Source organism: Ixodes scapularis, unplaced genomic scaffold, assembly GCF_016920785.2.
Source record: "Ixodes scapularis isolate PalLabHiFi unplaced genomic scaffold, ASM1692078v2 PGA_scaffold2__306_contigs__length_199485367, whole genome shotgun sequence".
In the NCBI taxonomy this organism is placed as follows: Eukaryota; Metazoa; Arthropoda; class Arachnida; order Ixodida; family Ixodidae; genus Ixodes; species Ixodes scapularis.
The window spans coordinates 45,125,157-45,196,968 of NW_024609857.1; the positions used below are offsets into that span (position 1 = coordinate 45,125,157).

General features: G+C 45.3%; 2 protein-coding genes and 3 long non-coding RNA genes across 5 annotated transcripts; 4 read left to right on the forward strand and 1 right to left on the reverse strand.

Moving 5' to 3' along the window:
• Positions 1–8,001: 8,001 nt before the first annotated feature.
• LOC115332859 (MFS-type transporter SLC18B1-like) lies at positions 8,002–46,555 on the reverse strand. The gene is made up of 13 exons (XM_042291362.1): positions 46,529–46,555; positions 46,094–46,189; positions 45,671–45,744; positions 43,681–43,828; positions 34,214–34,282; positions 34,039–34,138; positions 28,570–28,724; positions 27,595–27,687; positions 25,635–25,729; positions 25,458–25,553; positions 25,235–25,309; positions 14,301–14,394; positions 8,002–8,109 (listed from the first exon to the last, which is right to left on the reverse strand). Exons 1-13 carry the CDS (start codon positions 46,553–46,555, stop codon positions 8,002–8,004), a joined length of 1,230 nt encoding a protein of 409 aa, XP_042147296.1.
• A 6,590-nt stretch (positions 46,556–53,145) lies between these two features.
• On the forward strand, positions 53,146–53,915 carry LOC120844686. The gene is made up of 3 exons (XR_005716468.2): positions 53,146–53,204; positions 53,618–53,671; positions 53,838–53,915. It is a non-coding gene; the product is annotated as an uncharacterized LOC120844686 (long non-coding RNA).
• A 268-nt stretch (positions 53,916–54,183) lies between these two features.
• Positions 54,184–54,886, forward strand: LOC121836729. Its single transcript, XR_006077961.1, has 5 exons — positions 54,184–54,252; positions 54,331–54,414; positions 54,496–54,573; positions 54,656–54,742; positions 54,827–54,886. It is a non-coding gene; the product is annotated as an uncharacterized LOC121836729 (long non-coding RNA).
• Positions 54,887–54,981: 95 nt separating this feature from the next.
• LOC121836730 lies at positions 54,982–55,389 on the forward strand. The gene is made up of 3 exons (XR_006077962.1): positions 54,982–55,064; positions 55,146–55,223; positions 55,306–55,389. It is a non-coding gene; the product is annotated as an uncharacterized LOC121836730 (long non-coding RNA).
• A 5,034-nt stretch (positions 55,390–60,423) lies between these two features.
• On the forward strand, positions 60,424–63,239 carry LOC121836731. Its single transcript, XM_042291840.1, has 3 exons — positions 60,424–61,097; positions 62,111–62,204; positions 62,673–63,239. Exons 1-3 carry the CDS (start codon positions 60,458–60,460, stop codon positions 62,797–62,799), a joined length of 861 nt encoding a protein of 286 aa, XP_042147774.1. The 5' UTR covers positions 60,424–60,457; the 3' UTR covers positions 62,800–63,239.
• Positions 63,240–71,812: the final 8,573 nt, after the last annotated feature.

A 71,812-nucleotide genomic window follows, 5' to 3' on the forward strand; every position in this document is an offset into this window, starting at 1 on the left:
CAGAAACAAGAGCCAGCGCATCTCTTTCGAGGTGAGCATAATTCCGCTCGGCTACGGATAAGGTACGTGAACGAAACCCGTTTGGTTTCGTTCACGTACTTTGACGTCGTTATCAAGATAGACAAAGAGTCACACAGTGGATGTAATATAAAGTCCTATGCGTCACGCGTTTCTATAAAACGCACACACACACACACACTTTAGCTGTCTGACTCCGATTCCGTCTTCGGGTTGTAACAACCCAAAGACGGAATCCGAGTGAGAACAGCATCTATTATTTATACACTCTAAAACCGGTCTCTCATAAGAAACGCTGTCCCTCTGATTTTATTGGGGACAACAATGCTTTCAGGGGGACAGCTCTTTTTAAGAGGGAAATTGAAAAATAAGATAGCAACATCTTGAGGGACACCAACATATTAAGTCGGACCAAGGAAACCGTTTCGTTAGTCCCTCTGAACAGGAAAGACCGACAGAAAGATTCACGCGTCTCCCCTCATATTAAGAGGGGACTGGTCCCTCTTACTGGAACAATGTAGTTCGGTCAGGAGGAGAGGGGCAGGCGCACTAATCCACGGCAAAGAGTTAGGACGGTGCTGAGGCTTCGCGCCAATTCACGGAGAGCTGGAAACGGTCGTTGCCGGAGGGTCGCAAGCGTCATGCTGCTCGTTTGACTTCCTTCGGGTGAGTAATCCTGTCATATTGACGCTTTTGTTTTGGGTGCATTGCGGGTGGGAATAACGAGCCATCAATATTTTCACGCTGGCTGTGAGATGTACGAGCTCTGCATGTAGATTAAGAGTGTTCAGCTGTAGTCCGCGGACGCGGTCGCTTCCTGGATCTGCTCGTTCAGCTACGACAAAGCGTCGATAATCGTCTGCCCTGCCGTGAGCCGCAGGGCTGTCTTTCGCACAAAACACTTTTAGCGGGTTAGGGTGTCCCAATGTGTACGCGTCTGTCTTAGGCTGGTGATATCAGACCATTTTCTGCCCGACGCTTTTGTCTACTCTTTAAATTCGGACGCGCGTTCGTTCTTCTCCCAGCTCGAGCTGCTAGCTTTGGCACTGCTACGCCGGCATTTCATTACCGGCAATTTCCTTGTATTTTATCTGTGAGCGTACACTGTCGGCATCGAGTACTACAAAGAATGGCATCACCCTCCCTAAGGCAAAGCCAGCATAAAGGCACCCTAGCTGGGGCAGTCAGTGTTTGTAAGCTTGGTTCGCCGATTTGTTTCTCGGTGTGCACTCTAAATGCTTGAGGTTGACCGCCCGAGAGCGTTGGTTGACGGAAACAATGTTTTCGATTTTGCGTTTGTTTGCCTTCAGAGTTCATTACAGCAATTTACACTGCAACGTTATGTTGTAGACATTGTTAGCGTTACAGTGATTATGAACTTCTTTCTCAAGTGGGAGGCGAGCAAAAACCCATGATGTGTGTGTATGTATGTGAAAAGGGGGGGGGGTGGACAAGCTTCTAATTCAAAACCCACAAAAAAAAAAAAAAAGAAGAAAAAAGTTTTTTTTTTTTCTTTTGCGCGTTGCGTCGGCGTCTGCGGAAAGAGGGGAAGAGTGCCGCGATGGCCCTGGAGTACATTTGTTTTTTTTTTAATATTTCCTTTCCGTACTTTTTTGTTTGTTTTATTTTGACGGTCGCGCCAGCAAAGCAACCGGCTTTTTTTCTCTTTTTTTTCGGCGTCGATCATGTTTTTGTTTATGGAGATTTTATTTATGATGTTTATTATGCTCCTTGTTTTCTGTAGCTGATTGAATATCTTTTTTTTCTGTGTGGTACATCTGCGAAAAATATATAAACAGAAGTTTGCTTTTTCTTTTTTAGGCGCTTTAGCGCTAGGTTGAGTATGGGCGTTGAATGACTGACCGTTAAAAATATTGTTTTCAGGGTGAGGCAATGGCAACAAACGTCGACGTGAAGGGAATCAGACGGGGGTTCTGCTCGGATTTCTCGTGTACAGAGCTCTACCGGGACCCTCTGCACGGTGGAACGCACCACCCTGAGTGATAAGTCTACTGCGGCCACTCGCACACGGCCCACAATGAACTCGGTAATTATGAACTTTTTGTATCCTGGTATGTAGGTAGGCTCTATTTACGTTCTGTTGGCATATGCGTTGCTTCTGAAAAAAAGAATAAATGAATGACTTGCGTCGAAATGTCTACAGAAATATATATATATTTTTTTAATTTGATTATGTTGCTTTTTAAAACATGCATTAGATCTCTTCTGCAGCTTCGAGCCGCAAATGCAATCCCTGCTTTCCAAAGCACGTGGTACTTCTAATGTTCATCTACTTCTAAATGCGTTTTCGTTTTGTCTTGGTAATACAAAAACGATTCGCGTAAATTACTTAAAACAGCAGTCTATTCTCGTACCAAATATTAATAGTAGCAGAAGTTACGTCATAAGCTAATGTCACTTGCTATTTCATCGTATACAGATTGGGCTCCGAATCTTTGAACTGTTTGTACTTTAATTTCGCATTTGTTTCTTACCGCCTGCTTGAAAACAGGTGAAAGCGCTTCATTACCTTCATTCTAATTCCAACTCTCTGTATATAAAGGAAAACAATATGGTCTTTCATTCAACTAAAGGTGGATGCACAGCTTCGGTTCCATAACACGATCGTCACCATGCTGAAGAAACTGGAGGAGGTAAAATGGGCCTTCTGCGGAGACAACCCAACAACATTCTTGAACATGAAGACCATTCTCCGGTCTCGATTGGCCAGAAGTCCTCTCATCGCCTATGGTGTGTGAAAAAGCGAATGCAAAAATAGAAATGTAAGTTTGACGCTGACGCTTTTTTTTTTCACAATTGCTGCTTGCAGGACGATTTTATACATGACGAAAAAGTTCCAGGACCGAAGACTTTCTTCGCTTCGGAGAAACGGATCGTTTCTGGGAACTGGAGAGTGAAACTCTCCGTTAGCACGACTATGGAGGGGGCACCAGTCATGTGCTTGTGTGTGTATTACATAGCGGGACTCTCCTACCCTGTGGCATGTGGACAAACCCTTGGACTCCTCTAAATTCTGCTCGTTGAAAATAAAATCTTTCGATTCACTTTATGTCGGAGAAGCTCAGAAAATTGCTTATGGCCGTTCGAAAACAACAGGAATTCCGAGCTTCTGCTGATGACAAGAGACGCCGAATAATTCGTTTTTAATGCTATGAAGTAGGTAACTACGCTCCAAAAAAAAGCACAGGAATCTACTTTTGCGAACAGCACTTGGAAAGTCAATCACCGTAACTCTAAGTCAATCACCGTAACTCACGGAAGCAGCTCATCGAATCACGATGCCCAGACATAAGATTAGACAAAAAAACCCAGTCTGAGTTGTGACATTAAGCAATGCAAAACGTCACACTAGTTGTGGTTAGTGTCGCAACACATTGTTTTGGTATAATCATATGTTTCGGCATCTGCATTCGCTGAGCTGCCTCCGAGAGTTATGGTGATTGTCTTTTCAAGTGTTGTGCGGCAAAGTAGACGCATGGGCTTTTTTTAGAATGTACTTCCTTTTTGTGTTATCCGCTAAAAAAAAAAAGTTTTTTTTTTCAGCACGATTGTATTGTTACTGTTTATGATAGGCAAAAAGAGTCACTTTGCAGCACGAAATATTTTGTGTGATTGTTTCCAAGAAACGCCAATTTCTGCCGTCGTTCTAACGTCTTTTTTATCCGTGAAACCTACCAGAACATCGTTATAAAATTACTATTTTGATAAAGACATTTCAAAATATTTTCTTGTGTCATGGCAAATAAAACACGTGTTTACTCTTAAAGATTGTTACTGTTTTATTTAACACATATACAGATCAAATTTCAATTCTGTTATGCAGCACAGAATAACTTTGGTTAAACAATATCAGCGAAAGTGCGAGAACTGCATCACTGCAGTGCAGCATGTCAGCTGACAGTCCAAACATGAAGGAGCAGAAATTCTACGATACAATAAAAGAGATAACCTAAAGTCGGGGTCACGCTGCTTATACATCATACAAAATACATTCTGCAGACATGTTCCCGAACGAGTCACCGCGAAATCGTGCTTTGTATGCCACGTGACAAAGCAACCTCTTGATTTGGTTGCTCGTGGCGTACGAAGCTCGCATGTCGCGGCGACTCGTTCCGGAACATGTCTGCAGAATGTTTTTTGTATGATGTATAAGCAGCGTGACCCCGACTTAAGGGGGACTATACCCCTGCATTTTAAGCGGGCCACCGTCCCTCCAAATTTAAGGGGGAAAATATCTAAAAAATGTCCCTCTTACTAAGAGACTCTGACCTCAAATTTAAGGGAGACGCCGTATCGCCTACTTTAAAAGGGCTGGTGTCTCACTTAATTAAGAGGGAGAATCTCCATGTAATATTAAGAGGTCTGTCGCCCCCCTTAAAGTTAAGTGGGAAAAAATCGAAGAAATGTCCCTCTTACTAAGTGGGACAGGGCTTAGAGTGTACGTTTCGTGGACATATTGTAAAAATTGGAATTATTCTCTTATGCGTGTGCTGGGAATAATGTTAAACCAAATATTCATCTAAATACACAAAAAAAAACATTAAAGGCTCGCAGTTCATCATTTCCCATGACAATTATCTGAGCGAGAAAAGGCAGCGAGAACGCACAAATATCAGCCTGGATCGAACATGTATGTTACAAAATAAAGTTTCCGAGAGCAACTTCTTAAACAAACTAATTACGATGGGAGACACATCTTGAGTTATGAAAGAATCCGAAATTAAGACCTATATCGAGAAATTAAATCTAAAATAGAGGTCAGTTTCGGTTTCGCTCCAGAATTAAAACACCCGTCCCTGCGTAAATATTACGCAAAACACCGTTCTTGTTTTTAGCATAAAGTGGTGAACTGCGCTCATAACACCCTAGCTTCCTCGTATTACCCGAAATAATTTGTGTCGCACAGTGAAGCCAACACACTAGGCAGGCTCAACAGCCGGCACGCATCTCCGACCCTCACTATAACCGCCATTTTGGAAAATAAGTGGCGCCACCTATAGTTAGTTGGAGTCGCGAATATCCTCTCTAAAACGAAAAGAACCACCAAAAAATAAAGACAGCTTCCAATCATATTGAGCAACGTCCTCCCCTCCCCCCTCTTCCTTTTCCCCCCGAAAAAAACAAAGAAAAATTCCAACGTAGGTAGGCAGGTAGGAACGTTTATTTCCCTTTTTTTTTTTGCATTAGGAAATGCTGCGGTGAAAGGGTTTAACGCACAGGACCGGGGGACAGGGGGCCTCAATTTTTATTTGTTGGCCCGGTTGGTGCGACGGCGTCAGAGGATAGATGTGCGGTAGGTTTAGGCTTGGTCTTTTGTCTGGGCTCAGTGGTGGAGAGCTGAGTGCCTTGAAGCCGCGTGCCGATAGAAGGAGCCGGAGGGTCCTGGATGTAGGCGAGCAGCGACCGACAGAGCTCGATAGCGGTCACTTTGAAGAAGGAGGGGTCCGGGCAGGCCCAGGCATGCAGCGAGGCTCAAAGGGGGACATATAAAGAAATACCAGTGCAGGGCGCGCTGACTAAAAACCTGCACTGACACCACCGGCATTGTAACTAACGGACTCAAGGCCGCTTGTCAATCATGTTGGGGTTTCATTTTATATCGTGATCTTCTTTTTTTTTTTTTCCAGGCTAGAGGTGATGGTCTAGCCGCTTTGGGCTTAGCGGAGCAGGAGTAGGGGACGAGGGGCAAGGGAAAGGACGAAACAGGCAACTGTGGGAATGGAAGAATTATGGAGAGGAGGAAGCGATGGAAAAGTGGAAAGCGTGAAATGGTCGTCGGCCTTTGAAGGACACGATGATGTGCCTCCATATTTTACAATTGTAGGTTTTCAGTAGTTGCTGATACCACCTGCGAAGTAGCAGCGGTATTTACGGTACTTCAACTAAATTTCCGAAAACCTCTACATTTGCTTTTGTATGTTGACATGAAACTACAGGAACAGGATTTCTCAGTCTACGAGAGGCTTTTCCATTGTTCAATGAAAAATGAAGAACATTTGCCCATATAATCCCTCTTACAGGCAAGTAAAATACCCAGGTTTGTTTAATTGGTTTACATTAGTTGCCGGTATCGCATCAGGATTTTTTTTTATTCCAGTTGTCATTTTACTTGCTTTGCGCGAGGATACTCAAGGCAGTGCGAATGAGTGGAGGAGCGGGGCCGGAAGAGTTCCAGGTTCAAGCATGAGGAGAAAGAAGTTTTACCACATTAGCTGTTTTCCTGTCGTTTCACTGGAGACGTCCTCGTTTTATGGGTGGCTGGACTTGTAGCGGTTGTGAGGTTCTGTTAGCCTAATTTCTGGCTGGTGAAAATGTTTTAAATATTTTCAAGTATTAAATATAAATAGCCTAAGTCTTGCGTTAAGCATTCGGAAGGAGAAGTGATGCCAATGTAGCGGTAGTAGTGTAGTCTTGCAGGGGGCGAGATTTCTATCGATTTCTCGACTGCTGCACCTGTGGTTTTGTCACGCCGTTAAAATAAAGGCAGTGGCGTCACTAGGAAAGCGTGGGGTGACCGCCTCGGGCGCAGCGTTCAAGGGGTGAAATTGGCCAGTCAAAAGAGGGAGGGGATGGCTGACGCGGTTGGCCACCGCCCGTCCGGGTGCCGCTGACACCTGCGACGTCACTCAATAAAGGTACGAGAGCTCGCAATCACTCGTCAATTAGGCGCAGTGCTGTGTTGCGCACAGTCCAAGCTAACTGCGTGCAGTTACGTCCAGGTATTCGCGAGACATTTAGCGTGTTGTCGATGTCGCGTCTAGCTCTATTGTACAGTCGGTCTTTGTTCCAAACATTCTATACTTCACGACTTGTTGGACAATACGCTACTTTAGAAGGTAAGTAGTTTCATTCACGCTGCTCGCGCCGTGCAAACGAAGTGTTTTGTCTAACATTACTGTCTACCGTGCATACCGGGAAGCATTTTTGCTAAGTTAATATATGATAATCTAGGAAAAACGTCGCACCTCTGTGAAATAATTCATTTGAAAGGTTTCAAAGCGCAGCTCTTAGGCGCCCGTTTCGGCTTAATCGGCTCCGTCCGCGTCGTCGTCGACGTCGGCGTAACCGGGTGTTGCACTATGGGACGTTTCCCATAATGACGTCACACGTGACGTCACGTGTGACGTTACAGGCGTTACCCTCACGAGATTTACGAGGGTTACCCCCCCGAGGGTAACGTCACAAAGTTACCTTCGTGACGTCATTATAAAAGATACGTGATGTATGACATCACGTCTGATGTCACGTGACGTCACACGCATCTAACATTGCCGATAATTCCGTTACTCTTTCCGGGGAAATTTTTCCGCCAATTTTAGGTGGAAAAATATTCCCGGTATATTTACCCTAGTTACGTCACGTAATTCAAGGTGCAGGACCATCTACAAGGGGCCGTTAAGCTGTGCATTCCCCCATTCCGCATCGCTGGAGAAAAGCAGGTGAGTCGCAGCGAAGTTGCATGTAAAGTGGCACGGAAAAACGGTACATGTGGAAAGGGAAATACGGCTCATAAAAGAGTTCCGTTATCAAATTTTACAGCTCCCCTCATCCTAGAGAGGTAGTGCAATAACCTCGTAACATCAGCTAAAGTAGTGGGTGTGAGATGTGTGTTTTTTGTATAGAATAGGATAATAAACAAATCGATTGCAGTTTCCTTGTTCGCAATCATGTGTTTGAGAAACTTTCAGGGATAGAACAGAGCGCTAGAAATGTAGTCTTTCCTGTCCTCACTTCCGTTTTCTGATGCACAGTTTTAGGGTATCCGGATCACTGCCACACAAGGCACAAAGACTCTAAGCACTCTATATTAGTACAATTTTAAAATGGAAGAAAAGAAGAGTGCTCGATGAAACTATCAGGGCAGACGATTTTATTCGGCTTAAAGGTAAACGTAAATTGCCGACAAAACCGGAACAAGGCAAATATCTATTTTAACGTGATAGTAATTTGAAGGGATGTTATTTAGGCATCGGCTTCGGCAGGAACTCTGGAATGCGAGTTGATAGAGGACGCTTTATGCTTGCCTGGCCAATACAAAGAATGCACCCACAGTGCAAAGGTCACAGGTATCTGGAAGACGACAAAAATATCTGTATTAAACCCTTTTGTTTTAAAGTAAGCGAATTTAATTTGGCAATATCTCGAAATCTGTGTTAAAAGTTGTAACTCTTCTGAAAAAAAATATGTATCTACTATAATATTAGCTTAATTAGTTCCCTGGTGTATTAATAGAGAAACAATAGTGAGGATGAGAAATGCAGGGAGATAACTAAACAATACGAGAAATGCAACCAAAGTAGCGGCTCCAAACACTATATTTAAGAAGTGCAGTATTCACAATAGTAAACACTGGACATCACGTACTCATTCAAAATAGATGACCTCATCCTTATTAATCCATGGTGTGAAAAATGACAGATGTCGCTCAACTCTCAAAATTGCAGGCTCGTTTCCTTTACTTGTCGCTCTAAACGTTATATTTCTTCGTACTCATTTTAATGCAGGCTTAACTGGTTCTTTAAAAAATGACTTAGAGGTAAATTTCACCGTATTTTTTTGTCATCTGAATACGAATATCACAAGCATTTGCCCCAAATGCATCAATCGACGCGAGAAAAAAAAAAAAAAAAAACGCTGTGTGCGACGTTATGCCTAGAGGTTTCAGCTGCCCATGCGCGTGCAGCTTTTTTGACTGCTAGGGTAAGGCTAGCGGAATGCGCGGGAATGTTGAGATCTCTGTATAATACGTCATGATTCTCTCCTTGCGCCGAACTCGAAGGGAGGGAGGGGCTTCAGCCCTATTTTCAACGTGCCATTGTGGCTACTTGGCGCATAAATCTTAAATATAATTTTATATCTGTAATTTTGGAGGCCGAATAAAAACCCTTCCACCCCATTGACTCCTTTCCATCCCATACACTCAATAGTGAGTTTTTGTATATCGTTTCCGCTCTCCCGCAACGTTCACCCCAACCCGCTACTGAACCGCGACTCCGCAGACAAGGCTAGCGCCGCGCAGGCGCAGTAGTGCCGTCTTCGTCCGGACACCGTAGCGGAGGTAGAAAAACGGCCCTCGAAAACTCCCTAATGACCCACTGACTTTCCCCACAGAATGACGAAGTGACGGGTAGTCCGTAAGCTGAATTTAAGTTTAGGTTACGTGGCGTCAATTTTATCGTTGAGTCTAGCAGGGAATCTGAATTTACACATAGGCCACGTGACGTCATGACACCTGACGTCAATTTGTTCACTAAATTTAGCGGAGGAACTAAATTTGTGTGTAGGTGACGTGGCATGAAGTCACGTGACATCATTATTGCCGCTAAATTTCGCGGCAAAAAACTGTTTGTTTTGAGGTCACGTGACGTGCTTTTGCCGTTAAATCTGTCTGGGAAAATGAATTTGTGTATAGCTCACGTGGCACGAGGTCATGTGACGTCATATTCAATGAAGATAGTCCATATTCACCATATTCAATGAAGAATGTGGTGTCCTGGGTGCACACGATGGAGACCTGAAAAAGTAGCCTGTAAACGTTTTACGTTAAAATTTCTGTAAGTATCGCAGAGTCCACCCCTCATCTGGTCTTTCCTGGGTCCTTCATATCAGCCATATCATCTCTTCTGCTATCGTTGTTTAGGGCTTTTATAGCGCAACTTGAAACTCACCCCACCATACCTAAAACTGCTTGCTTGATATTTTCTTGACACTTAGAAACTGGAATACGCATTTGCCTTTTGGGAACCAGATGGAGCCTGCCCTATCAACAATACTGAATCACTTCGAAATGTCTGGCATAACGGTTTTGTTTTTGTTTTTGTTTTTTTGCGAGTAGTTTTATTTTTTCACCAGCGTCACCTGTTTTCGAATCCGTGCCAATGCCTTCCCCTCCCCTCTCCTCCGGCTCTGAGCGTCACAATCTTTGTAAACCCCCTCAGTTTCACATTGTTTTCTACAGAACATGCTTATCGCCATGATATATCGCCTCTTCAGAACGCCGCCATGATCGTACGCGCTATAACCTCGATGTGAGACGCCCGAAGGCAAGAACCGTCACGTTGCGGAGCTTCTATTGTCACTTACTGTCATTGATTAAAACCCACAACAGAACTGTCGTCCCCAGAACTGAATTCAAGAAACTATTTTGTAATATCGCATAATGTAGTAATTTTTTTTTTTTACAATTACCATTTTGGTGTTTTTTTTTTATTTCTGAAAGCGTACTTACTTTTGTGGCATTTTTCTTTTTGTTTCTTTGCTACCCACCTTTTATGTATACACCCAAGGGGGTTCTTAATCTATAAATATAAATACACAAGTAATACATAGATGTATTATTAATGCTATTTTTTTATTATTCCAAAATGGTGCAAGCCCTACATAGCCCAGACTAAAAGCAGCGGGCGATATTTTTTTAAAATTTTTTATATAAAGAATATTGTGGATCACGCCTGTGAGCAAAGGCAGGGGTGGTTACAAAGAACAGTGACATATTTCGCTCAAGAACACTAACTCGTGGCAGAAGTATTTGCATTACCAAACACGCCCAATGACGGAAGGGTTGCAATTCTTCGTTGGGTAAAGAGTTCCATCGTTGATTGCCCGAAAAATAGAGGATACATATCGTCCCTAAAATTATATTTTTTAATAGCCCTTGTATGATTTATTCTAGACGATGTTGTATTTGAAAATTTTATATATGTCGCACTATTAACATTAAATAACACATTTATCAAAGAGTTTTAAGTTGGGTAATTCTACGTAATCTGTATATTCTCGCTTTAGTCTTCAGTGAGTGGATGACAGCTTGCTCCAGTAAACCTGACGTCGAAACACTATACCTATATTATTGAATAGGAATCTCCCACCCAGTTTTTGCCCTCGTTCAATGTTGTTAATTTCACTCGCAGTGTAAGGATATCCAACTGTGTTAGCATATTGCAGAATAAGTCGAAACAGAGTTTGGTATGCAGTTTTTCTTTGTTTCCCAATCAGCAAATTTGAAGGTGCATCGAAGTGTAAAACGTTTTACTCTTGCTTTTTAAGAACGTCATCTACGTACTGGTTCCCCTAGCAGCACACTTCCCCGGCTCATACTTGGGCCAGTCTGGCGTAAGCTTGTGCCAGGCTTGTGCCAAGTTGGCTTTTGCTCGCGCCAGTCTGGCCCAAGCCTGTGCCAAAGATGTTTGCTACTTATGGTTACTCCAAGGTATTTAGAGTGGCCAACAAATTTAATGCGGTTCGCATTTATTGAATAACCATACTTTAAAGGATTTCTTTTCGTGTTATTATCATTGCTACCGTTTTATCCCACTATATTTCCAAATGACAAATATTTGTTCCTTCTTCAATCCGTATTAAAGCATTGTTAAGAGTGACCTGATCCTATGCCGATTTTGCTACATAATAAATAACGCAATCTGCAAATAACCTAACGGGTTTCTGAATCTTTTTACTAATGTCATTGATAAAAACCAAGAACTAAAGAGGCCCGCGGACTGAGCCCTGCCGTACACTTGACGTTACTGGAAGGGGACTGGAAGGGGAGTAGAAATGTGACCTTTAAAATATACACACTGCATTTTAATTAAATAGGTAGAACGATATCCAGTTAATTAAGTGATTTTTTTTAAAAAATAGTGGAACGTTTTAAGAAAAGCTTATGGTGCGATACTCGGTCGAACGCTTTCGAAAAGTCAAGAAACATTAAGTCTGTTTGGCCCCTGTCATTGATTATATCCGAAAGTTCATGAACTAGCTGAATTAACTGAGTACTCCGCGATAACTATCTACCGAAACCGTGCTGATGGGGGGAAAATAATACTATGCATGGTCACCAATATATTTCTTCATATGGAAAAGCATTATCTTTTCCAGAAGCTTACACACGTACTAGTTAGACAAGTTTACAGCTAGATGGTTTGTTTCCGTCCCCTGACTTATAAATCGGAAGTATCTTTCCTACTTTCTACCAAGTAGGTACAACCAATTTGTCATTTTCAGTAAGGCCCCTTTTATTATGTGTACATATTTTGCACCACTGAGTAAAACGCGTAATTCTAGTCTACAAAAAGATTTTCATTCGACTCAGCAAACAACTAGGTACACTTCCAACCTGTTGTCGCCCAAACAATAGCGGTGGCTATGGACATCAGACTAGTCGCCCTTACAATTTTTCAAGTTTTTTCACATCTATGTTTTATCCGCTATAATAAAGACTCACCAGGAATGATATTTTAGGGTACTTTAAAGATTTGGGGAGTTTGCACGTCGCTTTACAACCCAGGGACTATCTTTCAGATTTAGCTTACTTAAATGGCTGAACAAACTTAGGACTGAGGAATATTATATAGATAAGGATAAAGGTGCTCACATAGTAGACTTCTGGGAAGGGTCAACGATCTTGTAAAAATGAGCCGCATTGAACTACGCACGCTTGTTTTGCTGGTGGCAAGAAAAATAATCTGCAGCGAGCACTCGTTTGTCGTGGGACTGGCGGCTGGCAAAGTCCAGCTAATCTAGCTTTCCAATGTTGAGATCTTTATGACGGCGTTTGTCCTTTAGCACCATAGTGGAGCCGTGTGCTCAGCTGGCTGAATATTAATAATGACCGAAGCACACGTTTGTGTCCGCCATCTATTGTTTTGAATGGCAAAATATACCATCTCGTTCTAGTTACTTTGCGTACCTCAAGATTTGGTACTGGGGATAATATTGGTTTTAGTGTTTATCAACAATAATTATGTCACCGTACTGAGTGCTTGCAGATGCTTGTTAGGTCTACGAATATATTTAAAAAAAGAGGTTTAGGCTGCTGCGTGCTAACCCAAATGAATTAAAAAAGTGGTTCATTGAGTGGGAGATGCCCTCAACTTTAAATATTATTGTTAGCGTGAACTTCAGATTTAATAATATGTCATACTAAGTGTTATTTGCAAAATAAGTAGTAGCGAGTTAAGCCAAATTAAGATAAATTGGTATTACATTTTTGTTTGTTTTAGCATTGGGTTCTCAAGTTAACAATGCCGTGATGAGGGCGAGGTCCGCACGCTACCAAGCAAATGCAAAGACTCGAGTACCACGACTGCGTAAGGCATATCCCAGATCATGATTGTATTGCATATGACGTTTAAAAAAATTTTATTGACAGCATTAGTTTTTTTATAAATATTGTGAGTTTTTTCAAAACGTATCATACACGCGTCGAGGAATTTTCATGAATAAAAAATAGAGATCGTTTAACAACAGGTACCAGCCATCCTGTTACAATTGGGTCAGCCTGCGACGAGGTAAACAAATTCGATGTGTGTGCATGCGTATGTGCGTATGTCTGTGTGTTTATGTGCGTACGCGCGTGTGGATGTGTGTGTTTTGTGGGTGTGCGTGTATGTGTATCTGTGTATGCGTTTGTGTGTATGTGATGTTTGTGCGTTTTGCTTTGATATTTTGGGTTGATAGTAATTTTATCATTCAGAAGGGAATGTGACTTCATCTAGCCCATTTAGCTTCATTTGTGAGAAGCTGACCAGCTTATAGAATAGCTGATCCGGCGGTATTTGTAGCGAGTGATAGTGGCTCTGGCTTTGACTATGTGACTACTGATTGGATCGCAATGAACATTTAGGTAACAAGTTGGACGCTTTCAATAAAGATTCTCATCGGCGTTGGTTTTCGCAAACAAAATTATTGTCAATCTGTTTTTCTAGTAGTGCGATTAGGAATGAAAAGGTACTTCTAATTCTATTTGGCTGGGCGCGACAATTTTGTTTAGTTGTGATGGCTGCTACAGTCCTGAATGTCATCTTAGAATTGAAATCCGAGGGGACCCTTCTGTCATTTTTGATCCGTTTCGTTTTTTGAAACGTTAAACGAAGTAAATGACAAGATACACACTTTGACGACTCTTCGTTAAATATCAGACGGCGGCATATCGAGAGAAGGAGTGTTTATTCCTTATAGTAATTGTAAGTCAGCGAAATCAGAAATATTGTAATGGAGTTTGGCGGATTCATGATGGCTGCGATAGCTACAATGGTCACCGACCATTCGCAGTTACCTTCAAGATTACGTAAACTTTATAAAAAAACAACTATATATTAGTGCAGAATTGTACATTGCATGAGACTGGTAACAATGCATTAGAATCACTTTATGAAGAAAGAAGAGGTATGCAGAGGCGCTACTTTCCTACCTCCCGTCGTACACCGAGAAACCCTGACTTCCCTGAGAGTCTGCGTTTTGACAGAACAACAGCGTCTTACCCAGCCGGCAAAAAGACCGAAAAGGGCCATTGTTCCGGTTCTGTACCCCACTTGCTCGACGATGTAACCGGCGAGAGGTGGCGAAACCAAGCCGCTGTTTACAGAGAAAAAAAATAATAATAAAACATAAATCTCTCTTGGAAGCTAGACTACTTCACGGGACAAACGTTAAAGGGTCATTGATGAGCTCGACTTACCGAGATTTGTTCAAATCAGAATTTTACTCCGGAATTAGTAACGGGTGCTAGACATGTCTGACGTTTAAAAAACCGCAGATAGCACTTTGAGCAATGTGGCGAATTTTTAGCTTCTCTCAGGGGGCGGGAACCCTCACTGGAATTCTAACAAGCATCGCAGATTATATATACAAACTTTACAATATCTAGTTATGCGTGTAACATTCTGACAGAGGTATGAGCAGTAAGGCAGCATATTTGTCACACTAACGTACCTATATAAACGATTGCACGGCACAGCAAATGATCACAACTAGCCGGTGTTTTAGCGGCAATTAGACGATGCTACTACCCCAAAAAGTCGCCTCCTACGTTTGCTCGTGTACAAAGGAAATATGATTATCTCCTTCTATTGATTCGAAACGCCACCGTCTGCGGTATTGAAAAAACGTCCTCGGGAACAGCTAGGTTTGTATTCCAACATTGATCGAGTCGAGCTTCCCTTAACGAACACACGGTAAGCGATAGCCATGAAAGCAGGCTGCCAAACTGCAGGCAGTCGTGGATAGACGGAAGGTATGTATACACTGAACAAAAAGGTGACCGTGTGCCAACTGTACCTCTCAACACTTTCAAATGGTATCCTTAGGATGTACGCAAATAAACGAAGGAAATAGTTCAAGGCCGAATTGACTTTAATTCTGACCTAAATAGATTGCATGGGAGTTTTAACACTAAGAATTACCCAAGCAGCACCAGAAAGTGAATTTCGATCGGCCGACGGTTGGCCAGTGTCTGGACAGCTTGGCCACTTTAAGTGCTTGGTCACCGGAGACATAAACAAGGCCGGCAAGGGTCCGGCCATAAACTGGCTGTTTTTAGCTTGGCCGCCGGAGACATAAACACGGCCGGCAAGTGTGTGGCCAGGAGTGGTGATTTTCAGCTTTGCCGCCGGGGACATAAACACGGCCGGGAAGTGTTTGGCCACAAGTGCTAATTTTCAGCATGGCCGCCGGATATATAAACACGGCCGGCGAGTGTTTGGCCAGCAGTGCTGATTTTCAGCTTGGCCGCCGGAGACATAAACACGGCCGGCAAGTGTTTGAGCAGCAGTGCTGATTTTCAGCTTGGCCGCCGGAAACATAAACACGGCCGGCGAGTGTTTGGTCAGAAGAGCTGATTCTCAGCTTGGCCGCCGTGGACATAAACATGGTCGACAAGTGTTCGGCAAAAAGTGCTGATTTTCAGTTTCGCCTCATAATCTAAACTTTCATCGCGTTGTCGAAACTTTGGCATAACGACGGGCAGCGAGAGAAGCATCATGAGCGAGTGGTTGGCAGGATATTAGTGCGTGCATCGCGCGAACACTGTTAGCACAAGCAAACGATCACCGTTTTATTCAGTTTTTTTTTTATTAGACTTGAAAGGCTATTGTCTTAACTAGCACTGTCGTGCGATATGTTCATTTGGAACATTACTAGAAGTGGGAAAATATTGTGCCCGTCGTTGTTCTATGAAAATAAAATACGAAAGCAGCACCAACGTCATCTTCGCGCTAACAATACCGCTCTGTCGCTGCGCGGCCCTCTTAGCGCGAATACCACATCCGCGATTTTTCGGTTAGTGCTCGACATATTTACTTCCCAACTGCACTCGAAGAAAAAAAAGTTGTAGTCAGGTGCATCGGGCGCACATCCTCCCCTTTCCTGGAAGACGCACCCTCCGTTACCCAGCCAGTGTACCTGTATACCGACCATAAGCCCCCTTCTTTATCTTAAAAGCCTATAGGTGTATCAATGCACTCAGCTTAGTAAACCGCCACGCTAGCCACGCACCCCGATCAGCTTGTGCTTGAATCGGATAAGATTGGATATGTCAGGCTTTCTGTTTTGGAAGAGCCTAAACAAGACGTCTCTCATATATTGATTAAACTTAAGCTAGTCTCAGTAATGTTTCATATAGGTGCTAGGATACTGATTTCCTGAGTCAAAGAAAGCTACCAGCTTCGGTTAAAACCAGAACGAAAAGGTTCAAAATCGAACCACGCGTAAAAGAAAAAGAAAATGAACATCTCGACCTAGATGTGCAGAACACTGGTTTTGTTGTTAACAACGTGGTTGTTGGAGGGTGGTGGGCAACGCCGTGACGCTATTGACGCTATCGTGGTGATTGACGCCAGTGATGCTCGGCCATACTACACAGTAAAAGTTTTTACACCTTTAAGGGTGTAAAATGGGTGTTGTAGCAACTTACACCCTCGGCTACACCCTTTTAACACACTAAAAACTAGGAATACAACCTCATAATTTTACCGAAAAAGGTGCTGTTTCGTGTTACACCCTACATTTAGTGAAGAATGTCAGAAGGGTGTAGAAGAGGGTGCTGAATAAATAATGTGAATGGTTTTGGAAAGCTTATATATGGCTCTGTACATAATGTACAGGTAAGATTTCTGCTTGAAAAGCAACAGTTGTTAGCAGTCTAGTTTCTTATAATGTCAGTTGTAATTCATGCAAATAGCTAATAATAAAGTGCCTCTTTTGCATACAATTTTTATGTTTGAAACAACATTTTATATATGATTTCATATTTAATTTTCTTACCAATCACTCCATGCTCAGAAATCGGAAAGTAGGGTGAAATGCTCTATGCTAGCATTTTTTACAAATATTTATTGATGGAAGTGTACAGTAATAAAATCAGTTAGTCTCGAGTTTATATCTGGCAACATGAAATTAAAATATTGTGAAAGTGTTTGACAAATATTCATGACATGCTGCTCGAAGCTGTCCCATGACCATGTCAACCCGAGTAAAATAGTCATTTGAGAATATGGTGACATGCACAAAAACTCACACACATAAAGAGGCAAATCCCATAATAAACCAGTCCGAGACATCCCATAAAAAATGGCCAATGGTCGTCTATGGGAAATTCAATGGGGGCTATCATCCCCTGTAGCTTTGCATTGTTGGCCTCAAAAATTTATAGATACAGCTACAGCCAGCTATAGAAAAGTTTAGGGCCCTGTGTCTGAAGTCTCAGGGCTATGTTTCAATAACAACAACAACAACAATAATAATAATAATAATAATAATAATAATAATAATAATAATAATCAATATGTTAGTGTTTTAACAGTGTCCCTGGACATCTAATTGTTCTTCTTCCGGGCGCAGTGCAATAGAACGCACAAACAGACGCTTGCGCGCTCGCAGTCGCACACATAGACGCGCGCGCGCACGTACACACGCATGCACACGCGCAAACCCACGCCCGCGCGCACACGCACACGGATGCAAAACCAGAAACGCACACGCGCATGCACGCGGACGCATCCACACGCGCGCGCACAAACACACGCACGCGCATGCACACACACACACACACACACACACACACACAAAGAATTATGACGAAAGAAACGTTGCTTAAGTTAGTTTCGGTTTCGGTTTTCACAAGAAAGAAACAACCTAAAGTTTAAATAAAACCTAAGATTTACTCACGTTTTGTAATGTTTTACATTATTATTTTAGTGAAATTCTTATTGTTACTAATATAATAATATTTTGCTTAGTATTGTTCTAAAAAAATAACAATAATTAAAAAGGAAAAGAGACTCTTGAAGACTGCGCAAGACCATCGCTATCGCAATCAGGTTCCGTTGGGCTCGGTTGAAAGCAGGGGGGGAAAGGTGGGTGAGGAGGAGTGGCAAATCCCGTGCGCCGACATCCTGGGTCCCGAGTGAACGATCGCGAAAGAGAGCAACAGAACACGAGAGAAAGAAAGCAACGTTGCCAGCTGAAGGACGACAGTCGCAATGGTAAACGCGAAGACTGAAAACTCTCAGCAATATAAACAGTGATAATTTAACGTTGTAAACTAAATTCTGAGCTATTTTAACGCTTATAAAAAGCAATATAGTCATTACGCTGCATTAACTTCCCTTCTATCGAAATCTCCGAAATCTGGTGGTTGCGCGGTTTCGTATTCCTCAACCGCGCCCCCCCGCGCCCCACTGGCGAAGCCGGGTATCTGGTTTAGTTTAGCGTTGACTCGAGGCCGTAGATGTGCGCGCTATTCAAAAGAAAGCTTCGAAAGGAACGCGAATATCTTTCCACCGGTAAGTTCGTGGATTGTTGAAGTTCATGACACTGCTCTGATGATATATTTGTGAACTCGAAGGCAGTTGGTAACCATGTGGGACCCAGAGGGTCTGCCTGCTTACTCCGCCGCTTGCGGCAGCCAGAATGCATGGGAAAATGGCGGACCTTTTCCTCTAGAGTTAGTGTATGATCTCTATGGTTGAATGGTTGCTGAAGTACCAGAGGCTTCGGAAATCTCCTTTTTTCACGTTTTAGCCGTTTTAGGGGATATTTTAAATATCTTCCTTAGGAATACCGTGTTCAAGGATAACAATCGATGACTGAGAGCTGGAAGACGCTGCGTCTTGCCAACGCCCGTAAGTTCAGAACCGCCCATGCACGACTCGTGCAAACGCTGGTTAGCAACTTTCTTTTGTTTCTGCGAAGTCGGCTGCTGTTTCAAACATTGTCGTGCACCGTGCGCTTGCTAAGCTATGCTTGATTCTAACTATGCTTCTACCCTGTGTTATTTCGTTATTTGAAAAGAGCGTATCTTCTTCAAAACCTGTGGCTCGCTCCGCAGTGTGAGAAAGATTCCCGCGCGGCGGAACCGTGGGCATGTTCTTTGCGCCGTCGTGCGGCGCTCGTCTGACGACGCTTGTGCGGAGCGTTCAAGTGCCGTCCGACGGCAGTTCAAGGATTCAGTCGCCGTCCCAAAGTGTTAATCACAGGTCATGCTAGTTGCGACGTCTTGTCCTAACAGCCGCTCGCCACCGATTTGTTTCATAAAGCGGGAGCGAGAAAAACGTTAGAAGAGCGAGCATGCAGCATGATTTTTTGCATAAGCTAATGCCTGTGCGTAGAGACGCGCGGTCTCTTCGTGATATTTCCGAGGGTAAAAGCGGTAAAAACAACGGAGAAAGAACACCCTGCGTTTCTTTTACTTGTCCATTGTTTTTAGAGGTTTCACCCTCGGAAATTAGGCCTCTTCGCGTTTACCGAACCGGCTCACTTTTTAAGTTTACGATTGTGTGACGCAAAAAATAAAAGGAGTTTAGATGTCACGTTTTTTAGTAGTGACGAAAGCCCTTACAAAAAGCAGAGCAGCTAGAAAAGGCAAAAACATGAAAAAAGGCGGAAAAAATTAACTAATGTCAAACCTGAATATTTGATGGAGTTCAAAGACTACCACCGTGCCAACACGCCCGGTTATTCTTTCTGTCAAAGAATAATAGCCAATAGTAATAAACAAATAAATTCCAACTATTAATTGGTTACAAAGCCGTAATTGGTGCATTGCAGCCCTACGCTACTCTACTCTATTGGCGATATCAGGTAATGTGAAAATGTATAGGGCTGTTCATAGCAACCATTTATGCCCCACCCATTATATTGCGTTTTTTCTTTATATAAAAGTTATATATAAAAAAGTGCTCTTCCTAAATTAAGCCGCACCACTGAATGTACAATAGCGTGTAACGTTTATGTATGTTCTCAGCAAAAAAAAAGATGCATTAAAAAAAGGCCAATCATTTTGTTTCCTCTCTGTTGGAGCTTCTTTCACGTACACGCATAATGTGGGTGTCTACGTCTAAAAGAGTGGAATTGACATTTCCTGCAGGGCTGGAAGGCCTGACTCAGTTTGGCTAGCAGCTTGAAACCTATGGGAACCTGGGGAACTGAACCACAAGAGTGAGAGTGACACCCGCCTTGCACTTCCTGAACGATGGCACCATGAGGAAGGGGGAGCCGCCCTAAAGTGAATGCAATAGCAGATGGGTCGTTCCAGTGAACCCCTATACAGATGATACCAAGCAGAAAATTATTAATAAATGTGTTATTAAAAACATGGAATATGAATGGCACGGACAAGAAGGAGGAGATCAACACAGCGCTGTGTTGTGTTCATATCCTCTGTTCCCATATTCTTCATGCTTTCTTTTCAATAATTGGCTACTAACTAGTCCAATCATCAGCATTAGTCAATAAAAGTATGCTGCTATTTATTAGTATGCATGAACACCGTGCTTGAAGTTGAATCCTACAGTCATTTATTATTGGATAAAAACAAAAAGGAGGGTGCAAGCTAGCTAAACAGGCTAAACACATAATTTATTAAAGACGGGTTCTCTGAAGGATGACACAAACGCAGAGAAGTATCAAACACAGCTGAGTATTAATGGGCAAAAATGAATAGGCGACCCAAAAATGAAAACGCAGGAGAAGACATGAAGTCAGTCTTTACAATTTCTCTTCTGCTTGCCACCACTTTACAAAGGGAATTCCTTCTTTGGCCTTACAGCGTTTTACTGTTCACAACCCCTGACATACCCAAGGACAGTAAACATAAAAAAGCAACCTACTAACATTGGGGTAAATGTGATTGAACAAACAACAGGGAATGCCTTGAGCTTTCAACCTAGGAAATAAAAAATATGCCGAACATCAAGATTAAAAAAAAAAAAAAAACAGACGGACGGATCACACCTGTTTCTAACAAAAATATAGGCCAAGAAACGTCTTCCGCTCAATGGCAAAACACAGGGAAGGCACTAATAGATTTCTAGGTTTCATCATTGTTAGTGATTCCTTCAGTATACCCTTGTGGTCACTCTGTTTAGTCAAAATTATTTCATCATCATCATTCATTAAATCATCACAGTTGTGTTCTTTAAAGAGTACGGAAACAAAAATTGAAATATTCAAATTTCGTTCGGAAGTGAATGAAGTATGAGGGATAATAACCGTAAATGATAATCGCACGTTTGTATTTTGAACGACTGGCTATATTTTGCGTTCCAAACGGTGCACTCGACAGCAAGCGCTCGAAGAGAAGCGAACGGAGAGCGCGATGCGTCATGGGATATCCGGCGAAAACAAAAGCAGAAAAGATTCCCCGCGTTCGTGGAGTGGCAAGGCAGGCGTGGTTATCAGCTTTGCCCTTGGTGGCGCTGGCAGGGTTGTGGTGGTGTCAATAGCGTCAGCGCGTTACAACCGAGCCGTTCGAAGTACCCGTGGCGTGACGAGCGTGTGGTTGGCCCACGTGGGCTGGCCCAAGGAGCACGTAGCTTCCACAACACTGTCAGCTTAGGGCTGAACGGGGTGGGGAAAGCAACTTTTGTTCGAGTTTTGAGCAACGGGCTAATCTTCTAGGGGTAGAATCGCTGTTTCCGGTTGCACGAACGAGGGTCCGAGAATGAGGGGAGTCCTTCCTTTCCGTCTTCTTGGACCGTTTGGTACAATGCGCGATTTGTGAATTGAGCCAGATGAGCGTAGGAGACAAGTGATAAGCGGAGCGTGGGTTGCCTGCAATCCTCTGAGACAAACAAATCATGTCACTTGATCTCCAAACAGGAAAGCTTTACATGCTTCGTTTGTGGCAGACCATGATGTTCACAATGGTTCAGCTGTGCAGTGCGATGCTTGGGGCCACTGCTTGCTCACTTAAGGCCTGTTCACATATGTAGCGGAGCGCTACAAGCGTAGCGCTGACCTCGTGCTAAGCGCGTGCTGACGGGAGCGTTCACCAGCTTTGTGTCGCACCGTCAATACTGTTGTTCATGGCAGACAATAAGTAGCAGACGACACGTGAGAAGCGCTACATTAGCGCTTCGCTGCATGTGTGAACCGGCCTTTAGAGTTCGAGAAAGGGAGGCGCCGTAGCACTTCCCAATTGCCCACGGGGTTATGATGTGGCTTGCAAGGAACACTTTTGTATTACTTCATGAAGTGAGTTGTGTTTAGTGTGACTCATTATTTCTTTATCACATGCCTCGTATGTGGTGATGTGGCAATCCCTCTAAGTGAAAAAGTGTAAATGTGTTCAGTAAACATGATAAGCTGTAAATCATATAATAATAATATAAGAATATGCAATAGCATATATGATTTTCGTACAATTTACAAGTTCTGATATGTGTATTGGCCACATTCCAATGAAATGTATACTGGGGTCTATACTTCATTTCACTCTTCGTCCGAGCGCGGCGGACGCTACCAGCCAATCCAGCGTCGCGAGAGCGTCATGTGACCTTGTACCCCACATAACCAAAACGTCGCATGATACCCTCCCGGCGCCAGATTGGCTGGGGTGGCCCAGCATCCACTGGGGCACCCCAGCAGGAACCCAGTTCATGCCAAGCACCCTTCACCAAGGGTGTTAGCATGCACCCTTTGTGAAGGGTGCGTGCCTAAACGCCATAAGGGTGTTAGCCTAGGGACAAACTGATTTACACCCTTAAGTGTGTAAAAATACTGTGTACTCAAGGCTTCTTTTTCCCATTAGTGCCAGTAAGCTTGTGAAGTGAAAAATATTGTAACTGAACAGTAGAGAGTTTTAGTAGATCGCTCCCATGACTCCGATAACGATACCCGATACTCCGCCACCGCCTCTCTGCGCATGCATGGTATCGTTATCGGGACTATCGGAGGTATCGGAACGATCTACTAAAACTCTCTACTGTTGCACTGTCCCTTCACCTAAAGTTATTTCCTTTTATTTTTTTTTACTGCTGCACTACCGGGGGATCTTAATGGTTGGACAACATACCATCCCTGAACCTACGACGACTCGAATGGTGATCGCAACCAGCGTCGTAAGACTTAGTACTGAAAAAAAATCAAAGCCGCTTACAACTCCCTGTAACGCCGAATTAGAGCGCAGCTCTTGAGGAGGAGGAGGCAAGGGCACTGGGGGGGGGGGGCTTAAACTAACCAGGGGGGGTCACGTGACCTTGGGGGTCACGTGACCCCCAATGCCGATGTCATCACTGACGTCACTGATGACGTCATCAGTGACGATGACAATGCGGGTACCGATGACGTCATTAGTGACGTCACTGATGACTTCACCAGTGATGATGACGATGACGATGCGAATGTCGGTGACGTCATCAGTGACGTCGCTGATGACGTCATCAGTGATGATGACGATGACGATGCGGATGCCGGTGACGACATCAGTGATGTCACTGATGACGTCCTCAGTGATGATGACGATGACAATGCGGATGTCGGTAACGTCATCAGTGATGATGACGATGACGATGCGGATGCCGGTGACGTCATCAGTGATGATGACGATGATGATGTGGATGCCGGTGACGTCATCAGTGATGATGACGATGACGATGTGGATGCCGGTGACGTCATCAGTGATGATGACGATGACGATGTGGATGCCGGTGACGTCATCAGTGATGATGACGATGACGATGCGGATGCCGGTGACGTCATCAGTGATGATGACGATGACGATGCGGATGCCGGTGACGTCATCAGTGATGATGACGATGACGATGTGGATGCCGGTGACGTCATCAGTGATGATGACGATGACGATGTGGATGCCGGTGACGTCATCAGTGATGATGACGATGACGATGCGGATGCCGGTGACGTCATCAATGATGATGATGATGACGATGTGGATGCCGGTGACGTCATCAGTGATGATGACGATGACGATGTGGATGCCGGTGACGTCATCAGTGACGATGACGTCATCGGGGGGTCACTCGACATCGGCGGGGGTCACGTGACCTCGAGGAGGGGCTCACGTGACCTCAGGGGAATCACGTGACCGGGGGGTCACGTGACCTCGGGGGGTCACGTGACCCCCATGAGGTCACGTGACCCCGGTGGGGGGCTCGCGCGGTGCATTATGGGACATTTCCCATGATGCACCGCGCGGTTACGCCGACGGCGACGGCGACGGCGACGGCGACGCCGCTCATGCCGGAAACGGGCCCCTAAGAGCTGCGCTCTAAAAGTCCAATACATATTGAGCAGCCTTGCAGCAGCTTCGCGTGTCATTACTATGTAAGAGTTTTTGGGGTTGAGTTATAAAACATGACCTCCCGAAACTCTTGACAGTCTTCTGAGGAACACTGAGGCAGTCTGTGATAAATTATGTATTAAGTGTAAAACTACAGCCACTTTCGGTCAGTGACTGGCCGGAAGTCACTGGCCAGTGGCTGGCCGAAAGTGACTGGTCAAAGGTTAATGGCAAATCACTGGCCTAAAGTGAATGGCTAGTCACTGGCCAAATGTAAATGGCCAGTCACTGGCCAAAGGTGAATGGCCAGTCTCTGACCTAAAGTGAATGGCCAGCCACTGGACGAAGGTGAATGGCCAGTCACTGGCCTAAAGTGAATGGCCAGTCACTGGCCTAAAGTGAATGGCCAGCGACTGGCAAAAAGTGAATGGCAAGTCAACAGACGAGGACGAAAACACTTCTATTGCCGAGCACTTTGGCCAAGATTGGGCCATCGAAAATCTGGTTGGCCATAGTACACTTGCCAGCGATGGCCCATTCACAACGTGTTGCTTGGGTATCTACCAAAAAACTCAGTATATATTTTCACTATCTGAATTATGGAACTAAAAACCTAACTGGAATTGTCTCTGGAAAAATGAAGTTCAGACTGCAGTCAGAGAAATCATTCCTGGAAACTTGAAATCCGGATATATTCCAGAAAGTTTTCCAGTTCCATAATCCAGATAGCGAAAAGTTGTACTCTGTTTTTGGGTAGCGGGATGTCTGATAGAGGTTATGAAATGGTTAGTGTCATGGAAAAGACTGTTTCGTGTTAAGAGTATCTCTGGCCTGCAATATGTAAGCAAAAAACTTCTTTGCGAAACGCTGAAAGCAATGAAACATACGGCACCATACCCTATCATCATGGCTACCATGAGGCTGCTGCTCACAAATCCCTTGGTTTGAATGGTATCCGGGCAGCCTCGCAACCTAAAGACGAAGTGGGTGTTCAACACTCCGCTTATACCTGCACTGTACATAGAACATATTCGTAGTAATATACATGTGGCGTTTGCGTGTGCATATCCATGCAGCATATACCTTAAAGTTTTTGTTGTTTAATTTTCACAGTACTCACGTGACTACTTTCAGTGCGTGGCAATACGCGCAAGTCATTATCAGTGACATCGCCAGTCCAATGAAGGCTTGTGCCAGGTAGATCATCCAAAGTGCCCTTTGACAGAAAACAATCCTTACCGGGGTTTAAAAACCAACTCGCGTTATGATTTATACAAGAAAATAAAATAGTGGTTACCGTTCATAGGGGATGAATGGCGCAGGCCCCACCAAAAGGTACGCAAGCGCTGCAAAAATTTGTCCGACGAAACAAAAAAATGTCTCCACCTGAAATTCATAAATTCAAAATAATTGCTTCTTTTACAGCTGCAAAGCACCACCACGATTTTTGATACTCTATGTTTTCGTGCGCAGTCTCAGAAGTCCTTCTGTGTGTGCATTGAGTACTGAAAATGAGTATTGACCGTCCATGTGGTCACTAGACTATTAAATTTCTGGAAAGTTTACCATCCTTATTTCTTGACTAAAACGAAGGCGTAAAATAATGTCACGAGGAAAGGAACTGCACACTGTCTTTAGGTTACCCAGTAAGTGATCCAACTTACTTTTTACAATATCAGGTCAGTTCGTTACGGGTTGTTTGAAAACAATCCCGAACTAGTATATTTAAAATCTAGCACGTATCATCATTGTAAAATTATCGACCAATAATATATCCACCTATTAAAAGCGTTTGAGGCTACCGTAACAATATATACTGGCACAGGCACAAACAAAAACGTGCTATGTTCGCATTTTCCCGCCTTCTCCTATAGACCGACACGCGGAGCGGCTCTGTTTACCAACACGGCTGGAAGGCCGCGCATGCGCGGTAGCTGTGTGGGCAAAAGCGGCCCGGCTCTCCATGTTTTCGCCATTGCGTACAAGGCATGACAAGCCGTAACGCTTTGCCCGTTCTGCAGTCTTGGCGGTACCACCTTTCAAGTAACGGCGCTACCGGGAACGCGTTAGTCTTTTCATGAACCTAGTAACCTACTTGTTACTTTTCGAAACAGTAACGGATAACGTAATTACGTTACTTGTTACTACTTCCCAAGTCTTAAAGAAATTACGCTTCGATTTTTTCTGTGTTCTAAGCCGTCAAGTCATGTTTTCCTTTTTTCGTTTTTCTCGTGAGTATTTAGGTGAAACCGCAAAAAAAATATAAAGTAATTATGTTCAGTTTCTGGATGAACATATTGTTTCTTGACATATGAGTTTATGCATACCTGTATCGTCGAAACCGTAAAACGTATTAAACCGTAATTTAAAAAATAACGCAGAAGTAACGTGTGTTACTTTTTATCGGTAGCGGTAACGCGTTTCTTTTATTTTCAGGCAACTTAGCTCGGTAACGCGTACCTTTTATTTGCAAGTAACGAGAAACTTATTTCGTTACTTTTTTTCGATAACGCCTACAACACAGCCCTTCTGTCGCCGATCCCCTTCTGCTGGGTAGCACGGGTGTAGCGAGCCTCCGACGAGTGCTTGGCCGGTGCTTTGTGCACGAACACCGTGGGAACAAAATCTGTGTGGTTTCGATCAGACGACGGTTTCCCTGCACATAAGCAAGCCTCGGGGCGGAGATTGAAATGGAAGCCGCACTTGCCTTCAAGAAAGTGCTTGCTGCACGAATGGTCGTTCGCGCGAGGCGACCATACTTTTCGATCCACGGATATTATCGACCTTCTATATATGCCTTTCAGAGTCTGCCGGGAACTTGTGGAAACTCTCTCCGCTACTTTTCTTGTACATTTCGGTGCAATTAACGGCAAAACAGATTCGCGCCATTCTGAAAAGCTGTGAAGCCCATGCGAAACGTGCGCCCTTTTGCCCACACCAGCCGGCTCCGGCGCGATCGCAGCGCCGCCGCAGCTCCGTGACATCAAGCCCGCGTGTCGGTCTATATACCCGCTGGTAAAGAAACATTTGTTTTCTTTGCTTTTTGTTCCTTTTAATCCCAGTTCGGTTTTCCCTTTTTTGTTATTGATACAATTGTTGACGGCATGAATACCACTTAGATCAATTTCGACTCGGTTGCGCACTTAAACATCCCTCGAGGAAGTAAATATAGCACCATACTTTTATTTATGACGGACCCGGAGCGAGGAAGAAACAAACCTACCTGCAGTCCTACACCGAAAAAAGAGTAGCTTAAAATAGCAAGAGATTCCAGCCACGACGCTTCCAATCATGGAAGACGCATATTGCACCGCGTACAGCTTTCCAATTTCAGTACGGCTCAACCCAAACTGAAACAATGCATTAAAAAGAATGTATTATCCACACATTTATTATGGATAAAAATATCGTGTTATTCGGATTGTGAACTTAAGGGGATAATTTTATCAAACAGTGGTCACGTGGAACGATTCCCTTGGTTATGTCACGGCATCTCACTTACCTTGTGGTGTCACGTGACACACAGTAGTTGCGATTCATATTTAATACTGTGACGTCAGTTTACGCGGTTTCATTACACTCTGATGCCGGATACGTGATAACGTTTCGTCAAATTACGTAGTCAGTGAAACTTTAACATCAAGTTACGGAGTCAAGTTGCACCGTGACGTCAGGTAATGTGCTCACGTTCTACTCCGTAGCTAACTTACGTCGTCACGTGAATCGTGACGTCACATCACGAGACACCGTAGTCCATAGTGGCCACAACTCCGTCACTGTCGTAAGCCCATGTTACCATGTTTGTGTTAGAACTCTTCGTTATGCTCTCGATCAGTGGTTCTCCAATGGGGTCCGCGGACTCTTTGTGGTCCGCGAAGGCATCCTAGGGGCCCCCGAAGCCCTACAGTTAAAGTTGCCTTTTTTCAGAGTGAGAGGAAACATTTCAATTATTGGGTGAGTTTTCTCGTGTGTAAGTCGATGAGCGAAGTCTGCTTCACACTAGCCCTTATAGTTATATCTGTTTATTAAATCGTTATCATAATGAACCCATACCTTTCCCTTCCCCTCAGCATGAACGGGGTCCTTCATAATCTCCGCCGATCCGCAAGGGGCCCGCGAAACAATAATGGTTGAGAACCACTGCTCTAGATCTAGAAATCAACCAGTAAAAGCACTCGTCCTTAAAATAATAACATTAATAAAATTTCGCATGCAACATCAGGTGCTCAAACCGTTCGAAGACTGGGCTCCAAGGTTGTTTCGTTGAAACCCGTGATAGCCCAACACATCATAATCGTCACCAGATCGGGTAGGAAAAGGCGGTCAAGGAGAAGTTTCCAGCAACTAGTAAACGGACTTTCCTCTGTGTTGGTTACGTTGGAGGTTTCTGCAACAATTGAGACAAAAACAAAAAGTGCGTTATACGAGTTTGGTTTTATATCGAAATATTTATTGCGCTTATTTCGGACACTTTAGACTACTTAATATTGCGTGCTTTTATTCGGTCCTAGAATCTATCTATTTCCGGCTAAACAAATGAACAATCAATTTTGTTGAAGTAACTTGAGATGGAGCCTCCTTAACAGCAAGGTGTAAGCCGACATTTTTCTAAAGTATTTATGGAATTAAACGAGGCTCTTAGTAAAATATTGATCGCCGCTCCGTGGCCTCAAGAAGGTTTGTTTACAGCTTACGATTCTTGGTCTCATTCGGGTAGAATGAGGAACCATATGTTGAACTCACCGCAGGATTTCGACGGTGTTATGGCAAACTCCCCTGACTTGTATATGTATTCACGTGCATGCGCTTGCAACCGCTTAGGACGACAGAACGCACTGGCACACTGGCGCTCTCCAGAAGTTAGTCCCAGAAGCCTCCCGATACGCGTATGACTTGACTGAAAGTTCCAAACTATTTGCGAGATCAAATCTGTGCACGATCTATGAGGAATGGTACCATTTAGTATTGTCATAGTTAGTTATAAGCACGCGGTAAAATAATTATGCGCACATCATACGCATATTTGAAGCCTTCAACGGCTGCCCGGAATGCAGTCGATAACATTCCAACCGCATTTCTGTGAACCAGACCTGCAATTTATTTATTTATTTATTTATTTATTTACAGAGTACCTACATCGCCTCGAGGGCATTATTGTAGGAGGGGCAGGAAATAACACACATACATAAAAACACAGTGATCACTTGTCCACACAGATTAGATATACAGCCGAGAAAAAAATACACTGTTGTCCAAGGTGCTCACCACATCATCAGGCAGCAAGTTCCACTCTTTAATAGTCTTTACAAAAAAAGAATTACAGAAGCTGTTTGTTTTATAGGAATATTCAAAAACTTTTCTAGAGTTATCACACCTAGCTTAAACATACGTTGGCCCCAAAAGATACTCATTCTTATTAATACCAGTATTATTATAATAAATGCGATGGAAAAACTTCAATCTTAATTTTTGCCTTCGAATGCTCAAGGGCTCCCATCCTAGCATGGTTTTAACATCTGTCATACTAGCGTATGGATCGTAGTTGTTACTAACAAATCGCGCTGCTTGATTTTGAAGTTTCACTAATCTATCGATCAGATACTGCTGGTAGGGGTCCCATATAACGCACGCATAATCATGCATTGCCCTTACGTGCAAGAAGTAAAGAGTTTCTTTTACGTCTCGGGACGCGTGTTTGAAATTTCTACGGATAAAAAACAACATTTTACTGGCCTTATTAATTGTGTAGTCAATATGTTTATTCCATTTAAGTGATTGGTGAAAATAAACGCCAAGATATTTACATTCAGAGACATTACCAATTGTCAGGTTTTTGATAGTATAATTTGTAAGAAATTTAGAGACGTTTCTAGCAAAATTAACGAGGTTTCATTTTCCAATATTTAGGCTCATGTTCCATTGGATACACCCGAGCGCAGGCTACACCACAACGTACTCGCGACAGTGCAGTCACTCTGGGGATTTGGCACTGATGAAAAGAGGAGGAGAAAGAGGGGGGAAAAGTGGGCGAGAGCGAGCGTTCAGAAAGAGGTGTCAGAACGGAAGAGCCAGGGGCCTGCTGCCAGGACTGGACGCTCAAGTCAAGCGCTCCGATCCAAGAATGGGCTGCCAGGGTGTAAGCAACAAATAATACCGGCTCGTCTATACACTCGGGCAAAACTTATTCTCTGGAGAGAAGCGACCGGCATGCAACAACCTTCAACCGGTTGAAGGCGGATGGGCAAGCCAGAACGCCCGCACCGTGACGCTCCACCACAATCCAGCATGAATCCAGCTTCCGTCATCACTTTGTCCGGAAGGCAACAAAAGGACAAAGACCCCCCCCCCCCCCCCCCCCCCCCCCCCGATGGCCTCGAATCTTTGAATTAAACTAACCCGTACTGAACGATAACCAACTGCTCTCTGAAAATATTCTGTTTTTTTGTTGGCTCGCCCCCCCCCCCCCCCCCCCCCCCTGCTCCTTAATTAGTATATTTCTTAAATACAAACAACCGAAGTTCTATGCCCAGTCTGAATTTTCTGAACCTCATTTTTCATTAAATATAACCATTTCATTTTCGTCACTTAAGAAATGCCGGTTGTGGCTTTTGTGTTCACGGTTTTAGCTTCGTGATACGTCTTTCGGCATTGTCAATGGCTAATACTGGAACCTCACTGGTAACGGAGCACTAACATGAAGCTGGCGACTCGCCGGCCCCTACGGTACTTAAGCTACCAGCGAATATACTAGGTGTCTCTGATTTTGATCAGTGTGACAAAAGATAGAGGCAATCGCCATAACGCACTATTGGCTTTGGTTTGCAGTATCGTAGGTCAAAAGTCGTCAACTCCTTTTTTACTGAGACCACAGGAGTACAATACCGACTGCACTTCTTAATCGTCAACCCGTAAAAAAAAACAACCCAGGAGTGCTATTATGAAGGCGTCAATGTGCACTATACTCTCACACATTTTTATCAATTCTGCTATCACTCTAACAAAAATAGGCAAAAAAAAAAAACTCCAATGAATTAAGGTTTGAACACGCTTTGAAGTTACCGAACGAACATTGTGGGAAATCGGGAACATCCGCCACTGTTCCGCAGTATTTTTTAGAAAAAAAAATTATTTACTGCAATATATCTGGTAATGCTTTGTCTGTATTCTAACCTATTATCTATTTTTGAGCAATTCGTACTCACGCGTGGTTAGATATTAAATCATGAAAATTATGCCGAACAATTTTCTCGTGTTTGAAAATTTCGAGCGATTATCGGTTGATAGCGTATATATATTCGAGCATTCGATCCAAACCTTTCTGTGGATTTTGCCATTAGTTTTAACAAATAACTCCTAAAATACAATGCTGTAATTTGCCGGTTCTACTTCGTTTTATTCGATCTACTTTAAGCACTTACAAAGACAACACTGTCTATTCTAGATTCGTGATACTAATTCGCCGGTTTCATCCGACATTATTGGATTCGTTTGGAAAATGAATGACAAACTGGTTATGTGCGAAGTCAAAAATAATTTGTTTCTGTTTTACGTGGAACCATTATTTCACTTAAGAAATATAAGCATAAAAAGTTTGCTGAACTGAAGGTTATTACCTATCCCCATGCGGTGCATGCAAGGCGCACGGCGTGGAGCTCACAAAATACCGTGGTGCTTGTTTTCTCACATTTTGCCGTGTATTATACGCTACAGGTTTTAGATTCATTATTTTTAGTATTCCGATTCTGTACGTGCGCATAAGTATGTATGCATGTTATCTACATATATTTGTGCGAATAAGCGCGTGTATTGTTTTTGAATTAATGAGTGCGATTCTTCGCCAATGATAACAACTAACCAACAAAGTTACATTTTGACAAGCGGAGTATTTTAAGATATGTTTTTTTTCCCCTTTGAGCGTTACTTTTTGTGAATTCAGTTCACCTAATTATCGACTCTCGGAGTCTCTTAAATTTAGAGAGCACCGTGATGCACCTGAAGCACCAGCCTTCTTTCCATTTGTTTAAACATTGAGATCAGCAGTCAGCACCATGCCCGATTAGTCCTATAACTTCGGTGGCAAAACCGTCCACCTCTTTTGACGCTGACACCCCAAAGTCATTACAATAAACAGTAGTTCACATTAATGTAACTTTTTTAAAGGGCGATCAATTATTCGTACCTTGAACGCAATGAGGCGCTGTATGCGCGCGGAAACCCGAAAGAAACCAGAATATATTTTTATTTTACCATATCGTGTAATTATGCTTAGACATTCAAACTTCAATTACCTTCAAAGTACTCTCCGCCTGATGCAACGCAGTTCTCGAAACGAGTCTTACAGGGTTCAAACCACTCTTTATGCTCGTTGATGTTGTTGCCTTTCGGAGCTTTTGTCGCCTTTTGTTTAACTTCTTCAATCAGCAATCAGTTTTCGTTTAACAATATTTTCATCACAGGGGAAAAAAATTAAATCACATGGTGCGGGCTATAAATAGGGAGTGTGGGGTACGGGGTCATGCCGGTCCTGATAAAAAAAAAACTGCTAACACTTCACACGGTGTGGGCAGAATGCAACCAATTGTGCCAGACTAAAGACTCGTTATTCGACCACGACAACGCGCCTGCCCACACCGTGCTGTGCTTTTAGCCGTTTTTGATAAAAAAAATTGGCCTGACCCTATGCTCAATTCTCCCTATGCACCCGACCTCGTCCCAGATGCCTATTCTTTTAGTTTCCCCGCATTAAAATATTTTCAAAGGGGGAAAAAAAAGTTTGATCATGTTGCAGATGTCAAACAAAAAAATGAAAGACGTTTACAAATCCCTGTAACGCCGAATTGGAGCGCAGCTCTTGAAGAGGAGTAGGGAAGGGTACAGAGGGGGGTCATGTCACCTGCGGGTAGTCACGTGACCCCGGGGGATCACGTGATCTCGGGGGAGGGGGGTCACATGACCTCGGGGGAGGGGGGGTCACGTGACCTCGGGGGATGGTCACGTGATTTCGGGGGGGGGAGGGTGTCACGTGACCTCGGGGGGGGGGGGGTCACGCGACCTCGGGGGTCACGTGACCTCGGGGGGTCACGTGACCTCGGGGGGGGGGGGGGGGGGTAACAACTAACCAACCAACATCTGCATCGTCATCAGTGATGATGACGATGCGGATGGCGATGACGTCTTCAGTGACGATGACGTCATCGGAGAGGTCACGTGACCTCGGGGGGGGTTGTCACGTGACTTTGGGGGGGGTCACGTGACTTTGGGTGTCACGTGATCTTGGGGGTCACGTGACCCTGGGGAGGGGTCCCGTGACCTTGGGATGGCCTTGGGGGTCGTGTGACCTTGGGGCGACCTTGGTTACGCCGACGCCGACGGCGACGCCGACGCCGACGCCGACGGCGACGCCGACGCCGACGCCGGTCAAGCCGGGAACGGGCCCTTAAGAGCTGCGCTCTAAAAACGGCAGAAGCACTGGAAGGTATGAGAAGCAATGAGGTGAAAGGGTGTTTTTTGTGAAATGAAAGAAACCTTTCGACAAGTGTATTGCATCAAGCGCAGGTACTTTCAAGGTGACTGGAATTTGAGCGTGTAAAAATAAATTCCGCTTTTTTTTTGTGTCTCCTTTTATGTACTTAAGGATCTGTGAAAGTGTTGTGTGGGGTCATTACTAAGTTGAAGCAACATATTTAATCTGTGAAAGTTACCGTTTGGCAGGTCCTCTTGAAAACGAAACTTGACAAGAAAAAGGAAAGCAAGCACAAGAGTTGCGCTGAACACGGAGAATGGCAGCGGATATGCCCACCACTGCAACGAGAGAAGCGCACACTATGAAGTGAATATTGTAAGAAAACTTTCCGCAATAAAATATGATTTTCTTACGTCAATTAGTATTCCACCGAGGCTTGACCCGATCAAATTTGCAGCTACCCAGATTAAATCTATAAACGACTGGAATGGAAGAATTATTTTTTAGTAGGACTAATACGGGCAAGAAAACAACCCTAACTATATAATATTGAGTTGAAATATAAGCTTAGTTGTATGTTTTCTCTTATACCTTGATGTTGCAGCGGTGGCTCACGTTGCAGAACCAAGTAACCCAGAACTCAAATCCCACCCCTGCGCGGTTTTGATCTGAGCTCGGTGGCTCAGGTCATCGTACCGGTGTGCGGTATTGTACCATTATTGCGCTTGATGACAGTTAGATACCACAAGCTAGCAATGGTATTGCATTGGCTAAAGCTATCATCTACAGCGAAGCTATTCGACGCCCGTTGGTAAAAAATAACTTTCAACCGCCTAAAAATACGCACAACACACAAAATATTTTCCCCTTAAATGCCACCTCAAGAATTAAAAAAAAACTAACACGTCGAACGTCATCACCCATCTGTCCTAATGAGCGACGAAGTTAATTGCTGACGAAGTTAAAGGTAAAAAAGGTGGCATGTTGAAGGTACTAAAGAATATTCCCCATACTCTGATATATGTTATCATACATTTTTGTTGAACACCTTTTTTTTCTACAGAAAATTGACCCTCCTGCAGAAGGTATAGAGGCAGGCTTTACTAGCATAAAAATTTAATGTTATTAAAAAAAACGTTCAATTGTTCTCATTTGTGTTTCTAGTTTTAGAGCGCAGCTCTTAGGCGCCCGTATCCGGCTTGAGCTGCGTCGCAGTCGCCGTCGGCTTAACCGTAAGGTCACGTGACCCCCAGGTTACGTGACCACCCCCAGGTCACGTGAACCCCCAGGTCTCGTGACCCCCATCACGTGACCCCTCCCAGGTCACGTGACCTCCCAGGACGCGCGACCAGTCCAGGTCACGTGACCCCCCAGGTCACGCGACACCCCCAGGTCACGTGAACCCCCTCCCCAGGTCCGGGAGTCACGTGACCCCCGTGAGGGGAGGAGGAGAAAGTAGGGGAGCAGGGAGAATGAGCAGGGGGGACGAATGGCGAATTTTCATTGCTCCGAAAAATGATTTTAAAAGACTTTTATCTCTTGTCCCTCGGCCGGCTTTGAACCGGAGCCCTTTCGTTCAGGAGTAGCAGGCAGGATCACGAGGGAGGAGGAGGGAGGACAAATATACCCTCCCCTCAGTGCCATTCCCTCCTCCTCCTCAAGAGCTGCGCTCCAATTCGGCGTTACAAGATTCTACAGAAAAATGACCCTCCTGCAGAAGGTATACCAGGCAGACTTTACTAACATAAAAATTTAATGTTATTAAAAAAAGTTAAATTGTTCTCATTTATGTGTTTAGTTTTTTCCTCACGTATTATCACCTTTCTTTTCCTTCCTTTCTATCTCTCTCAAACACACCCTCTCTTGCAATGAACTGCCTCGAGACAAACTACGACAGAATAAAACATATGCACTGTTAAGATGGAACATTTACCATCAGTTTTCAATCCAAGAACCTAACTGCACGTTCCCCCGGTCCGTCGTCGTCGTCTTTCCCATCCCGTCTCTGTTCCCTCGCAGCCATCTTGGGCTCTACGGGGCACGTGTGCCTGGCATAGTTCTTCGCTAGACACTTTTCACAGCACTTAAAAATGTATTTCATCAAGAAATTAAAGACTTCCCGAGAACGTTGTGTGGGTATTAAAAATGTTTCAACTTCAGATAAACGAGTAGATATTCGAAGTAAATATTTTATTATTGAGACATGGTGACTGAAACGCGCCTTCTAGAGGTGTGTCTTTAAGAAGACTTTATTTTCTGGTACCTTGATTTGCTTTCGCGTGTTTTCAGAGCTGCCGCAGATTTAGTCGCTAGCCGCAACCTGTGCTGTGTCACAGCAGCAAAGTTGGTTACTGTACATGTGTGTTTTGCTGTAGGTCGTTCTATAGCCGGTCAGTCGACGGAATGTACACCCACCACCGATAGGGACGTAGTGTGCATAGATTTTAGAGTGCTTTCAACTGCTCAATCTAGAACACCTGCGTTATGGGCCGCGTTTGCAATACGAGCTCCGAGGAGGTGACAAAAGAGTTTATCGTATGCCTACGTCTCTGTCTATCTGTCTGCTTTCCTTCTTGACACTGAACAGCACAATGAGTGTGCACTTGAAACCAATCTGCAGAGAAGGCGTCCGCTATTAAATTGGAAAGGATCTCTGCGGTTTAATTTTTCCCCATCTCTTAAATCTATTGGTCCTTTATCGAAACGCTGCGACAACAGCGACCCTAGAGAGCGTTCGACTTTTATTGCAAAAGCATTAACTCTCCCATGGAGCGAACCGACGTTATCTGGCTTTGAAGCCGCGCTAAACGGCACCTAAATGCCCGTGTCCCATAAAGAGAAGCCTGTAGCCTGTAGCAGCGAATTGATGGATAAATTCCCATTGACTGGCGCGCGTCCTAGTTTCAAGGAACGCCACCCCACAGAGAAGCCCTCTCTGTGTTTTTGCCAGTATTTCTATGAGCAAACCGCCAGGATCGCGACACAGTCACTAAACGTGCCGCTGATTCCTGTGACGTAATTCCTAACCCACATTTTGAGCACTTTTTTATGCTTGAACGTCTCAACATGTCAGGCTAAGACTCGTCACCCCAGTAGATGTGCATATATATATATATATATATATATATATATATATAAATAGATAGATATATATGTATGTATGTATATATGTGTGTGTGTAACGTTATGGCCAAGAAGCTATATCATTCGATCTTAGGCTACCCATTCTTCTATGTCCGCATTCCCTGGCACGCGCTCCCAGAGCGTGCTTCTTCGCTGTGGCGATACCAGCGACCATCACAATATCCCTCTTCATGAGGAAGGTGCCGTCCCGGCACTAGGCTTCTCACACTAGGGGCACTCAATCGCGATACCGCGAGGGTCGACTTAATGTTTCTCGTGGCCGAAGGACGTATCGCTCTTCTGGCTCTGCCTGCTGTGGGACGTCTACAGGCAAGTCCGTTCGAGTGACGTCATCAAGGGGCAAAAGAACGACTGGAAGTTGATCGTCGGCCAGGAGTTTGGCACCGTTCGCTGGTGGCGTGTTGTGCTGGCCTCCGTCAGTGCCCTGGTCACCGTTGTCTTCTACTTGGTCGTCAACGTGTAGCTCGTTGTCGAGGGTGTCCAACAGCGGTGGGTTCTCAAGAGCGTCCGCCAAATTAGGATCCTCAGCTGCTTGTACCGGTGGTAGACTTTCGACCCCATCGACGTACAGATCATCACCTTCAATGTCTATTACGTCTGGGTAGTCTGGGACTGCTGTGCGAGAAGTAGTCGGGTCATTATCTTTGTTTTCTGTGATGATTATATCAAAGAAGTCTTTGAGTGCTGGTGCAGGGAAAGGCACGTCGTTATTCGTGACGTGTGATAACGTCCTGGCAGGCAACAAGACTGGCTCCTTCCCAGCGGCTACCCGCTTCAAACGGTTGTTGTGTAAAACCTGCCGCTTCCTTTTTCCTGTTTTTCCTGGGTTCTGTACACGTTGTTAGGAAGCTTCTCGAGGACTACATAAGGACCCAACCATGGCAAATATAACTTCCAGGACTGTCCTCGCGGCACCGCGGGGGAATGTAGAAGAACTCTGTCGCCAGGTTCGTAGTCTTCGTCACTGGTCGTGCGGTCGTAGTGGCGCTTCTGTGCATCCTTTGCTTTCATGTCGTTTACAATTGCGTGGTGGCGAGCCCTTTGTAATGTTGTCAGTAGGCGCGATGCGTGTTTTTTATAACTGGACGTCGACGCCATGTTAGCATGGACGTGCACGTCGAGCAGCATGTCAGTTGGTATATTCAAGTGTCTACCGAAAAGCAGATAATGAGCACTGTAACCAGTGGATTCATGCACGCTCGAGCGATAGGACATCATGACGGGAGGGAGCTTGTTGTCCCAGTCAGTCTGTTTGTTATCTACGTATGCACTCAAGCTGTTCATCAGCGTGCGATTGAATCGCTCAACCAATCCGTCCGACTGGGGGTAGTAAGGGGAGGTCCTTGTCTTTCGGATGCCCAAAATTGAGCACATTTCTTGAAAGACGTTGCTCTCGAAAGTTCTGCCTTGGTCAGAGTGTGGTGTTGACGGTATCCCGTAGCGACTGAGGAAGTTGTGGACGAGGCTATAGGCGACTTCCTTGCTTTCTTGAGTCTTCAGAGGGAACGCTTCAACCCATCGAGTAAAATAGTCACTCACCACGAAGATGTACTTTTGTCCTTTTTCCGTCGTTGGAAACGGACCAGTGATGTCAATAGCCACTCGCTCAAAAGGGAAGGTGGCCGCTTGTTGAATCAGTGGTGCTCGTGGTCTGGGGTTTGGAGCCTTACGAGCGGAGCACTTAACATATCTCGAGCATGAGTTGGCTACACTGGGTGTAGCCATCTCAGACCAACCAAATCCAGAGAAACCTTTCTGCGGTCTTCTTTAGTGTCTTGGCGCACCCGAGATGTCCGCCCCCCGGTGCATCATGAACGGAGTCTAGGGCCAGCGGTATCCAAGTCTCGGGGATCACGGGAACGGGGGTTGACTCTGTTGTTTTTGCCCACATAAGGCAGCCGTCGACGAGCCTTAGAGTCTGCCGGTTGAGGAAGAGCACTCCCGCGCTGCATCGACGAATCTCTCCTGCCAGCGTGCCTGCAAGCAGGGCTTCGATGACGGGCGAAAGCTGCGGGTCACGTCGTTGTCCTTCTGGAAGGTCTGTCATGGTAAATGAAGACTGTGCAACTGTCATGAGCGCCACATGTTGGCCTTCATAAGCCGGGGAAGGCCGTCGGGACAGCGAATCTGTATTTCCATGTTGTTTTCCCAGCCGATGCGAAACGATAAAGTCATACTCGCTGAGTTGGTCAATCCAGCGGGCGACTTGGCCCTCCGGTTCTTTGAAGCTGCGTAGCCATTGAAGCGCGCTGTGATCCGTCCTGCATGTGAATCGCCGTCCAAGCAGGTAGTGCCTAAAGTAACGGACGAAATAAACCAGGGCCAGAATTTCTTTCCTGGTCACACTGTAGCGGCGTTCAGGCTTCGTGAGGATACGACTGCCGTAGGCGATTACCTTCTCCATTTCATCCTGTACTTGGGATAGTACCGCGCCGATAACGTTTTCACTTGCGTCCGTGTTGAGGATAAAGCGTAGGTCGAAATTTGGAAACGCCAGAACTGGAGAGTTCATGAGGCGCTGTTTGAGCTCTTCGAAGGAGTCTTGGCACTGTTGTGTCCAGACGAATTGAACTTGCTTCTCCAACAATTTGTGAAGCGAGGCCGCGATGTTGGCAAAGTTTGCAAAAAATTTCCGGTGGTACGAGGCAAGTCATAAGAACGAGCGAAGAGCCTCGACACTTAAAGGCTGTGGCCACTTCGAGACCTTTTCTGTTTTTGTCTCGTCGGTTCTGATTGCTGTAGCCGAAATTTTGTGGCCCAAGTACAAAACGCTGTTGCTGAAGAAGCAGCACGTTGAAAGTTTCAACTTGAGACCTGTATCTCTCAACGCCTTCAGAACTTGTCGAAGATGCATAACATGTTTGACTTTCGTTTTGCTGAATATGAGAAGATCGTTGAGATAGCAAAGACAGAAGTAAAATTTTCCCACGATTATTTGCATCAACCGTTGAAACGTTGGAAGAGCGTTGCACAGCCCAAATGGAAGGACATTAAATTTGAAACGTCCTTGATGTGTGGCAAACGCTGTTTTCTCTCGAGACCCCGTCGACATCTCCACCTGCCAATATCCTGACGGCAGATCGATGGTGCTGAAATATTTAGCACCGTTCAGGGCTTCGACTGTGTCGTCGATCCTAGGCAGTGTATATGCGTCCTTGCGTGTGACCTCGCTCAGCCGACGGTAATCTACGCAGAAGCACAAGTTTCCGCCCTTCTTTTTCACCAGAACGACGGGCGCAGCCCATGGGCTGTTAGAAGGACGAATTACTCCCGCGTCCAGCATTTCATGCGTTTTCGTGGTCACAACTTCGCGGCGGTTTGGAGGTAAGTGGCGCGGGGATTCTTTGATTAGACCGGCCGCACCAGTGTCGATTGGATGCGTCAGAACTGACGTTCTCCCAAGTCCTAATTACCTTGAGAAATTATATCCTCGAAGTCAAGAGCGTACCTTCGATCAGTTTTTGTTGATTACCCTGGATGTGTTGTGATGCGGTAAGCTCATCTTGCAGCGAGCTGACTGTCCATTTCTCTCTTTTCGTCGCAGAGCAGACGCTGTCTCGTGCAGCCTGCGCGTGCCTCTTGTCAAGTGGAGCAGTGGAGTACTCGCCTTCAGGGTAGTCAAAAGCGTGCAAGGTTCCGAGACTTGTACCCTTGAATAAGGTGACCGGCTCTTCGGAATGGTTGATGACACATACTGGCAGCTTATCGGACACTGTCAACACGCTCCAGGTGACTTCACTATTCCTTTTCACGAGGAGATCCGGGCGAAGTTTGAGAAGCCCGGTACCGAACTCTGCCGTATTCGGTGTAATGGTCCCGAGAACAATGATTACGGTCGTCGGTGGCAGGACCGACGTGACTGAAAGATGAAATCTTTGGATCTAAGCGCACGGGCTCTCTACTTGTCGTTCAAGTTTTCACTCGCTGAAGTCAACCCGAAATCGGTGTTTTATTAAGAAGTCCAGTCCCAGGACGAACTCATGTAGGATGCCGGGAATAACAATCACAGGATGGCTCACCGAGAGATCTCCAACCTCAATGTTTGAGCTGCATGTTTCCCATACTTCGAAGGCGGCGCCGTTAAGGCCAATGACTCCCTCTCGGTGAGTGAACTCAAGGTCAGGGTTGTCGCGCGAGAGCTCAAGCCACTTGTCGCCTCGTAAAATGGTCGCTGACAACCCGGAGTCGATAAGCATGTTCATGAAAATTCCGCCCACTTTCCCCTCACTGTTATTTTGGGGTGCGGAAGAATTCCCTGATTTCCATGTTCTACAAATGTAGGGCTGTCACTTCGCAGTGGCTGACTCTGGTCAGAGTTTGCACACGATGTTGCAAGGTGGCCAATACCGCCACACTGAAAACATCGTGGTCGCCTTCTAGGAGTGTTTCCGCGCGGGAAAGCTTTGGCTGTGCTCCTGGAAGTGACTCTGCGACTCAAAGCAACTGTTCACTGTGGCGCGAAGGTGGGCCACGCTGCTGGTCAACGCCGCAATGGCATAGCCTCTGGGTCGCGTAGTGGCTTCTGAAGTGTTACCCACGGCGGCGCACAGTATTGGTGTCCCCGTAGTCGCAGACAGATGCCCAATGGATGTTAGTCTTGAGGCTATCTCAAGAGCTTCCTCAAATGTTGCAGGGTCAGCGGCGAGTACTTTGTCACGCAGCTTGGATTGGAGACCCACAATGAACTGGTCCCGTACCATCGGGTCGCCCACGTGTAGTGACACCTCCGGATAAGCCTGTCCAAAGAGGTCCACGAGGTATAGGCATAGACGTCAAGGGCTTCCGTGGGTTGATGGCCGCGGGACTGAAACTGTGCCGCAGATACAGCACGCTGGCCCGCCGACGCCAAACGAAGTGTCAACGCCTTCACTAGGGCGGGAGAAGTCGCCTTGTTTTGGTGGGGATGATGCTGGAAGACGCGGAAGGCCCATCCTCAGAGGCGTGTCGGCAGGTACACCAACTTTTTGGCGTCGTCCCAACCGCTGGCTGCCGCGCAAGTGGAGAAGAGCTTTGCCCATTACTAAAAGCTTCCCTCACCGGTGAAGACGTGCGCGAGAACGGGGTGTACAGGTTTGGTGGCCATCCCACCGCTGCCACCAATTGTAACGTGATGGCCAAGAAGCGGAACAGCGTTCGGTTTGGGCTACCATTTTTTCTATGCCCGCGTTCCCCTGGCACGCGCTCCCACTGCGCGCTTCTTCTTCGCTGTGGCGATACCAGCGATCAACACACACACACACACACACACACACACACACACACACACACACACACACACGCACACACACACACACACTCACACACACGCACACATATATATATATATATATATGTGTGTACTATGGGAGCCTAAGAAAAACGTCGAACGTCGCGGTTGTCTTTCTGAGTGTCATCTCTCGTTCCCCAATTCTCACGTGTACAGGCAGTATTTATGGCGGACTGTTTATGGCTGGGGAGGTTTTAAGTGCTCCTTCTTTTCATCCTGAAACATAATAGTGAAATTCCTTCTCGTCTATCTCTTTCTGTGTGCAAAAAATAAACCAATAAAATAACTTAATGAATGGACAGGGGATATTTAAATATGATGTTATTTGCATTCCTTCTTTATGTAGCAAAATGTGCGTGAGCACCGCGTGAGAAAGTGTTTTTTGTCGTAAATCAGGTAGCATAATAACGTAGATACGACAAAACGTTTATTCCTATGACTAATTGTCTCTTCGTTTTAGAGCGCAGCTCTTAGGGGCCCGTTCCCGGCTTGAGCGGCGTCGGCGTCGCCGTCGGCGTCGCCGTTGGCGTCGGCGTAACCAAGGTCATCCCAAGGTCACGTGGCCCCCAAGGTCATCCCAAGGTCACGTGATCCTCAAGGTCATCCCAAGGTCACGTGACCCCCAGAGGTCACGTGACCCCTTCCCCAGGGTCACGTGACACCCAAAGTCACGTGACCCCCCTGAAGTCACGTGACCCCCCGAGGTCACGTGACCACCCCCAGGGTCACGTGACCCCCGCCGAAGTCACGTGACCTCCCCGATGACGTCATCGTCACTGATGCCGGTGAGGTCATCAGTGACGTCACTGATGACGTCATCAGTGATGACGATGACGATGCGGATGCCGGTGACGTCATCAGTGACGTCACTGATGACGTCATCAGTGATGATGACGATGACGATGCGGATGCCGGTGAGGTCATCAGTGACGTCACTGATGACGTCATCAGTGATGATGACGATGACGATGCGGATGCCGGTGACGCCATCTGTGACGATGACGTCATCGGGGAGGTCACGTGACCTCGGCGGGGTCACGTGACCCTGGGGGTGGTCACGTGACCTGGGGGTGTCACGTGACTTGGGGGCATCCGCATCGTCATCGTCATCATCACAAATGACGTCATCAGTGACGTCACTGATGACGTCACCGACATCCGCATCGTCATCGTCATAATCGCTGATGACGTCATCGCAGTCCGCATCGTCATCGTCACTGATGACATCATCGGCATCGTCACGTGACCCCCCAAGGTCACGTGACCCCCCCAGGTCACTTCACCCCCCCAGTACCCTTCCCTCCTCCTCCTCAAGAGCTGCGCTCTAATTCGGTGTTACAGGGAGTTGTAAACGGCTTTCACTTTTTTTAATTGTTGTTTATTAGGACATATAATTAACAACAACACCGAAGACGCCTCAATCAACATTGCAAAAGAAGGGCCCAGATATTCCAGTAAGCGAACACTCACGATCATTACACCACTCTTTTCCTTGAAATGATTAGTGATGTCAGCAAACAACACAACTGTCAAGACAATTTCCGTGAAGCCACCGATAGCGAAAAGAAAAATACATATCCCAAGCAGTGCCGTCCCGTCAGCAATCCAGTACACGCTTCTAGAAACACAAAGATGGAAAGATGACAAACAAAAAAATATCAGTACGTTTTAAGAGAGCATCTATTTGCTATGTTTTATTTTATTTTTCAAGTACGAGGAATGTAGCACTGGATATAGCAGTACATGATTAGTTGGTTTAAAGTGAATAACCCCTGGGTCAGCCGGGCACGTTTAAGGCCTTCAGACCGAACTCCTTTAGAGGGTCGGCAAACCAGCACCAACCAGTACGCGCAAGATCGCGCACGGATTTGCCGATTCTATGAAGGTGTTCGTACTGAAGGCCTTTGTTGTGCCGGTTTGACCCAGGTATAACAGTCACAACCTTTATGAGACGATACTCGAAACATATTTAACACAACCTAGTTTTTGGATTTTGTCACAACGTACAGAAGACTTAGGCCTTCTCTCTCCTTGGTAAAAACAGTACAGAATCAGTATACTCTAGATGCACTCAAGAATACTAAAAGTGTAGTCTCCATGGTGAAAGCGTACAAAAGATGAACATATAACTGACAAGTACGAAGGGTGCCATACTGAAAGTATGCACTTACATACAAAACTGGTACATGCACGTAAAGTGCAGCCAGACTGCAGTGTAACCATACTCATATCATACTAATAACGTACACTTATAATGCACATCGGTTAGTGTTTTAACTACACTTCTTAAGTAGTCCATAAGTTTACTCGGTAGTGAATTTAAAGTGTACAAGCTATGTGACAACAAGTTAGTGTTAGCTACTCAGCTTTTGTCTAGAATAATACCGTGTCGAAGTTTATAAAACAATATGTATAGAAATGCAAGAGCTATTTATCTGATCGCGAAGACATCTTGTTACCTTTACTAGGAGTGCATTTGCAATCTACTGAATGTAGAGATGTTGTGTACTTACAGCGTACTTGCATTGTACTGGAAGAATAGAGGCAGTGTGCTATAGCCTGTAAGTACAGAGTGTGGGTTCCCCCTTTGGGGGTACTACGTAGAAACACAGTAGGTGCCTTGGTTCAGGATAATGACGTGTTTAATGACGAGTGGGCACCACGTTTGCCCGATGGCCAACAAAGTCCGAAATGATGGCGCAAGCTCTTTTTACAGTGTTACCACTCGGAGTCCGCGCTGCCGCGAATAACAGTATTGTAAAAGGGGGGAGGATCGAAAAAAGAAGGGAAGGCGCCGTCGAGCTGAGCCTCACCCAGCGAAAGTCGCTCCTGTGCCGTTGGTTTGGCAGTATCATATAGCCTGCGGAAATGGACGCTCCCGGAGTGGTCGTAGTTAGGTTTGCTCCCCAGAAGGACGGACGCGTCCAATTATCAAGATCGCGAAGAGTATGGCTTTGGCAGATCACCCAAGAAGGGCGAGGGAGAGCCGTCCACAAGGGAATACGACCACGCCTCGCACACGGGACGCGCGCCTACATGGCGACGCCCTACGGCCTGTCTGAGTTAGGCCTAGATAAAAATGCGGGGAACACGTGACTTCTACGAAAGAAAGTGTACGTTCTTGTTTCATAAGTACACTTTATAAGTACACTCTCAGTACAAGTGAAAAGACGGTGAGAGTGCAGGCGAGCTGGTGGTAGCTAATCATGTCCTATTACACCTGAGACTGCGGTGCAAGAAATCGGAAGAACTTACAGTAGAAGGAACAGACACAGAGAACGTCTCAAACTCAGCTAACTGGTTTATTTCTCAGTACGTTTTCAGTACACTGATTCTGGACTGCATTTTACTAAGGGTCTTCGCTCTTTGTCCTCAGTTAATTTCAGCAGACCCTTTACTTTATCTCTGCAAAACCAGTTTTCTATAATTTAAAGGACCTTCCGAGAAAATGTTCACTTACCCCATAAAAATCGTGAAAAGAAAATAAACGCCAAGGGCTACCAAGTAGCATGTTCTCGCCGAGGTCAATTCCAACTGGAAAAAAAACGCGCTTACTAGACATCCTCAAACAAATTTCCACACGCGTTCTTCCCAAAAACTCCGGCATACATACAACACCGTGATACACTCAAAACGTCAATAATCATTTTTATAGATTTATGCCAGCGAGAGCAGTCATAGGAATCGTGCTCCAGTGGTCAGGCAGTCTCACTGACCAGACGTTAATTAATAGAAAGCATGATAGCGATTACCCTTCTTATCCGTTGAAATTACTAATGAAAAGCCAATGATTGCTTTTCAGAGTGTTTTATGGAAAAGCATACATCCAGTGGCAAGGCAAATTATAGCACAGAGAAAGAGGGAGCACTTCTTTAGATCTCACCAGTTTGGGTGTGACGAAGGAACCGAGTAACATGGTTATCTCGTATGCTGAATAAACAAAACCGTACTGCCAGGCGTGCAGCCCTTTCGAGGAAGCCTAGAAATACAGAAAACGTGCTATTAACAAAAGCCAGAATTATCATTCATCGACTATTTATATATATATATATATATATATATATATATATACCACATTGCTTTTTATTCTGCAGCTGTGAAATAATCTGATTCCACTACCTTAAATCTAACAACCAAAATCGTTTCTTCTTTTAGTTTTGTTTAATTTTTAACTTAATTCAAGAGTCACACTGTGAAGATGCAAGAAATATGTATGGCCTAGGATTTATGTTTGCACGATTATTCATGTAATTGTATATAACATTGTACGACTGAAAGCACGTACACCAGTGACTCAGAGAGAGAGAGACCCCTGCACCTGAATGCGAGAAGCAGCAGATAACATGCTAGCCGACCACCGTATTGAAAGTAACGGCCATAAAATTATAAGGGTAAACTTGTTCATTGCCCACACTGAATCAGGGGCGGATCCAGATTTCCGTTTTTTTTTTTTTTTTTATTTTTGTGCGGGGGGGGGGGGGGGGGAGAATTTGTAGGGATACTATTCTCTCATTCTTTCTTGTGCACCGGAAGGGTCTACCCTTGTCAAATCGCCCTCAGAGAAGGGAAGAGGTGCGGGCGTCGACTTTGTTTTTGCCACACTAAATGGCAAACACGTTAACGCCTTCTGGTGGCGACACCACTGGAAGGCGTTCATCGTTTTGGCCATAAAGACCGCATGTTTATTGAGACATAGTGTCGAGAAACTTGGGCATTAGTAAAGTGGACGAGACAACAGGAATTAACCATTTTTTCTGTAGTTCAGGAAGATGCATTGTATATCCGAAGTCTCCAGGAATATGTTGTAAAACGACTTTTGTTTGGGCTAGTTGGTTCTTACTAGACATGATTAAAATAGCGCAAATTTGACAAGGACAAAATGAAGGCACACGTAGAGCAGGACTGGCGCTTACTTCCAACTAAGTTTATTTGATCATCAACCAAGCAATATATACCAGGGTGATTTCAGATAAGATCGACCAAAGGATGGCTAGTCGACATTTTTAAATCAACTGATGTTTTTATATGTTATTGTCTAGTGTCTGGTATGAACGAATCCAAACTTAGTTTTGACTAGAAAAAATACTTGGGGACAGGAAAAATCGTAAGGCATGAGGTGGTGGACAGTTGCATTAACGCGCACTGATGGAGGGGGCCCGTTTGAGAGTGAATAACTAAAGCGATAACATTAGGAGAACTCTAATACGTTTTAGGCGCAAACTATGGGTATAGCGTGCTAGTAATATAAAGTAATCATATTTATTTAAAATTTATTTATTTTTCTAAAAATTGACAAACATGCCTGCTCGAACGACAAATGGCAAACTTCGGAGGTCTGTATCTCATAAAATAATTTAATCATTATGATATAATTTGCAGATATTATTCTACTAATATATAGCTAATATTTAAAAAAATAACTAAGGTATCTGTGTGATACAATAGTTAGGATATATTTAGTCAAACATGGAAAAAAAATCAAACAAAGAAAAATTCCGATGCGAATAAAAAAAAAACACCACCCTCGATTTTTTTTAAATTTAGGTAACCTGTTATACTCTATTTCGGCATTCATTTCCATTAAAAACATGTTGCATCATTTTATTGAGAAAGAAGATACAACTCCCCAAAGTAGGGTCCTTTTTCAAAGCCTACACTTAGCAGTGTTTTATACAAGAACTGACTCTGAGTTCCAGTTTCATGAAACCAACACACATCTTTTATATATTTTTATTCAGATGAGGCCAATGATAACTAAAGAAATCGTTCACACACTTAAATTAAGGAGAAACTACTGTGTACAAAGAGGTATCATATTACGGACTAGTGATCCGAGATAAGATCATGCAGCCATCGGCCACTCGGAACTTTGTTTACTTTATTCTCCTGCGACACTATATGCTATTCCCTCTTCCGCTCTACCTTCATATCTCTCTCTCTCTCTCTCATATATATCCCTGATATATATCCAGAACAAAAACATGTTCAAGCATTCCCTTTCTGCGTGGTAGTGTTCTGTGGCTAGCAAAAATCATTTCCTCGCTAAGCTCACGATTATGGCAAAATAGTTGCCGGAAACCGCAGACGACACTCGTTGCTAGTTCTGGCAAAACGACCGATACAATCTTTTTTTCGCATTTCCCCGCTCGCTGTCAAGGACAAGGGGGTTCGCTTCAACCAGCAAAACATGGCCGCCGACGCCTGTTTACTAAGCAGTCATGCCTGTCGCCATCTCACTCGCTGGCGTCACGGGCGATAATATCAGGCACAAAGGGGCACACAAACCGGCAGCATTATCCCCAAATACTCGAGCCTCGCGTAAATACATAGAGTGTAAACGCTGTCGCCATGTTATCGTAGTAAGACCGCCGCCCCCCCCCCCCCCCTCCCCCAACGGGGGACTGCAGTACGCGACGGCGTACTAACACAACGGCGACGATATCGACATCGCGGGCTCCGAATTTTCCCATAGTTCTACTCCACGGGCATTTCTCGAAACGCTTGATATTGTGTACACCCGCCTGGAAGGATTTCAGGCGCGTAGTTAAGATAAGGCGGTTCTCCGCGGCAAAAGAAAGCAATTTCACAAAAGCTTAGAAGCGGCGGCGACGCGTGTGCGGTGAACGCTTGTAGTTTTGGTGTGGACAGGGTGTGTGTGTTCTCGTTGTTGACACCAGCCGGCGATAAGGCACTGCAGGCGGTAGCTCAGTACAGCAAGGGCTAATCCGAGTGACCATCAACGTAACCCCACCGCCAACCCCTCGCGAACCGGTCGCCGACATGGCTCAGGCTGTGTCATGAACCACGTGGTAGAAGCTCGGGTGCTTTCATATCAGCACGTGGAGGGACGACAGTGCGATTCCGGAAAGTCTTTTTCGAAGGCCGCTGACCACAATTTTTTGTCTGGAGACTTTCCCTCTTTCTTCCTTTGACGTGGATCAAGCTTTGCCGACAGCCTCAGTTGTGACCTCTCTTTTCAAATGTACGTTTGCAGTGAGTGAGCTCCTCAGCCTCGGACTTGTCACTTGTGCACCCAGTAGTTCTTTCAATTGGCAATTATATGCCATCAGTTGGGGTTTAATTTCTATTATTTATGTATACATTATGAAGACGTCCTGGAGCTCCGAACGAGTGTTTTGTGCAGATTACTTTTGCAAACACAAAAATACTATACCAAAGCAGCGGAATTTTCGAAGTGTTGTCGAGTTGGACCTAAACTCGTTGAAGCAAATTCTTCCGCCTGACTGTTCCACCAAAGTGAGTGCGACGGATTACCTGTGCTACCATTGCTTCATGCACATCACTAAGGAGATCTCAATGCGAAGCTCAGAGCAGTGCCCTGACATATTTGTGCCAGCTGAAGAAGCAATTGAAGATCTAAATCGCAGCATACTACCTACAGATGTGTCGCCGCTGAGACAACCAAGCGTCGTAAGAAGTCGGGACAGGCCTGCCTATGTCAACAGAAAGCAGACAGAACTGGAGCAGGTTGCTGTCAAGAATATACGCTCAAGGCTACGTATTGCGTACGACAGGGACGCACCATCGGGGTCGTCCGAACCAACATGCTCCACATGCACTGAGTGGGTGGACAACTTTCGGCAGGCCTTTGAAACCGCCACCTCTCTCCGGGAACGTTGTCAACTGCTTACACTCCTGCCGTCAACACTGACGAAGAATGGGGTTCAAAAGATGATTCCACAGGCCTCAATGTACCTCATCAGTAAATCCCGAAAACTCAAGGAAAAGCATGGCGTGTGGTATGAGCCGGATCCTTACACGAGGTGCAAGGTGAGCCCTGAGAACCTGTCTGCTGCCCTAGAGTACTTCACGAAAGACGAGCTACAATGTTCGCGCCAAAGTCCCAACCAGAAAGACGTCATCTCTGTCATGCTCAACGGAGAGAAAACGTTCGTGCCAAAGCGCTTCATGACACGCTCAATACGAGAGGCCTTCCATATATACAAAGACAAGCATCCCGATTCCGGCGTTGGGCTAACGAAATTTTATTCGTTGCGCCCTAGATGGGTCCAATGTATTCCACACCAGGAAGTGTGCGTTTGTGTGCGCTGCGCCAATTATTATCTTTGTATTGCCGCTCTAGAGAACGTTACAGGCTCAACATTCAACACTGGTGAAATGAACTCGGCATTTCTGTGCGACCTAGCAACAGAACTGTGCCTTCAAGGAGACTGTGATCACTGCCCAAAAGGCCAGTTTCTTACACTCCAGGAACTTGATATCCCGGAGGATGAAGAGATTGTGCTTGCAACATGGGAGTCCGGCGACCTTGTGAAAAAAACTTTAGAACCTGAGACTTTCCTAAAAGTCATCCAAGTGACGGTTGGAAGTTGGGTACTTCACAACCATATCCGGCAAACGCAAGGTAAAGCGCAAGGTAAAGTAATGCAACGCGGGAGCATTGTCTTTCATTTTGACTTTGCTGAAAACTGGGCCGTCGTGCTTCCTGACGAAGTTCAAGCATATCACTGGAACAAAAAAAAACAAGTTTCGATATTTACATGTGTAGTGACGACAAGAAAATCTACAGACAGCTTTGCCATCATCAGTGAGGACCTGTGTCACGACGCCGCTCACGCTTGCTTGGCTCTAGAAAATGTGAAGGAGTGGGTTGAAGACAACGTTGCGGTATACTCGTACGTGACGTACGTAAGTGACGGCGCCGCCAGTCATTTCAAGAATCGCTACCAGCTTCACCAATTTGCAAAGGACGATTGCCCACAAGCCCAGTGGTTATTTTCTGCATCTGGACATGGGAAAAATGCATGTGACGGAGTTGGCGGACTCGTGAAGCACCAGGCCACGCTGAACAACCTGAGAGAACGTTCAGTAAGCGCAATTCAGACGGCCAGGACAATGGTGAGCGTTCTATCAAAGAAACTGAAAGGCGTGCATCTTGTATATCTGGACGAAAATGAGGTTGTTCGGTATCGTGAACAAAAAAAAGAAGAGTGGCTGACGGTGCGCGCCTTCCCTGGCATTCAGTCTTGGCACGCGTGGCGGCTCAGCAAGTCATCAACAGAAGGGACCTGTGACGTATATGTAGCACGGACAGTCGGATCTGCTTGGAAGCAACTTTATTAAATGGGTACAGCGAGGAAAACCTTAGCGTAAAGTGCCGAATTTGATTCCCCAAGGACTGCTCATTTTGAATGCAGGGACATCTTATTTATCACATTTTTCTTCACGGGGTATTTAACCTACTTTTTTTGTTGGTGGTTACTAATAATTTTTATCTGATCACTATAAAAAAAATCCCAAAATCTTATCCTCGAGCAGGATAAAATATATCGGCTTGCCACGATTCATTCATACACCGAGAGCATCGAAGCTGCTCCAGTTAGGCACTATGGCATCCGTCACCTGAAATTGTTTGTAATCGTAAATACACAGCCAACCTAAATATCTTACTATTATATCTTTGTTTTTGTGTGTGGAAGTAAAGTTATTTATTTTACTCTAGATGTAAAATATACCGGAAGGTACAACTTCACACTGCATCATCTTTTCTCAAATCATTAGTCTCTAATATGATACCACTTTGTACGCTTATGTAAAATGCTGTATATAGTTTCTCCTCCCTTTTACTGTGTGACCGATCGCTCTTTTTATCAATGACCTCATCTGAATAAATGTATATAAAAGATTTGTGCAAGTTTCATGAAACTGGAACTCAAAGTCACTTCTTGTATAGACCTTTTCCGCGTACCCTCAACCCAGCGCGCCCGCACCCTCGACCCAGACACCATTCAGATTATCACGGGCGCACAGTGTTTGCAACAGCGGAGGGTATGGGCGAGTAGGCCTAGTGGGTGTATTTACCTGTGTATCACGGTACGTTTAGAAGTTGCAATGTCGGGAGTGAGTTGATTCTGAAGGTTTATTCTGTGCCAAATCAACATGTCGGAGAATCTACGGTCGTCCGGATACCACTGCGTTGTCTTCGGGTGTTCTAACAGTTTCACGAAGCGAAAACAGAATCGCGGAAAGTGGTGCGACGAGCACGAGAAGCTGCAGCGCGAGTGCGGATGCAATGTATTTGTACTTCACGCGTTCCCGACTGAACCCGATCTGCGACGCAAGTGGACTGCGAGCATCAGTCGCGAGGGCTTTGTGCCAAACTCGTCATCTAGAGTGTGCTCGGACCACTTCATCGACGGCAAGCGAACCGAATGCAACCCAGTGCCCATGCTTCGGTTAGGTTACCACCGCAAGGTATGTCATCGTTTTATAGCATGTGCTATTCTTTTAAATGTATTCTGAGCGTCTCTGCTTGTGAGGGGCAATCATTTCAACAGCAGATTGAGAGGTCATTGTTAATTTGTGGTTGAGGTGACCACCGGCGGGTGAGGCGAGCGTAGGGGGACAAGCGGGAGCGACGGCCGAGGCGACCGCTGGCATTAGTTTTCGCCTTCCCCTGATTGCTAGCCTGGCTCGCAGAAACCGAACCCTTAGTGGTTCCGATGAGGCTTGCCTCACGCTCGAGCCTGAGATTTTATTTAATTTCTTCTGTGAGAAGCAAAGCCAGGGCAGACCATCTGTTTGGGAGCGTGGCTTGTCGGTATGATCCGCGGGCCACGAGCGCAGCACCGCTTACGGCTGGCTTCCCATTCTCTGCGGCGATTGCTTCGCCGTCCCACCCAGCTTTGCACTCTAGAAGATGTTGCTAGCCGTACTACAGTCAAGCGACATGAGTAACCACCAAATCAAAATCACCCAGCGAAAAAAAAAAGTGTCGGCGAAACGTGTCTACTGCGTGCGGTTCGTCCAACGAGTTTCACTGAAACGTCAAAACGTTGACGAAATTAACATGCGACGATGAAGCGTGTCTCTGTGAAGCTATGCGAACTCCCTAATCATATATTTTGTCACATATTCTGATTCGTCTTTAATCACGCCGGTGAAATTTTCTGCAGGTTCTCGTAGGACGAAGGCGGCTTGACAGAGTCTATGTGCCACCGCTCAAGATGCAGGTACCAGTTGTGAAGAGCGGCAAACACCACCAGGCGGTGCTCCATTCTTTTGACGTCCCAGAGAACTTCCGGTTCATAAAAAGAATGAACAAAGAAACGTTTAACCACCAATTCTCCAAGTGAACGCCAAGAGAACGCAGAAGCGCGAGATGGGTTGAACGTTTTCGAATATCCTTGTAAACCAAATTCTCTTGTTTAAGACGTTAGATTGTCCAGCCGAGAGCCCTCATTAAATCTCCAAGTTTGATGTACGTGTAGCATTTGTGCTTTCTAGCACTGGTGACATAAGCAGGCTCGACAGGCTCGCGAGCACGGAACGATCGGAAGTCGCTTGGGACGCAGGAGGCAGCTCATGTTTGTAAACAGCAAAAGGGTCTATACAGGCTTCATTAAAGTCTCTTCTTTCATTGTAGAAACTCAACCAAAACGCCCCACAGCTTTCGTCCTCATGCTTTCAAGGAGGCAAGGTAAGTTGCATAGACATATTCTGAACAAACACAATGTAGTCAAGTTCTTACTTTGGTTGGCATCCTTCTAGGGCAATTTATTTAAACAGTTCGAATTATTTCTGTCCCGAGTATAAACATTCAAAAGTGCTAAATTACATTCAAAATTGTTGTTACACTGTGTTAGAAACCCCTGGCAAGCATCGCTACAAATGTTGGGTCTCAGTCATCAACTGCTTTGAGAACTACCTGTCTATCCAGCACGGTAAGCCGACATTTGCACTTGCCTCTCAGTTTGCTCTGTATTGGTTGTGCAGTGTTATTGACTGTTCACTTTTCTCTCGGCGCAGCAATCCCTGGCTCGTAGTGCCTCCACAAACATTGGGCCTCAGTCGCCTACAGTCACGATTGGGGGCAAAACTGGTAGGCTTCCCAGCATGGTAAGGAAACAGTTGCACTTGTCTGTCGGCTCCCTTTGTGTGGTGCACAGTTGGTGACTGTTTGTTTTTCTCAATGCACATCAGTCCCCAGCACGAAGCCCTTGCGCAACAACTGCTAGGACACAGACGCCAACAGTTGCGCTCACTCAGCTACGCAGAATGGTAAGCAGACTTTTGCATTTGCCTCTCAGCTTGTCCTGTATAGTGCGGTATTAATGACTTCGCTTCTTGACACAACAGTCCCCAGCAAGCACTGCTGCTGCAAATGGGCCACGGACGCCAACAGTCACGGTGGGGGGAAGAACCCCTACGCTATCCAGCACAGTAAGCAGACAGTCGCAATTACTTCTCAGCTCGCCCTGTGTTGCCCAGTGTCTGCGACTATCCATATCTCCCTCAAAACAGCAGTCCTTGGCATGCACTCCTGCCACAGACAAGCTTCACTCACCAACATTTATGACTGGAGGGGGAGTGTCCAGCACGGTAAACAGACAGTTGCAATTGCTTGCCGGCATGCGCTGCGCTGTCCAGTGTTAATGGCTCTGCTTTTCTTTTGCCACGGCAGCCTACGGAATGCACCCCTGCCCCAAACGGTGGGCCTCAAGTGACAACATTCACGATTGTGGGGGGAACTGGTAGGGTACCCGGCACGGTAAGGCAACAGTTGCGCTCATTTCTCGGCTCCCTTTGTGTGGTGCACTGTTGATGACTGTTCATTCTTCTCAATGCACATCAGTCCCCAGCACGAAGCCCCTGTGCAACAATTGCTAGGCCACAGACGCCAACAGTTGCGCTCACTCAGCTACGCAGAGTGGTAAGCACTTTTGCATTTGCCTCTCAGCTTGTCCTGTATAGTGCGGTATTAATGACTTCGCTTCTTGACACAACAGTCCCCAGCAAGCACTGCTGCTGCAAATGGGCCACGGACGCCAACAGTCACGGTGGGGGGAAGAACCCCTACGCTATCCAGCACAGTAAGCAGACAGTCGCAATGACTTCTCAGCTCGCCCTGTGTTGCCCAGTGTCTGCGACTGTCCATATCTTCCTCAAAACAGCAGTCCTTGGCATGCACTCCTGCCACAGACAAGCTTCACTCACCAACATTTATGACTGGAGGGGGAGTGTCCAGCACGGTAAACAGACAGTTGCAATTGCTTGCCGGCATGCGCTGCGCTGTCCAGTGTTAATGGCTCTGCTTTTCTTTTGCCACGGCAGCCTACGGAATGCACCCCTGCCCCAAACGGTGGGCCTCAAGTGACAACATTCACGATTGTGGGGGGAACTGGTAGGGTACCCAGCACGGTAAGAAGACAGTTGTGCTGACTTGTCGGCTCCCAATATGCCGTCCAGTGTTGATAAATGTTCACTTTTCTTTGTGCACATCAGTTCCCGGTACGCACTCCTGCCACAGGGGTTGGACCTCAATCGACCGTATCTATGATTATGGGGGGAAATTGTAGCCCAGGCAAAAATTTTCAACTGGGACCAATTGGTCCCAGTTGCAACTGGTTTATGGAACAATTCCCAGTTGCAGCTGGTCCCAGTTGGAGCTGTCCAACTGGTCCCAGTTGGAGTTGGTCCCAGTTACCGCTGGTACCAACTTCAGCAACAATGAAACACGGCACAAAATGGAAGGTTGATAAGACTTTATTGTCAAAAACTTGAAGAATGAAACTAAATAATAGATTCGGTGATGTACACGCTCCGAGTTTAGCCACTTGGTTGCGACGGTTGAATCGCTTTTTCAGAAGTAGTATTCGTGAGATGAAGGAAGATCAGCCGCTGGCGTCTGTTAGTGAAGACGTCCTCAGCTTCTCTCCCCATCGCATAAAGAAAGGTGCTCACCCGTGATCCCGCGTTGCGCAGGTGAAGTCCTGATAGGATGCGGTAGCGCTCCCACCTTGCAATCTCTGTCACAACAGTCGTACATTTTCGAGGTAGACCTCCCGCCATTTTTGCCATTGTGCTCTCCGCGGCGTTTTCTTCCGTCCGGTCTTTCCTGGGTGCCCTCCGATCGCTGAACTGCATCTTTCCATCCCCGAAGTTCACTTCCGCCACCATGGTGTGTGTGCAGTTAGGTCCAAAGAAGCGCAGCTGTAGTTTTGACATTTTCATAACGACGCCAACTTCGGCGATGGCGACCCTTCTCTACCGCGTCCGTCCGACTCCGGCGTCATGCGGCGTCAGCATAGGCAGCGCTATCTGTCGACAGCGCGTACCATTAATCCGCACCTGCGTGCCACGGTGGCTGGCTAGCTCTGATTGGCCAAAAGATAAATTTATTTATTAAAAGTAAAAAGAAAACAAATACTGTAGGTGTTTAAATAAATGTTTTAATATATTTTTATGATGCACTAAATGTTCATTTAGGTGAACACATTTTGTCACTAATTATATTTTCTAATTAAAAAAAATATTCTATTAATTAAAACTTTTATATTATTTTTATAAATATAAAAATGTACCCCAGTAATTAAAAATTTCCCTATTTGTATAAATTTAAAAATGTAAGTGTTTTTAGTTTTCTTAATTAGCAAAGGTCAATACACCCCCAACTTGTCAAAATTGTTGCCCCGTGTGAACTGGGAACGGGAAAGGCATTTGAAGTCCGACTGGGAATCGCTCCAACCAGTTACGTTCCTAACTGGTCTGAGTTCACTCCATTCCCAACTGGAAGTCAAACCAGTTGACTCCCAACTGGGAATGGTTCAAACCAGTTGACCCCTCAGCTGGTCCCAGTTGGACTCCTATTGGTCCCAGTTGCTTCCCAGTTGGTACCAGTTAGCCCCAGTTGAAACCAGTTGAGGTGCCAACTGGTCCCAGTTAGAAATTTTCGCCTGGGAGGCTACCCAGCACAGTAAGGAAACAGTTGCGCTGACTTATTGGCTCCCTCTGCATTGTTCGGTGTTGATAACTCTGCTTTTCTCCCTGCCCAGCAGTCCCCAGCAGGCCCTTTTGCAACAAGCATCGGGCAACATACACCACCTGTTGCAGGAGTCGCTCCGCTACCCAAAGTAGTAGGCAGACTTTTGCACTTGCCTCTTAGCTTGTTCTGTACAGTGCGGTATCAATGACTTTGCTTCTTTCTTGACACAACAGTCCCCAGCAAGCACTGCTGCTGCAAATGGGCCACGGACGCCAACAGTCGCGGTGGGGGGAGGAACCTCCACGCTATCCAGCACAGTAAGCAGACAGTCGCGGTTGCTTGTCGATTCACCCTGTGTTGTCCAGTGTCAGCGACTGTTCACATCCCCCTTAAAACAGCGGTCCCTGGCACGGACTTCTGCGACAGACAATGAACTTCAGCCTCATCAGCTGTTTGAATCAGTTAGCACAACTGAATTCAATCTATGTAGAATTTCCCTTCATATGGCGATTTCAGTGATGTGATTGGCCTAAGGCGTTTTGGAGCAGCCAAAACCATGTTTTGGAGCAGCGAAAGTGGCCCAATTCTCCTTAGTCACTCAGTCGACCCGCCCCAATCTCAGTTCCCGTCTTCTTTCTCCTTCACTTTCTTATCGTAGCACTCTCCCCCTCCCACTAAAAAAAGAAACAAAAGTGGTAATCTCTTTTAAAAATACAGTTAATGTGATGTTGATCGTAGTCCGTCTGCAAAAGATGTTCTCATTCTTTACGGAACTTAACTTGGCGCGCTCGTGGGATGTATAGCTTGAGATGTGATACATGCTCAGGAAAGCAGCGGTGTGTGCTGGGAGGTCGTCCATCAGTGAGGTCCTCGAAGTAGGTGGCACGCCCATCCCGTTCCAAGACTCAATAAGGCCCTCGGCCTTATCGAACCCAAGGTCTGTCTCTCGGCAGACCTTGCGGTCTACCAAGAGACAGACCGCAAGGTCCGTTTCGCCAGAACTTTATCTCCAGTTTGAAACTCGTGCACATTATGGATACCGGCCTCTGACATATTGCCAGTCTCTTCCTGACTTCGCCGAATGGCGTCCCGTGCCTGTCTATGAATTTCATCAAGAGAAGCCTGTTGAGTGTCCCTGCAATATTGTGTCCCGTTCACCCCAAGCCTTGTCTCAGTAGGCAGCGTCACGTCATGACCATATAAGAATCTGAACGGTACTTCCTTCGTGGTTTCTTCCTGTGATGTGTTCAGTGCGAACATGGCGTGTGGGACAAAATTATCCCAATTAATATGCGTGGAGTTTACATAGGCAGACAAGATATCTGTAAGTGTACAGTTGTTCCTCTCAACTAGATTGTTCGTTTGAGGATGGTACACGGATGTCGGAGAAGGTCGCATGCCATGTCTCGCCAGACAGTTTCTAAAATGGTGAGACATGAACGGTGTACCATGGTCTGAAATTATTGCGCGTGGCGGGCCATGTCTGAGAACAATGTAGACATCAATAAACTCTTCTAGGAAATCTGCAGTAGCATTTGGCACCGCTAGGGCCTCTACCCATTTGGTTAAGTAGGCAACTGCGACTATGACATAACGATTTCTGCTCCGAGACTTCGGAAAAGGTCTGAGAAAGTCAATTCCAATTAGCTCGAACTTAGTAGTAGATGTCTCCCGGAACTGGCAGTGCTCGCATGTCTGAACGTCTTGAACGACGTCACTCCTCAGTCACTTAGTCCAGCCTTCCCATTCTCAGTTCCCGTCATCGTCTTTCTCTTACACTTTCTTATCGTAGCAATATATATGTACCCGCTACAGGTAAATAACAAACAAACTCCACATATTAAAATCCGAAAATGACCAGCTTAGTAGTAAATATAACAGCATTAGCTTGACTAGTAATATAATAAATGGAAGCAGACTCGGACTGATCAAATACGTAACTACTGCCGTACAATGCAAAATTCTCATGCGAGCGGAGATGGCTGTTCGATCTAAACCATGCCACTCCACTCCGTCGCCAACATGGTTCCCAAAATTGTATGCAAAATGTAACTGTCCAGCATACGACAAAAAACAGTCCAGCGGCACGTGCTTGCAAGGCCGGCAGGCGAGGTATACAAGCTAAACGCATGAAAAAACAACCTCATCGCATCGATGCAAGACACCGTGAGCCAGGGTCAAAAAGTCCTTGGGGCGCTGAACTGAAATCGGGACAAACAAGCGCGCTGTGCTGGTTCAGCGTGCAGACATTGCCTTCTTTGCTTTAGCTCACTTCACTAACTTTCTTTCGCGGCAGATTTTTCACGTACCGGGATCCGTCTTGAAATGAAAGCCTACCGAGAGAAACCTAGGTAATCAATACTTTGACACAGCAGTCTCTGAGCTAGAGAGATTTCCGTAGTACCGTATTAAACTTGAACAGGAATGTTGATGAACATGCGGCAGTCCTTACGTTTCAGTTTAGAAAGCAGCATACAGTAAAACCTCGTCATAACAAAGTTGAAGGAGCGGTCGTAATTATTTCGTTATAACCATTAGTTTGTTATAGCCAATGTCCATTTCTTCCCACTATTAGCAAGCAAGGGGAATTATGATTGCTCTGTTATATCCATTAGTTTGTTATATCCCGTTTTGTTATAACGAGGTTTTACTGTATTTGCAGCGACGTGGGGACGGCAACACCCGACGTTGCGCGACGACGGTGACTGGCAAGCAGGGACCACATATGCTTTGGCCACGGCCGTTGCTTTTAGAAGCGAGTGCTTCAGCCCGTAAACTTAACTCCTACCGCGCAAAAACATGGTTTCGTTTAACAGCATGACGGCATGGCTGGTCCCCAGCACGCTAGCGTCGGAGAGTCCACACACGCCCATGTCTATCATTGAAAAAATTAAAAAAAAAAAAACGCAAGACAAGAGGTGGCGGGAAAAGCCATGCAACGGAACTGGATGAGCGATTGATGGATGGTACTTTGAGTCGGGCAGCTGCTTGCACCACCTAGCTCATGTGTGCTCAAGTTTAGTTTTGTTTTTCAAAGGCGACCAAAATTGGTCCTTTGGCGCAGGCTTGGCAAAATTTAGCAGGGTTAGCCTTTTGGCGTAATTGGCACGCAATCACATCACTGCGATTTGCATGAATACCCCTTCTCAAAAAGAAGTGAGACGTTGATGAAAATATTTGACATCAGAAGTTCCTGTCTTCTCTACAAATTTATGCATGTGAGAGATGTACCCTGTTCACCGGGTTTGAGCAGAAACAAGTGGAATTTGTGTAGCTTATCATTGTAGTTTGGTCTTCAAGTTTTGAGCAGGTAATGTATTGCCCAACTAGGTTTTAATATACTGAGCACTGAAGCAACAGCATGAGTTACTATTCTTTGTAAGTAGTATGTGTGGTCTCACTTTGCCCATTCAGGTAACAACGAAGAGCCCAGACGCCGGGCAAGCAGCTGACCACGACTACTGCACGAAGGAGCCATCTAAAGCTGCAGTTTCGCTAACGATGTCAGACGCTGACATTCAGTTTTACACTGGCATTTCAAGGGATGCATTTTTGTCTCTAGTCGAAATGGTATCCTTAATGACAACAGCCAACTCACGAATCCCTCTTGAGGATCAACTACTCCTCTCTCTAATGCGGCTACGTCTGGGCCTCCTTTATGGTGATCTCGCCAGGCGATTTTCCATATCTGTTACTCGCATTTGGGCTATCTTCGATAAGATACTTGGAATCTTAAAGAAGATTATGACGTATATCGTGGTCTGGCTGCCACGTGTACGCATTCAGAGCACCATGCCAGCATCTTTTGTAGAGAATGGCTATGGCAGGACAACGTGTATCTTCGGTTGCGCAGAACTCACCTTGCAGAGGCCACGGAAGTTAATGGCCCGTGCGCAAACGTACAGTGCATATAAGGCTGCAAACACTTTAAAGTTTCTTACTGTGATTGCACCTAATGGGCATCTCATGTATGTTTCTGATGTTTACGGAGGGAGAGCCTCTGATAAGCACATCGTTCGGACCTGCGGGGTTGAGGACTTCCTACAGAGAGGAGACGAAATCATGGCTGATCGAGGCTTTGCACTCGAAGCTCACTTGGAGGCCAGGGGGATCAAGTTGAATGTGCCTGCATTCACGAGGGGTATGGTAAATTGGCTGTTTCGAAAAAGCTACTCTTATGTTGTGAAATGCTTTGGATACTACATGACAACTAATTTCAATCTAAATTTGGATATGTTAAATTTCAACACTAACTTACCTCAATTTCAGGAGTGCTTGCATCATGTTCTGAAATAGCATTTATGCTTCATAACTGTTCAATTCCTGCTTATATGTGAATTGATGTAACATTTCTTGTTTGTATTTATATGTATTCTGTGTTGTAGCTTACAAGTGCACCAATACGTCGGCTCCAGCCGTTATTGGGCATTTAAAATAGACAAGTACAAATAAGCTAATAAATCATACAAATGTGTGGCATGGACCAGTTAAACTTTTAAATTAAATTTTGCTGTTATAACCATGTGTAATGGTGTATAATATTTGTAAGGAATTAGCAACAATAACCTTTATGCAGCCAAGATATTTTTGGAAAACAGTGCATCCTCGAATATTTCACCATTAACCCCATTTTTTTCCCATGTGCAGTCTGGCTGTTCTACGAGTGGATACTTCCAAGAGTGTAATTGAAAATGGTGCATAAGCATTGCATGAGAATGCTTTGTAGAAAGCATGCCACAATTTCCTTGCATGATCAACATATGCTCGGTTTAATGAGTAGCTACACAGGTAAAGCACTTATTCCTGCAGACATCTGAAGACATTCAAACCTCCTATAAATGGCCTTTGGGCATCCGAGGAACATATCTGTTGGGATTAAAGTGTTGCCTGTATGCAAGCAGCAAGAATGACAGGAAAGCTCATTGGCATAAAACTATGCCAACATATTTAGTTATATTTAAGTCGGCACAGGTTTTTTATCCCCCTTCCAGTTTTCTGAGGTACTCGTTGGATAGACAAAATTGGTGGTGGGTTCTGCTCAGTTGGTGGTTTTCTCATTTGGTATACCTCGCTTGTATGAGAAGAGTGGGAAGAGATGCAGTGGCATACTCCTACCAGACTTTGTAACTATCAATATTTACTTTTTTCTTTCAGGAAAGCCCCAACTGTCGGAGACTGAGGTGACTAAGACTCGACGTATTGCGTCTGTGCGGATCCACGTGGAAAGGGCCATTAACCGCATCAAAACGTATCGTATGTTTAAGTCTGCTTTGCCCATAGCATCTCGCAAAACTATTAACGACATGGTTTTTGTGTGTGCTGGTCTGTGTAACTTGAAAGCACCACTTATCGCACACCAAAATGATGCGGTCTAACACAGTGCCAACTAACATGAGAAGCTGATTCAATAAGTTCAAAGTCAAATGCAGAACTTCCTGAGCACCACCTCATGTAGCATGGAGTAGGACGGCTTCTTGTCGACTATCATCGTTACCGCTTCTGCCAAGCAGCATTACTGTCTCATTGCAGTGCCATACTAAAGAAGCAGGTGTGGTGTTTCCTTGAAGACAATTTGTGAGATGGGTCTGACATTTTCCGCTGGTTCCCTTTTATCATCAAGACTGACGTTTGGTTTTCGGGGAACATCAACTTTGTTTCTGAAACCAACTTGTTTGCTGCTTTCTTTGAATGACCCAAGCGTCCATTCTTTTTGCAGAGTTGCCTCCTCCTTGTCGGTCACTCCGATTGACTCCAGTCTCCAGATTCGTTCCAAGCAGTTCATAGTTTCAGATTCCACCACCAATGTTCTCAGGGCTGTCGTCTGCATGCAATGTGCGTCATGAAGCATTGCCCCTCCCAAGGTCTGGGATAATCCGTTCCAAGGTGTTCTCGTCTGCTCCGAGCTTTTCCTCGAATGGTTTGAATTTTCCTGTCACAAGGTCCCAGTGATGCTCCAAGCCGATAAGAAGCTGAACGTTGCTTCGTTGCTTGTTGCAAGCGTAATAATCCACGCTAAGTTCATCGCCCGAGTCAAGGTCAGGGGCAACATTCTAAATTGAGGACGTAGACCGCACAGGCTGGCCCAGTCAGGCGTCGTCTTTGTCGTCTTTTTATTTACTATGGTGGCGCCCTTTTGTGTACAGCGCCAGCGTCGGAAGGAATTGGATACTTCCTCTTGCTGATGGCTGACACGCTGACACCGGTATCCAACTCGCATGCGTTGACGGCAACTTCGACACGCATTGGCTCTGGTCTGGTCGCTTGAAGCACCCAAAGGTCGTACGCTGCCAGCTCGTCATCCACATTGTGGACAGGACTCGATCCACTCCTCTGTCTTGCTTTTCCGTTTGAGATGTATTTGATCTGCACAGTTGTGCTAAATGCCCTCTCTGCTCACACTTGAAAGAGATGCTGCCCACGTGACGACACTGGTGTGCTAGATGATTACCCCCGCAGCGGAAGCAAGAACCACTTGCCTGCTGTCTGGTCGGCTTAGTCTCTACAACATTTGCACACTCCCAGGCCTGCACAGGCGTCGCTTCAGCCAGCCGAGCACATAATTTCACATCGTTTCGGTAGCATCAGCTACCGAAACGATGTGAATTTGCAGTCGTCGGCAAGCTTCTTAAGCGATGCGATGTAATCGTTGGCCGGCTCTTCGTCCCGCCGATCGAGAAAAAATAACTTGAAGCTCGCCACCACCTACGATACCTTCGGCGAGTAGTGCTTGTTCAAAGCTTCGAACATCACAGCCAATGTTGTATCGGCAGGCTTCGTAGGGGTGAGCAGGCTCTGCAGCAGCGAGTAAGTTTCTGACCCGCAGCACGTCGGAAACACGGCAGTCCTCATCGTTGCGGCGATGTCGTTCGCGGCAAAGTATAATTCCACGTGTTTGTGATACTCGGTCCAGTCCGACGTAGCAGAGTTGAACGGTTCTACCTTCCCAATGGCAGGCATGGCTGCTGGAGTTGATGCGGGACAAACAGATAAGACGTGCGCGTCCATTATGTATCGCTCGTTGCCAGTTGTGATAATCCATGCCAGGCACATCGCCTGAGTCATTGTCAGGGACAATGTTCCAAATTGAAGACATAGACCGCACTGACTGGCTTAGTCAGGCATAATCTTTGTTGTCTTTTTATTTACCACCGCGGTTGTGCCCTTCTGTGCACAGTGCCAGATATCACCGAGTCATGTCGGCTAGCTTCATTTTACCAAGGAATTTCTTGAAGCAAGGATCGGGATCTTCTGATCGGAGATCAGGTCCGTTTCCAGTACTTTGAGGTGGTACAGAGCGCGACGCTGTTAGCGCGAACAAGCTTTCGCCGGTTTTTCCAGTTTTTCTCTTTGAAACCAAGAGATGTCATCCAAGTTATGGTTGCTACAGAAAGAGCTAATTTAGTTCTATAATGTAAGCGATAAAATTTCGTGATCGCAAATACTGTTTAGAAGTAAAATGCAAAAATGCACCGATGTTGTTTCCGCGCTAACAGTGTCGCGATGTGTACATATCATAGTTTTGGGCCGTTAGGAGCACCAGTACCCTGTTAAGCACTCATTCTGATTGGTGTCCACTAAACAATCTGACAATCAGTCTCTCCTGTCCCAATATTTGCAACTTGAGTTTTTCGGACTCATTCTTTGTAATAAATGATTGCTGTCTCCCTCTGTCAAAGATAACGCGGACAAATGTTGCATGGGCTTCTCCAGCACACCAGGTTGTTCCAGCCTGAAGCTTAATGACTGTCCTGGAAGCTTATCTGCTGTGAAATCACTGCAGCGTGCCCTTCAAAGGGACACTGAACTTGTGAAAAACATAATTTGTTTACTGACGGGACGGGACAGGTACGGCACAAAATGAATTATTGTTGAAAAGGATTGTTTTTGTCTTTTTTTACTACATTTGAGATGCAAACATATTTTGAGTTTTAGGAGTGGAACCGATATTTACTTATTTCCACCTTTGCACCGATGTAATTCCCAAGTGTGCCATAGCATCTCATTGGTGTACATATGTTGTTTTCAGTCCTGTACCATTATTTTTATCCACTTGTTCTAGAGCAAATAAATTATGTTTCTGGGAAAAATAAATATTTATTTGGACTGTTGTCTTTAAATATGTCACATAACTAGGAGAACTGTCAGTTGTGAATGAATGGAAGAGGAAGCACAGTCTCGGACACCCCAACATTTTTCGTGATGCAGTTATAGACCTTGTGCTGAAGGCATTGTTGGAAGTCGCCTAATGAGGCTTGGTACTCGTTCCCCGTCTGTGTGCATGGCTTTTATTGACTGAGCTGTCTGGCATGGCTGCCACTGCAGACACCCTGAGATTCGTGTACGGTCTGGTACCGTGCAATAGACTGAGCATGACCATGCACAACTGATTAGGAATGTGGTGCAGATGGACAAGAGAAGTACAAGCCACACTTTTATATGAAAGTTTTTGTCTCTCCTGTGTATTACTTGTAAAATCATGAATGTCATGTATGGATAAAGAACACTTCTTTCCTAGGAATTGCCTATAACATACTGTTTCCCTAGTAGTTTCTTTCTAGGGCATGCCCAAAACTGGTTTTTCATATTGCTGGCTACTCAACTACGCAACAGCAAGGTCACACAAAGCAATTGATTTATTTTCACAAGCCATCACTTGATGATGTGGGTTGCAGAAACGAAAGGGGTACATACTTTTAAGGCATAGAAACTTGCATGCTTACAGCACCACAAGGTGTACAATATAAATGAACACATAGTATAGAACTTAAATTGGCCAAACCGAAATTCAAGAGCAAATTGGGGGCAAATAAGGGGTGGGCTAACCTTCTATGTGCGATCGGAAAAAGAAAAACATTGTCGAAGCAAGGCCAGTTACAGACTTCTAAACAAGTTTTTATTTGTGGTCGGGTTGGTGAACCTAGCTATTTCTGACCTTCATGATGCTATGTTCACTCAATGGGTTGTGAAACCTCTTATTGCAGCAAAGACCAACTTAACCACCAATAACTAGTTTCCAGTACACATTACTCCCTACCTCTCCCCGCAGCTTACCCCATTCCTGTGCAGGTCACCATACTGAACAGTGCAATTTCTAGACAAGGGGTAGGGCATCTCTCGGAATAATACGGCATTCAACAAAAAACACGGTGTTACAAGTAAAGTCAACTTTTAGGCAGCGAGAAATTAATTGGACCCAACAAAAAAAAGAACTTGCACATACATACTTAATACTTTGCGTGAAGCAGCTCTCGCAGATTTGGTTGCCAAATGAGAAAGATGCTATTCGAGTTCATAAGTCAATTTTTTCATTCATCACAAACTGGGGCAAACATGCATAGTATGCGGACTATAGTACCGAAAATATGGTAGTACACATTGGGATGCATATATGCTGTTACATTACATTTGTGTCAACCGCCTGTAGTCTGAGGACAGTTGGTGCGAACCATTCCTGTACTTCTCTTCGAGGTATGGCAACATTGAAGAAAAAAAAAACTTCGTCAGGCGAGCCCTGTTTTGCATGATGAACATCTCATTGAAATTCACTGTGAATGATGCTACAGAGCAGGGTGACCATACGTAAAAAAACAGAGTGTCTTCTTAGCACATAGCATCGTGAACTGCACTTGACTGTAAAACCCCTTGTCGTGCTCGGGGTCCAAGAAAAAATTGTCGCCTTGACCTTTCACTTCGTAGCCTCCTCGTGCTATCAGCGCTTTGCAATCGTTTGTGTCGCGACACTTAATTTCTAAAATGGCATTACAAGACTCAATAATACCGTCGGGAGTAGCAGAGAGAAAAGGCAGCTCTGCACAGACAACTGTTCCACATAGAGAAACACTTAATCCGGTCTCTCTCACAAACTGCGCACGTGCGACTGGCTCGAAATGCTGGCCACGCCTGGTTGCAGCGTTCCCCCGAAATGTACTGCTTGTAAGCGACAGTACTGCCCTCTCATGGGGAGTATGTGGCATTTTTGGCACTGTTCTAATGTTAGATGCTGTGACACGTAACCTCCTTGACTCGTGCCACAAGGCATTTGTCGTGCCTCTTGTTTGGCTTTCGAGCTGTACCACCGCAGCACTACTCAATACCACAAAGTCTGTGTAAAAAACATTACAGCGTGGGCAGCTCTCTGGCAGGCCTTCTACATCGGTGTGGCCCTGGTGGCTTGGCAGCGGGTCGGGTGCAGAGGGGCAGGCTGGCACCTGGACAGGAGCAGTGAGAGTTTCATAGAACAGCGTTCCTGCAATGATGGGGAAAGAAACACACATTGGAGGCTTCACCTGAGACAGCTGCGAGCATTCACATGTTAATCTTCTGGATGCAGTGCACAGGGGCCTGAATGCTCCAGTGCATGTTCATGTTTTTCCATGTGTCGGGCAGGTTACTGAACAAGTATGACGGAGCGGATGTGTGGCGTTAACATAGCCAGTAAAGTCTGACATTACATACTTATCCACAAGTGGGACTGAGTGCACACGCCACATTCAGAATCACTGTATTAACAGGTGGAAGCGATTTCTTATTCAAAGACCACTTGTAAATTTTTGCCTGAATATTTCGTGACTAGGCCTGTTTAAAACCTTTGAATCTCAAATATCATAACAAAGCACTGCATCCAGTTTATTGGACCTGGTGTCGTTGCTCTACGAATATTTACAACATATTTGCATCCTTTCTTGGGAGTATAGAGTTTTTTTTTAAATTTGAAATACTGTAATTCGTGTAAAAAAAAGAACATGTCCCTCAAAAACCACAGCAAAAGAAAGTTCAGCTCCTTGTGGAGTTCCATTACTAATTTACCCCATTATGCAGTGAATTTTAATACTTAGATCACATACTTGTTATTGAAATCAGAACAATCACATATCAAACACCAAAAGCATTTCGTATTCAGAACAATTGCGTATCAAATACCCAAAGCATTTCTTTTCTGTTCTCCAAGAAAAAAATATTCCTTTCTGTGAACTATCTAATGCAATGTACCATGCCCAAACTTGCAATTTGTTTCTTGAGTTCTCATTGGTTAAAATTAAAATGAAACTGCAATGTGGAGTTAGCCACAGTAAACTGAGCAGGGGCAGACACATAGGCATGTCACCGCAATAACAGCGTGTACTTGCCTGGCACCCTGAACAGACCCTGGGACGGAGCTGTCGCCAGGAATTCGTGTAGCTCCTTGTCGTCACGAAAGGAATGATACTTTTTTGCCTCGGGAGCTTTCCTGTTGACTGTGGATGCCCCTGTCTCCATCTTAAAGTCAATGTTGGAGAGGGCAGCGGGCACCACATTCTTCTTTGTCCCTTGATTCCATCTGGCAGCTTCATCGGTGCAGGCATGCCCGGTGTAGCCTAAAGTCGCTGCCATATCAACTTTAAAGAGCAATGCGCCAACATGGCTGCACACCCTAGCCTCTCCAGCCATGCAGGTGCAGCCTGCTGTGACCACTTCACCATCCTTCTTGGCACAAACCCAAGCATTGTTCAGCTTCTTTGTTGACTGCGAACCTTGTACGCATGCTTTCAACAGTATCAGGTCTCCGTCGATTTCGTGCTTGAGGAGCTGTCCTACCCAGCCACTGATCACATAGTTGTAGGCATCTAAACTTTTGTATGCTTTCGCTTGTCTGAGATCGCATGCTTCAGTGTCCAGTAAGTAGCAAACTATATTGCCCGAACGTATCTCCGGCCACTTTTTCATATTGTCTTCCCACGTTGTGATGCGCTCAGGGTGAGGATACTGGCAGTTATCTGCAAACAGAAGGTACAAGAGTTAGCAGAGAAAGATACACACAACACACAACAGCAAAAAATAGTCGTGGTGCACACGAGCTGGCGCATGTTTATCACGATGGAAATTCCCGAGACGTGCGTGTAAAACAAACATGCATTGGAAGAGATATTTTTCTTTGTTTTTCTGCATGGCGCTTTATCAAAACATTATCTCCGAACTCAACTTGAAGCAAAGTCAAAAATATGTAGAAAGGTGCACAAATGAGAACTCATGAGCGTTCACGGCGATGTCACAGTATCGCTGCCGGAAGCATGTCAGCGGTACCGGAATGCCGCTGCATCAGCGATTTAAAAACAACATGATTGACTAATTAATGTTGCGAGCAGACCATCTGCTCCATTTTCATTGTCTGCAGCTCCTCACCCATACCCAGTGTCATTAAATGTATTCTCTTCGCAGGCACGTAGCCAGGATTTTGTTTTGGAGAGGGAGGGGGGGGGGGCGCCCATGACAAGATGCTGTATGAGGGAGTGGGGAGAGAGGAGGCCCCAGCAAAATGGAAGATTTCGAGGGGGGGGGGGGGCGCCCCCCCCTCCCCCCTGGCTACGTGCCTGTCTCTTCGTACCTCGGGTGGTGTGCTTCTGGAGTGTGCTTAATAGCACACATAATCTTAGGGATGTCATTCGATGTTGGCTAACATTACAGTGCCGTCCGACGGCTCTCCACTCGCGCCTACAAGTGCCGTCCGGAAGATGGTCAACGGTGCGTGCATCACTGGAGCTCGTTAACATCCCCCCCCCTCCCTGCGTTCACGCCTCTGCGCGGTGACAGTATGCGGCTGCAGGTTACAAAAATATGGACCCATTTGGCCCCATCGTACACGCCGCTTCGCGGCGTCCAGCCGGCAAACCATCCCCGCTGTCCCTCATGCACCTCCGGAAACGAAATCCCATACCATTTTGTTCAGCGAAGTTTCGTCGGAAACATTCGTCTTTTTTTTCCGGTGTTAATCGTACAAAAGAAATGGAAATATCGCCAAATGCGTCGACAAAACAAAATGCTCGAGAAAAAAAAAAAGTAAGCCGCCACTGAGGGTCAAACCCGGCACCGCTCGTTTATCAGGCACAGATCCTACCACTAAGCTACGCTGCAGATTCGAAAAAAACTCGTTTTGAGAACTCGTTTTATATGAGACTTTCGGACACCACTTGAACGCTCTGCAGGAGTGCCGTCGGAGGGTACTCTAGACACTACGTTCGAGGCTTGACTATCAACTTTATGAGTGAATGAGTTGACGAGCACGGACAGACTGCACTGCTTGCGATTTTTAATTGCCGCACCACCCGAGACAGGCTTGATCGCTGGCGACATTCCGTTCGCAGCAGCACCTCATTCAATTATACAGCTCATCAAAATTCACACTGATGATAAGCGATTAGTAACAAGTTGGCATGTCTCACCTCCGATGTCAATTGTCCGTGTTGAAGAGCTCAGCATCGCCGATGTCGCGCCGGGCGACATGACGATTGTCTACTCTACCGGAAACAAGACGTAAATGTTTCTCGGGGTAAATTCAACTAAGAAAATGGCAAAAGACGAAACAATTTAGCTAGCACTCGGCGACATGTGCGAGCGCCTGGCTGGCCCTGCGTGGCGTCCCCTTGGAAACGGGAAACGCTCGCCGGATGTTCCGGTGATAGCCTGCAAACCAGCTCGGTTGGGGCCCATCAAGTGCCCAGCCAAGTCTAGCCAAGTTCCGCCCATACCCACACGGTTGCCTACCCAGATAACCGCTCTGTCGCCGCAATCAGCGGCGCGAAGCCGATAGACGGCGCCCCAGACGCCGCGACCGGAAGATGGCGGCGCCCTTGCGGAAAAGGTCTATAGGACACTGCTAAGTGTAGGCTTTGAAAAAGGACCCTACTTTGGGGAGTTTTTTCTTCTTTCACAGTGCAATGATGCACCATGTTTTTAATAGAAATGAATGCCGAAATAGAGTATAACAGGGTATCCAAATTTAAAAAAAATCGAAGCTGGTGTTTTTTTTTTATTCGCATTGGAATTTTTCTTTGTTTGATTTTTTTCCCATGTTTGCCTAAATATATTGTAACTATTGTGTCACTCAGACACCTTATTTATTTTTTCAATAATAGCCATATATTAGTAAAATAATGTCTGCAAGTTATGTAATAATAATTAAATTATTTCATGAGATACAGATTTCCAAATTTTGCCATTTGTCGTTCGAGCAGGCATGTTTGGCAATTTTAAAAAAAATAAATAAATTTTTAATAAATATTATTACTTTATATTACGAGCAAGTTGTACCCATAGTTTGTTTGTAAAACGTTTTAAAATTCTCCTAATTGTATTGTTTTAATTATTCAGTTTCAAACTTGCCCCCTCCATCAGTGCGCGTTATTGCAACTGTCCACCTCTCCCTGCCTTACGATTTTTCTTGTCTCCAAATTTTTTTTCTAGTCAAAACTAAGTGTGGATTCGTTTATACCAGACACTTGACAATGTCATATAAAAACATCAGTTGATTTAAAAATGTCGACCAGCCACCCTTGGGTCGATCTTATCTGAAATCACCCACCATCGCCAGCGAGCATAAAAACCCCAAAACACACAAAAAATATACTTTAAGATTATATGCCTACAACGCGCCGTTCTTTGGATAAAACCATCAAGAAAAACTATTTCTTTGTCAATGAGACCTACCGACGGCATGCTGACGCACTTGTCGCCCGCTTTTTTGATAAAAAACGCCTCTACAATTTCCCTCTCTGTTTTGTCTCTTGCTTTCTTTAGGAACTTCGTCATATTCAATAGTGGTTGACACCCACATCGTTTTGCGTGCTCAGCAAGATGACCACCCGAATTGCTTCGTACAGATAGATTGCGTTCACGCGCTCTCTCATTGAAACAACGACCCGTTTGTCCAATGTAAACGCGGCCACAGCTAAAGGGAATTTCATAAACCACCCCACTTGTGCAGTTAGTGTACATAACGGCATGTTTTTTTGCGCATTGATCACTTTTTTTCCTTGTAAGCATAGGACATATCTTGCCAAGCTTGCAGGGAACCGAAAAAAGGAGATTGATACCATATCTACC

Coding starts and splice junctions, on each gene's coding strand:
- LOC121836731 (XM_042291840.1), top strand. CDS start 60,458: ATGTCAGACGCTGACATTCAGTTTTACACTGGCATTTCAAGGGATGCA. Junction 61,098..62,110: donor TGTGCCTGCATTCACGAGGG/GTATGGTAAATT, acceptor TTTTTCTTTCAG/GAAAGCCCCAACTGTCGGAG. Junction 62,205..62,672: donor GCCATTAACCGCATCAAAAC/GTATCGTATGTT, acceptor TTCTTTTTGCAG/AGTTGCCTCCTCCTTGTCGG.
- LOC115332859 (XM_042291362.1), bottom strand. CDS start 46,555: ATGTTATCTGCTGCTTCTCGCATTCAG. Junction 46,190..46,528: donor CTGCTGCTTCTCGCATTCAG/GTGCAGGGGTCT, acceptor CTGTATTTCTAG/GCTTCCTCGAAAGGGCTGCA. Junction 43,829..45,670: donor CTTTTCACGATTTTTATGGG/GTAAGTGAACAT, acceptor TTGTGTTTCTAG/AAGCGTGTACTGGATTGCTG.